The sequence below is a fragment of the Mytilus edulis genome, chromosome 2 (assembly GCF_963676685.1).
Source record: "Mytilus edulis chromosome 2, xbMytEdul2.2, whole genome shotgun sequence".
NCBI classification, from domain to species: domain Eukaryota; kingdom Metazoa; phylum Mollusca; class Bivalvia; order Mytilida; family Mytilidae; genus Mytilus; species Mytilus edulis.
The window spans coordinates 89534817-89606905 of NC_092345.1; the positions used below are offsets into that span (position 1 = coordinate 89534817).

The following is a 72089-nucleotide window of genomic DNA, read 5'->3' on the forward strand; positions in this document are numbered from 1 at the left end:
AAGTAGTGTATTTATATCATAAAATGATATGTGATATTATTGAACAAAATATTGAAAGCAAAGTCTCCTACATTTTTAGTATTCTTTAAGGCAATATTCATTTGATTATTATTAATCTGAACCTTATCTGTAATTTGTAAATATGTCATATTCGAACTTATTTGTTACAGCAATCAAGTAATTTTGAAAAGAAAGGAAATTGCAGGGTGGCCAAACACTTTCTAAGGGTACGTTTGATTGCGCTTATTTCCAGATAGCTGTTGAAGGAAAAATGTATCGAATGTTAATTGAATGCAGAAAAGATATGTGTTTTTAATTCGTAAAACCCTAATCAGTTGAGTATTTAGATATTTGTGTTCCTGATTGTTTTTAAAGGTTTAGTAAGCATATTTATGTGATTTGATTTTTTTAAATATACCTGTTGATACCTAGTGTATCCTTAGGTATATGTATATATGTTGTAAATGCCTAGTTCATTCGATTTTTCAAAGATCATAGTCCATTTCAATTGCTTTAAACGCAATTCGCTTGATATAGAATATAGTCAACGTTTTGATGTCACATATTCAGTTTTATTCATATAGATATGTTGACCAAGGATAGATAAAATATTGTCATAAAAAAGGAATTATGATTTATAAGTTCAAATTAAAAGTAAATCTGTTTATACGTATATGATCATTTAATGGACATAATTGCTCAGTCATTATTTTTTAAGGCTAGGCAAATTCATGTTGAAATATTTTCGATCTTGTTTATTATATATCTTACTGCCTCTATTGAATAAAAACAGTATCTTGATCATCAAAATGCACAAGTTACTTATATTTTGCCAAACAGGGGCCGAAATCGTCATGTTTTTAAACAGACTAAACAGTTTATGCATTTACAACATAGATGCATATACCTAAAGATATACTAGGCATTAACAGGTATATTTTGCATTTATGCTGGTTTTATTGGGCTGTTAAACTAATTGAAAAATGCAAATACCAGTAAATGGCCGTATAATTTTAAAGTTAGTTTAAGTTTTAGTTTCCATGTAATGTGAAACCTGACTGATGTTATATACTTGTACATACCGTCACCATCTATAACACCATTGCCATTGTCGTCTCCCTCTTGTATAGATTGATCGGCCTTATTTTCAGCATCCTTTTGGGATCCACCAGATGACCAGTAGATACATACCAGTTCCTCCCTTGTCATCTTATCATCATCTATTTCAGGTTTTTCAAGAAGATCTTTACATTCATCACTGACTTCCTATATTAAAATGTGTGCATATATTATTAATTATCGATCGGTCAACAACTTCATTAATCCTCATCAAATGACAGTAAACAAAGGCAACAGTAGTATACCGGTGTTCAAAGATGGATTCGTTTTCGTTGACATGTTATTTACATTTATACATGTAAGAGAATTGACTATTTAACTTCCATGAAGTTTCTTCTAGACTTGAAGAATATATGTTATTTACGGCTGAATCGTGCCTTGTTCTGGTTTTTCCTTCGTTTCTGACAATAAACACGTTTGAATTTTTTCACGGTCTTTGCATATAATATGTATCATTCATTTAACTTTTGAAATGAATTTGATCTCAACAAATCCGTTTTGTATTGTATGTTCCTGATAGAAAAGTAAAGAATATGGGTATCAATCCATGACATAAAACCAGTACATGCACAGCAAAACAAACCCACAAAAAGCAAATGAATTTTAATAGTGCTTTAAATCTCACAATCACAGGGAAGCGTGCAACGCGGAACAAAACAAAATGTCACGCTATTATATGTTTTTAAGACGGCAATAGATTCGGTTCGATTTCTCATCTATAGAAATTACCAAATATATTGGTTGCAAAATCCTGGACATTGGCAACCAAAATAAATTAAACAATGCACTTATATGTTGTTGAATAATGATTTTACTTTAAATGTACTTATAAAACTTCCTACATCTTTTTCTGAAGAGCATTATACGTATATAAATGAATTCGCTTGTAATAAAAAAAATCAACATGACAAAAGTGAAACTTACTTCATCTTTTCTTCTTGAAATTCCAAACACCAAAGTCGTGCACACCAACAAAACTGCTAGCCTGGCGTACAATTTCATGATTTCTGTGAGATCAAATTCAGTATATAAGAATGTGTGCGGTAACTATTAATATATAATGCATGCATGGGAGGAGACAAACAATTGCGTGTTACTTGATAAACCATATATTTCAGGCACATCTTGGAACGGCAAATTTTGAAACTGATATTTTATTTAATGATGAATTAAAGGAATATACCGTATCAATTCTTAGCGCGAATATTTAAAATACGCAAAACAGGGACAAGAACAATACATGCTAGATTGATATCATAATCTTTTTATTGCAACCGAACTTTATCTTCTGTGGTTCAGGCTTTCAAAATATCGCAATATAGATTATATCTAACAAATATAAAAGGGAGAATATCGTGCAAATAATTTTTAAAATATATTTTTATAAATGAATTGTCTAAAATTTAAAATGAATTTAAAGAAGACAATTTATATGAAAAAAAATAATTTGAATAAGGTAACTTATACATTAACGTACATTGTAAAATACTTACAGTTTTTTGGTAAAAAAATGTTATAATATATCATGATCGCAGTATGTTATATACTAGACAACTCGTTTAATCTTAAGCGTGAAATTTATTCCTATTATAAAGTTCCATAATTTGTTTCGGCAACATTATTATATTCATTATGAACTATTACGATCAGTTATCATTAAGGGGGTGATCGAACATACTTTGTTATAGTTACATTCATTCTAAAACACAACATTCGGTTACGGACACTTAGATAAAAAGAAACATGTATCATTTGGTATTTTTGAATAGTTGTCTCATTGGCAATTATATCACATCTTCTTTTTATATAGGGTAAATTAGTTCGACCTTAAACATAACTAACGTGCTACAGTCGTTAGTTTCTGTGATGTGTTTTGTGAACTGTTGTTTTTTGTTTTTCTTTTTAAGCCATTGCCTTGTCATTTTATTTTCCACTGATAAATTGTAATGTTCCTTTTGGTATCTTTAGTGTCTCATGAAGTTTAAATGCTGTTTTTAGTAAAGTCGTACTATATTAGGTACCGCAATGGTAACGATATTTGACGCTTTGTTAGCGGGTACAGCATTTTATTTGTTAAGTCGTTTCTCTAAACCGTATATAAAACATAAAGGCAGTACACATTCATTCTCTGCTGGAGGTTTGCTGCATTTCTACTTTTGTTAAATAGATTTTATTAAGCATTGCATATTTGACTTCTCCTTATTTAGATTGTTATCTAACATCAGTTGTATGATGAAGCTTATCGTATACATCATAGTAATAAAGTGTTGATTGGATATTTCTCTGTATAGCCCCCAGCTTACAGAAAATCAGATCAAAATGGAGATTACATGTTTTAATATAGTGCCACACAAAAATATTTTAGTGATAAAAAAACAAATAACAATATTCCGTCATCAGAAATTCACATATTTGTCTTTGATTCTGTTAAACTAATTAAAGATCAAATGAATTTTACTAATGAAAGATTGTGTTCTGATATGAGAAGATCGCAAACATTTTGCAATTTATTTCTAAAATACCATTTTTATGTAAATACCAAAAATGTTCGAAAAAATATCGAAACGGGATACAAAGGGGACAGTTAACCCATTATTAGTCGAAAATAAAACACAAAATGATGACAATGTTAGAAAAATATGTGAAGAGTAAAATGTAATAATATGTCCTCGCTCAAATGAGAAGACATCATAATCTCAACTGATTATTACTACATTTTTACAGTTGTGAAAGATTGACAATGTTGATTGGTTTTAGAGATTTTAGAGGAAAGTATTGAACATCACATATTAGCATTCTTTAATATGTCTGACTATTGGACACTTTTATCAGTAACTCCCGTTAATAAAATACATATGTTAAGGACTCATCTGAGTTTGGTGAGTGTAATTTAAAATACTTACGGACGGAATTTGCCAAATTTTTATAACAGATGTGACTCTAATTGAAAGAAGATGTAGTTTAGATTTTGCAGATTGTTCTCGCATTCATATATAACTTTTTACACAGTTTCTGTGTTTATTAACACATGCATTGTGTACGATCTTTTAAGAATTGAATTCTTCCAACCATTGAGTTATAAATATCAATGATAAATACTGAAATATTCACATATTCCATGTAGTCAATACTTAGCGTCAATTAACAAAATCAGATGTTTTCAGATACCTTCTTTTATTATATATCATAACATATTGTAGCTCTTTGCATTGGCCCATATAAGTTTGAAAAGTATTTTAGCCTGGCGGGAATATTCAATTTATTAATTATAAAATATTTGTTTTAATAATGTTTAATTTATTTTGAAAAAAAAAATGAAACTAAGGCAAAAAAGGAATGATTTATCTGTATAAAAAGTCAATCACACAAAATAAATACGACGATAGTAAACTATAAAAGAAATGATACATTGAAGAACACAGACAATCTTGATAGAGATTTATGTTTTTTATTTGGTGCTCAAAATGTAATCAAATTATTGGATCCTTTTCAACAACGGAATTACGCAAGCAAACAAAGTTTTGTCACAAATTTTATGAAGCCATCAAAAAAGATATCAATACTATGAGAATTTAAGTAAATAGGAGAGAAAACAATTGTTATTTCTTGACAGCAGAATAATCGCTCAATAACACACTGAGCATATACACACAATATACTTTACCTTTGTGTAAACAGAAAATCTTGTTTGATTATCAAATTAATTACATTAAATTAATTTAATGTTTGTGCATTAAAATACTGAAGACGAGTACTTGTCTACGATCTTTTACGGATGTTAGGCTTATAGTAATGTGGAGCAGCACATACAACCTACTTGCTGGTTAGAATGAAGAAAACATATGAGATAACGCAAAATGGCATGAAATCATAAATACACTGTTTCTGTTATAGACAAAGGGTTCAGTCAGTTCGCTAGCGCCTTTAAATAAAATGTACAGTTCGTAAATGTCTTGCAGAAGTTTAAAATTTTAATATGTTGTAATTTTTTTTAAATGTCCACACAATTATTATAGATCTCATGACAACACATTCGCAGTCAAAACACTCCATCTTGGTCTATTTGGAGTCATGGTACGATTCCCCCAGTTTTTGTTTGTTAATTTGATTAGTCTTTTTGATTGATATTTTAGATTTGAACATCGGCAAATTACTGTTGACTATATTTGAACAGAAGCAACCATTTGAACGTTACTATAGGAAGATGTCAACAAATATGTTTCTCCTGTCGTAATTTCAGTCTCCATTCTTCTTTCTTTTTTATTATTTTTGCTATAATGTAGTCTGTCATTCGAAAGATGTATTTGGAGTGCAATCTTCACATATTTTTGTCAAAACGCATTTATTTGTTTAAGTCAATATAATTCACAGTACTGTGCATTTATGTGTTTCTACCCACATGTATATTGCCTTTTAAAATTGTTAAACGATGATGACTGATGTACCCATATTTTGACTATAATATTTATTGTGTCTGTTTATTTAACGCATCAATGTAAAAATATCGGAAATTGATGAGACTGTCATTAAAGTGAGAGGGTTAGCGCTATAGAATCAGGTTTAATCCACCATTTTCTACATTTGAAAATGCCTGTACCAAGTCAGGAATATGACAGTTTTTGTCCATTCGTTTTTGATGAGTTTTGTTATTTGATTTTGCCATGTGATTATGGACTTTCCCAATTGATCTTCCTCTAAGTTCAGTATTTTTGTGATTTTACTTTTTGCAGGACAAGTATAACTGAATGTCAAAGTTTGAATGATCGCTAAAATTTGATGATAGTAATATAGACAGACATGTACTACTTAATGTAACAACATCAACTTTGAATGTTTGATGATTAATGTGTAAAATATCACCGTGTTTCATACTTCATGTATTGATATTCCAATCAAGCATAATGACAAAATCCATTTACATTCAAAGCAATTTTACAACCAAGTTATGCATCATAATTGCCATATTAATAATTTTAATTACTTTTATCGACATATGCTGGTATTATTTCTTACAACGGTCTATTTATTGTTAAATTACCCAATACAATAGTAATATTCTCTTAAAACAAATGGTTCTGCTATGAACGAAAGAAATTTTCAATTTGAATGTTTTATCTTGCCATGTAATTGTGTTTTTCCGTCCACATATACAAATATATAAATAAGGAGATGTGATATAATTGCATATGAGACAACTATCGAACACATGTCTTTATTTTTCAGATATCAAATGTATGCATACAATAGCAGACAGTAAACAAAAAAGTAATAGTTCAGATTTTTTAATCGTACTTTACAATATTTATGACAATATCTCAATAAAAGAAGAAAAAAAACATCGTTCGTTTTACTTTACAAATATACAATTTATATATAATCAATAGAGAGAAATGTTTATCACAGACGAGAATCACTTCGAGCTACGATCTCTCTCAATAATGGAACAGCATTACCAGTTGGTGGTGGAATCGCCGACTGTCTCCGCTGTAAGAACATTTAGACAAAGTTTATTACATATTTTTATTACTGTAGAAGTTGCATATTTTAACATATTCTCCTTGAGAGAAATAAAAACATCTAGTGTTAAATGTGTGTATTTATCTGATGTACCTAAAGGTCATCATTTTACCATTTTATTCATTTATTTAATTTATGATACTTATATTTGTCATAAAACTTCTGCAACACATTTTACAGTTTTCTACTAAACAAATGATGAGAGATTAATGTTACTATGTGAATAATTGTATCTAAGATCTTACTATTAAGAAAAAAAAACAGGAGAAAGATACCAAGCTGACTTTCAAAACTAATAAGTCGAATAAAACCTGACAACATACATGAAAAGACTATAATGTACCTCCATGTCCTTTTAAGATAGTTTTCTCATTTGCAATAATAACCATATATCGACCATTTTATAGTCTAATGTAGATATGGTTTGTTTTAAAATAGTTTAGCTGAATAACCTCCAAGAAGCAATTTATCACGGGAAAGTTAATTTATATCATCATGTTTTGCTAACTGTACTTGACTACATGTACAATCTATCATACACTTTTTGTTAGTGTCTTCCCTACATATGTATGGAAGTGTTTCCTAAATATCTAGGCATCTTGAATAACATAAACGGTACCAATTTTTCTGCACCAGATGCGCATTTCGACAATACATGTCTCTTCAGTGATGCTCGTGGCCAAAATATGTAAAATCCAAAGCTTACATAAAAGATGAAGAGCTATAATCCAAAAGTTCCAAAAAGTATAGCTAAATCTGTGAAAGGAAACAGAGCTTTGCATGAGGGAGATACATTCCTTAATTTATAATAATTTTCAATATTTTGTAACAGCAATTGAAGTTACGAATTGATAATTCTTACATGATTTCCATATCTACGTTACTTGTATGTTTTAAAAACGGATAATATGTAATTAATTAAATTTATTGAGGTAGTATATATTTCATTTAAGATACTTTTGCATTCATTGTACATATATGGTTTTCAGCAAGTCAATATAGCGTCTATCTACTGTTTAGTTTACTACATATCGTAAGCAAAAGATATAAAAAAAAAATTGATAAAAAAACTGCAACGGATTGGGTTTTGATTTAACATATATTTCTCAAGAGATTACTGATGATTTGTGTGAAAATTGGTTGCCGATTCACAAACTGAACATTGAAGTCCTTTAGATCTTTGTTCAGGTTGTGGTTTATTAATCACAGTTAACACATCGATGACCTCTCGACAAAATGCATTCAAACCTACAATAAAGACTGACAGACGATTAAAACTGAATTGTATTTGTTTGTTTCTTTCTTGTATCGTCGAGTTGCTGTCTAAATACCGGCTGCTTGTCGTTGATTTTGTTCATATGTTCAAACATTTACAATAAAGACTCTAACACTGACTTGACAGGCGAATAATTTAGCAGTGTTTATCCATTATCTGTTTTCGTTTGTTCATGAATTGTTAAATCAAAAGTGATGATGTTTCAATTTGAATTGTTAAATTTACATAAATAATAAAAAAAAAACATTTTCATGAAAAACTATGACGTATTGATATACATTACTATGCTAACATATACATTACATGTAAAACTAATATATATATCTACAATGTTCATGCAAAAATATACTCGAACTGAGCTTCCATGCGCATTCTGTTTGCTATTTCACATATATTAATAGCAGTTTTATATAAATAACTACACAGAACAAACACTGGGTACAAGTGCTTTATTTTGATTGAGATTTAAAGTGCAAGGGGAACATGGACATTTTTCTGAAGCATTTTGCTACATATATGTAATTGCTTGATACCAATCAACCATTGTGTTTACAAATTGCATGGATAAAATTGTTTCTGTAAGCAGAACCCAAAAAGTGAAATTTGTCAAAGAGACACTCATTAGATAAGATATACATGTTATATTTACTGAATCATTGCAAAATGGAAAATACAATGGTTGATTATGATTACTTTAGCAATGATAGTTTAACATCTAAACATGTACTGATTACATCTTTCTAATATTGACGTCTAAACAGTCACTATTTGTACCTGGTTAACATTGGGAACTTCTGTTATAGATGTAAATATGGAAAACGATCGGCTACCACGCCTAAAACTTGTTGAATGGACCATTCTATTTTGGAGAAATTGTCCCCAGTGTTTGCGTAGAGTCATTTGTACCTAAAGTTACAACAAAGTTTTTAACTTGTAAAAATTTCAACATACTAAATCATAAGTATTGGTACTTGTTTCCTAATATTCCATTTTATGATCACTTTTATCTAAAAATGTCTATAAAGTGCTACAATAAAAACAGGTCAAAATAAAGGACACCTTTTGCGCATTTTTGATGATTGTAAAATCGTGCTGCATTCAATTAACCAGTTAAAGTTTATTGAAAATAAAATATTTCAAATGAGTCAAATATGGCTTAGGCAACATTATTCTTTTGGGGTAGAAACCTTGGTGTTTTGGATGAATTTAACGTTAAATGAACATTTATTTACAGAAAAATAAAAGAATGAGGTATTCATGAAATTACACGAGGGTTTACAACTTGAACGGTTTTATAAACAATGGTCGAAACACTTCATCGAGGACACTGTTTTCCTTATGAAATAAAGTCGCCGTGCGTTATAAGAGATAAAGCTTCTGCAAGAAATACTGAGGTTTGGCACATAAAATGGAATATTAATCACAAACCATGGCCAATAACAGCTGGATTTCTGAACCTAAATTATCACATTTAGTATAACAAAAATCAATCTATATCTATTTGATTTAGACATAATAAAGAAATATATTTATTTCCAAATAATTTAATGCGGGTTAGAATTAACATCAGATTTTCCACTGAACAATTACTCTTTCTTTTATATGTTTCTTAAGATATAAGAACGCGCGTTTAATAAGCTTCCAATGTCAGCTGACAATTTCTCATGTTCGTTAAACATCACGAATCTAAACACATGTTAACTAATCTAAACAACATTACTATTTGGAAATGAATATGTGTGTATAAACTCCTACGAACTATGTGGGTTATACCTGCGATTGTTTCTTTGGTGGTGGGTACATGTAAATTCTGATTGAAGTATGAGATGCATCCCACCTTGTAGGACGTTTAAAGCATAAATGACGCCTTATTGTATCTTGAACCTAGAATTATAGACTCATATTGTAAGAACGATAACTCTGACTAATAAAGTATACAGTAGATAGCTATTTTTTTGTGATATACTTTCAAGATATATATTCTTGAATATATTGAAAAATAATCGCTCAACATAAATATTGAAGATATTGCAAAGGCATTGTAAGAGTGCTAGTTTTCATTTACAAAGGAAGTCCATAAATGAAAATAAAAGGAATCATTATCGTTATCTATAACATTTTGTTTTTTTCTATTCCTGACTGCAAAAAGTAAAAGCATTTCTTTTGATATGAATTGATCAACATAAATATAATTGAGGCTTAATTGTTCATGTTTTTGGGGGAAAATAGCAAAATGTATTAATATGCAACAATAACATTCATCCATATGAGATATGAGACAGGGAGTTTGTCTTCCTGACTACCACCCATCATTTCAAGATATATTTTACTCTGATGTTGCAACTTATTGATGACAATAGGTTGAAGTCTTTTATCTTTAGAAGATGAAATAGCCGTATGATCTATAAATTTACCGATTATATCTTATTTTAAATTAAGAGAGAAGGGCGTAAGGCGGGAACTGCACGAATAACATATGATGCTAACCCTGTAGACATACCCAGTATCTGTATCGGATATGATTCTTTCTGTTTTTTTTCGTTAAACAATATTGTTGGGTTATTTTTAAAAGAATTTTGAGATTTCAAAATTGGGAAACTACTGTTGCCTTTAATTTATAAAAAAAAAATTATTATTGGTATGATGATTGATCTAAAAGTTGTGTTTTAATTCATACGAAGTTTAATTTAAACACTCTTGAAACAAAGCTTTATATTTTACCTAACAAATTGCCGTTCATGAGACTTGTGACTTGGGGCAGGCACATACTATATCTACGACTACTTATTCGGTTGATGTCGGGTCAAAGCATTGTAGTAGTATGTACGGAAATATCGTTTGACATTTCAAAATTTCAGTTAATAGTTAAGATGCCTAAATACCTTATTAACTATTGCATGTACCTCACAATTTAAAAGTTACAGGGTGTGAAAAGTTGCTTGTCATATTTGTATTTCTTTTGTAAACTTTCTAATTTACAAAGGCAATAATAGTTACTTACCTCTCCATTCAGGAAACAGTAAAGTAATGAAATAAAGAAGCCTTGGAATGACACAAGGAAATATGTAGTAAATGACCAGATACCAAACGCAGTGACTCCAGACGGTGGATCTGTCATTACGACAAAGTTTGTTATGCCTAATAACGGTAGAAGAATGATTGCTGCTTTAACTGCCTTCCTGTTAAAATAACAGTGACTTCATTAAAAAAATATAACATTAAATTGAAGAGTTAAACAAAAAAGTAGAACCTACATTTCAAATGTGATAGCAATAAGTGTTGCTCACAATAGTTCCATTGAGTCCAATAAGTGTAATAATTTTGTTTAAAATTAATGAAAGTCAAAACTTTAAATAACTTTCTTAGGCCTATCTGATTAATGGTTTTGTACCCTTAATTTTTAAATCTTAACCTATAATGTCTGTTTTTTTTGCTACTGTCATACACGTGACAGGTTAAGAAAGCTATAAAACCACGTCAAACCGACATTTACTTTATAATTTAATGGCAGTACCATAACAGGAATAGGACAGTTTTTATCCATTACTTTGATGTGTTTGAGCTTTTGATTTTGCCATTAGATAAGGAACTTACCGTTTTGAATTTTCCGCCGTGTTCGGTATTGTTATGAATTAACTATTTGTTGTTGAAATAATTGTAAAACGTTTGACAAATGAACTACATGTTTAATAGCACGTTTGATAATCCCATGTTTTTTAGAACGAGATTCGTTTTGCTCAGTCTTTAGATTTGTTTGTACTGGTATTGACAGGTTTTCTTCGACTGGTGATTTTAAATTGTCCTTCTAATATCTTCTGCCTTTTTTTATTTGCTAATTCCTTTTTTCTAAGCTTTGAAAACACAACACTAAGTAAAATTTCATCCTGTTGATTTCTAAAAATTTAAATATAAACCAAATCTATTGTTTTCTCTAATCGTTTGTATTCAGCTAGTTTACCGAACACATCTGAAATTTATTGTTTCAATTCTAAATGACATTAATCTACTGGAGTGCAATATAAGACAATGTGTTCACTTACCTTACTTTGGTGACATGTGGTTCACTTACCTTACTTTGGTGACATGTGTTCACTTACCTTACTTTGGTGACATGTGGTTCATTTGTCTGACTCTTTTGCAGTTTTGTTATTAAAACTCTGATAATGTTCAGCAAAAACATTAAATTTACCTACAAGATAAAGTAAAGTATGTAAATTAAGGAAAACTGTCACACCATTCTGTATATTATTCAAATATAAAAAAGAAGATGTGGTAGGATTGCCAATGAGACAACTATCCACAAAAGACCAAAATGACAAACATTAACAACTATAGCTCACCGTACGGCCTTCAACAATGAACAAAGCCCATACCGCATAGTCAGCTATAAAAAGCCCCGATAAGACAATGTAAAACAATTCAAACGAGAAAACTAACGGCCTTATTTATATAAAAAAATTAACGAATAACAAATATGTAACACATAAACAAACGACAACCACTGAATTACAGGCTCTTGACTTGGGACAGGCACATACATAAATAATGTGGCGGGGTTAAACATGTTAAAATGTCTGTCAACTAATTAATTGTACTAACTAAAAGAAAGACACTTTAAATGCGTTTTCGTGCTTTGTTTACTTTTGCACGAATTCAACAATGAAAAGTAAATAGGTCCCATTTTAATGACATATGATATTAGTACTCTTACTTTATTATTTTGATTTAATTTATACTTTATTTAATTTCTAACCATGATCATAAACGTAGTCTCACATCAATAGGTAACTATATGCAACTATATTCTATATATTTCCATACATTGTAGGATTCGATATAAAGCAAATTGAGTTACTGGAACTTATTGACAAAAGAACTGACAGACTTATCAACAGACTAAGAAAAAAACATACCCTCCTTCCCCTGTTTGTTTGTAGAATGTGGGTTTATGGCATACGTATTGCAATCCATATAATACTTTTTTAAATAAAGCTGTTACTTTCAAAAACCAATCTGAATAATAATGTTGTTCTACCGTAGACAAATATTGTAAATTAGTGATTGATTGTCTTTTCAGTATAACTAAATTCTACTAAAATCTAAAATATCAATCACACTTACGGGTTTTAAAATCTTTACCATGCATTTCCATAATTTATTTTTAGATGGCATTGATAAATCTTAACAAGATTTTAGTAATTTTACCAATTTATGTGTTTCATTATATAATATAATGGATATAGGAAGATGTGGTATGAGTGCCAACGAGACAGCTCTTCATCAAAGTCACAATTTATAAAAGTAAACCATTATAGGTCAAGGTACATGTCTTCAACATGGAGACTAGGCTCACACCGAACAGCAAGCTATAAAGGGCCCCAAAAATTACTAGTGTAAACTCATTCAAACGGGAAAACCAACGGTCTAATCTATATAAAAAAAACGAGAAACGAAGAGAGGCGAAAAATACTAAAGGAACAATTTAATCTTATTAGCAGGGAAGAAAACGCCAAAAATACAAACAATAGTATACAAAACACAACAAAGAATATCCAAAGACTTGAAAATAACATATTATTATTAAAAGTTTTTTAAAGTCAAATCATTACTTTAAGCTAAACAGACTTACAGCGATGACTGCCACTCTAGGAGTTTCTATGATCCAATAAAATGGCGTGAACGTGTATGAAAACCAGCATCTACAAAATATAAATTTAGATATCATAACAATGTAAGGTAAACAATTCTAAAACATTCAATTAACATACTAGACACGTATATGTTTCAATTATGAAATTATAGGACTTAAGATAGCAAGTTGTTTCAGCAATCAATACTGTCACTTGTGAAGTAAACAAAAAGGAGAACATACGATGGGACATTCGGGAAAAAAACTATGTTGAAGAAAACGGTTGAGCAACAGATTTCAGACCACAAACGCAATGAAATCACGTACTCCCATCGGTTTCTGTTATAATATATACACTTATAGTGAGTACACTTGTATGTACATGTACCTACATGTTTATAACCAGACTAATATTCAATTATCATTATAGAACATTTTAAATAGTATGTAGAATATATAAAATCGTTTTACTTGTGTAGTTACAAACTACCTAAACAACTTCTCTTGCTGACAATATATGTTGACTGAAATCGACACTTTATAAGGTTTTTTTTCTACACCACGAATTACTTGACCGGTACGATAGGACTCTGTATTGCTTTCCATTTGTTGACATTTTAACGGATTGTGGATTTGCATGGTGCGTGGGAGATGCATGCTAGCATAAAAGAGGGACGAAAGACACCAAAGGGACAGTCAAACTCGCAAATCCAAAACAAACTGACAACGCCATGGCTAAAAATGAAAAAGACAAACAGAAAAACAATAGTACACATGACACAACATAGAAAACTAAAGAATAAACAACACGAACCCCACCAAAAACTAGGGGTGATCTCAGGTGCTCCGGAAGGGTAAGCAGATCCTGCTCCACATGCGGCACCCGTCGTGTTGCTTATGTGATTACAAATCCGGTAAATAGTCTAATTCGGTAGGTCAAATTCATGAAAGGGAAGGGGATTGTAGTTACGACGTAAGGAACATATCCGATATCATTTGTGAAACGGTTATTCCATAACGGTCAACCAACTCGTGATGGCGTCCGTAAAATTTACGAAGGGATGATTTCAACTTCACCATTTGGAACTCTTGGTTTAATAGCTTCCTTGTGAGCAGTAACCCTCTATCAAGAAAATCATGATAGGAAATGCAAGCACGGGAATATCGTATCAATTGGGAGATATATACCCCGTATGCAGGTGCTGTTGGAATGTTGCTACTTAGAAATGGAAAGTTCACAATTGGAAAGCTGAAATCATCTCTTTTGTCGTAAAGTTTTGTCTTCAACCGACCCTCATTGTCAATTTCTAGATGTAAGTCAAGATATGAAGCCGACTTAACTGTATCTGTAGTATCCTTTATCTCCAATTCGATGGGATAGATGCGATCCACATAGTCACCAAATTTTGAATTGTTTAGTGAAAGAACGTCATCTATATAGCGGAAAGTAGAGTTAAAGGATATTGCTAACTTCTTATCTTTCTTCCTAAGAAGTTCCTGCATGAAGTCAGCCTCATAATAATAAAGAAACAAGTCAGCAAGTAGAGGGGCACAGTTTGTTCCCATTGGGATGCCGACAGTCTGTTGAAAAACACGTCCTCCGAACGTAACAAATATGTTGTCAATCAAGAAATCAAGCATCTTGATAATATCGGTTTCAGAGAATTTTTTGTTTGAATCAGAATGATTCTTTACAAAGTATGATGTATCCCTCCCTAAGACAAGATACTTGTATCTACGTTGGCCATTCTTTTTTATGAAGCAAAGTAATACCAACTCTTTTAATTTGTCTTTTAGTTTGGAATGTGGAATACTTGTGTAAAGAGTAGAAAAGTCAAATGTTTTAATACTGTTACAAGATGAAAGAGAGTTAGATTGTATGTACTCTAAAAGATCTTTGGAATTTTTAAGTATCCACATCTGATTCACGCCACCTCTAGAATAGGCAGTTTCACAATAACTTTGAAGCCCGTCTTTGATTGCTGATAAAATGGATGTTAATAATTTAGAAAGGGGTTTCGTGGAGCACTTGGAAGACCCAGCAATATACCGTTGTTTGTAAGGACACTTATGTAGTTTAGGTATCCAATACAGTGATGGAAGATCCAGTTCTTCATCTTTGGTTGAAATACCAAAGGAACAAAGAACAGACCTATGATTATCCAGGATTTCCTCTTTGGTAAGTTAATAAATTATATGCCTTGTCAACGCCGCCATCTTGCTCCTTTCGATGTTTGTGCGACTTTCTCAATATTTGTTTGTTACCTTCACTTGTCTTACTAAATTCTCAATCAGTTCATTATATATAAACAACGGGAATTTACTGTTTAATTAATTTAAACAAGGCTTACCCGAATTCATATGTATAGTAAAAATAAATCAAAGATACTATAAGAAGTACACTTCCGCACATAATGTACATTGTCACTTCAAAAAACTTACTTTACTTGGTGTTTATACACCATTGTAATGACCCATGCAACTGTCACAGGAATAGGGGAACCTGTAATTAAAACTTATATGAAGAACTGGTTTAAGGCTGATGAAAAAAATAGGTTCTAAGAATATAATATACAATATATGATATAATAGTCATGCGTCTCTTCGTATGTGTGTGAGCGAACTTGTAAAGCGGGTGCAAATCCAGTAAGGAAAATAGAAAATGGACAAAAATACCGAACTTGGAGGAAAATTCTAAACGGAAAGCTCCTCAGCAAATAGCAAATCAAAAGATCAAACACATCAAACGAATGGATAACGACTGTCATATTCCTGACTTTGTACAGCCATGTTCTTATGTAGAAATTGTGGATTAGGAAAGGATAAATTTTTTCTCTCAGAAAATTATCAAATTTTGCATTGTTTGTCTTACTTTTAGTCGAAATATTTGTATATAAACTTATAAAAATTATTTTCGAATATTTATTTCAATAGTACAATTCAATTTTGAAAAAACACGGTAATGCCATATATCATGTGTGGTCCCAAATATTTATCTTTCAATATAATAATATTCTAACTTATTCATATTATTTGTTAGTACATGTATCGTTGCACTAATCTTTAGACTTCCATATTTGTATAATGTCTATATAATAGTGTAACGACAATTCACACAAGGTAGTTAAATCATTGTAAATAAAGATGCTGTACATAATGCATAAATTTGATAGACGTCAATATGTGTACAACAACACTAAAATGTAAGAAAGTTATTAAAAATCAATGAATACAAAAATATTTATAAAACCGTAATGATATTTGTATTCAGGTTTGTGCTGATTGCTGTACATATTGTATTCACCATCAAATGAAACATTTTCTACATACGGGAAATGATGGTACAAATTCAGGAATATGACAGTTATTGTCTTAATAATTTTTGAGAGTATTTGCTTACGGATGTTATTTAGTTTAAAAAAAGTATTGAATCGATCACTCTGCTATGACCATTACTAAAATTATTTCTGTATTGCACAGATAACTGTGTATTCATTTGTCGCCAAATAAAATCGGTTCTACATGCATAACTCTGATATGCAGCGTTAAAACAATTACAGAAATATTCAAGTTCGCAAAGATTCAGCAAAAGTATTTCAATATCAGGCAGAAATACTTTATAGGAAGAGAACAGACTGAATCTTTCGATTAGCCTGTCACAAATCTGTTTGTAATCAGTTATGTCGCCACAATCCTAATAAGTTCTGAAAAATGTCAACCTTTGTTATAAATATTAATCAATACGTAATGAATGTTTGTCAGACATTTTCCATTTGGTGTCTACTAGTCTACTACCGCAAACATGTAATACCATAATGAAAAATAGTCATACACACATATTAACAATAGTAGGCAGATGATACCAAATACATTTAGAGGAAAAAAAACAAACAAACCACAACAATAAACTTTTGTGTATGCATTACTGTATATCAAGCTTTTCCGAACTCCAAAAAAAAAGGGTAATCAATTTAACATAAACAAACAAAAACAAGAATTTGGAATGAATATCAAGTTATCAAATTTAAGAGAAAAAAAAAGAAACAGAAGTACTGATAAGTAGAGAACAACTCATGATTTTGCAGTGCTAATATTAGTTTCTTTAAATCTTTAATACTCCTACACAGATCTGTTCTCGGCTTTGCATAAGATTGTATGTATAATAAAAGCAGATGTATTATGATTTCAAGTTATGGAATCTATTCAAAATCTGCCTCTACAGTTTAACACATTGCTGTATAAAATCTTCAGCGGAGGCTATCAATCGATATCGCTATTATGGAGTTTGACTGACAAATGATTTCATATCAATTGTTTCAGTATTTTATTTTCAGTTAATGTACGATTATTAAACTGTATTTGTTAACTAATTTACAGTTATTGTAGAGTTATTGTGTGTGTGTATGTGTCTGTGTTTGCATATAAATTGTATATTACTCCACTGGACCACATTTCAGTCTGAATTAAGAAATGGTAGATACACTCATTTCGTTTGAAGTATAACATACAAACTATTAAGATTCATAGACGTATCAAACCGTTGACATATATAATCAAAAAGACGTCAATGATCATGTTAATAATAAATTGTAGCTTTGAGCCCAATTAAAATGTTTACAACACCATATATCTATGGGTGTTGAAAGCTTTTTAGCTTTATATTTGTGCTTATTTTTGCGTTTCCCTTTTTCTTAAATGTTTTTTCATCACTTGAATATATGATCATGTATTATTATGTAAGTGCTTTATTTGTTTATTAATAATATACCAGTCTTACCCCAGCCAAGAAGATAAAATATAAGGTAGTTAGGTTTTCCAGAAAATACGGATACTGCTATCATATTGTGTAAAAATAATCCTTCTATCAACATCCACATGAATTGCACTGTCTTTGTATATTCTAATAATGCATATAAAGCTTCGCAGAATACAGGCTGAAGTAAAATGTATAAAACATAGTATAAGTTTTATAAGTCGAATGTGGATTCATTATATGTTCATTGTAGGAAAACTTAAGATTTATTTTTACTTGCTTTAGAATGAGGAAGAGAACAGATAGCCTAGCCGAGTTTTTTTCCTGTATCGTAGAGCGTACAAATGATTTATATATTTTCACACAATGTATATCTTTAAAATTGATTGATAGACATCACTGTGACATCACTGACTAACTAATTTATATCAATTAAAAATACTTCGTTTGAATTTTTCTTATTGTGCTGACATTTTTCAAAATCGTGTCTTTCTACTAAAATGGCTTACACGACGGGTGCCACATGTGAAGTAGGATCTGCTTATCCGTCCGTTGAACATGCGATATACCCCCCCCCCACCCCAACCCATTGTGTTAGGGTGCGTGCTGCTTAGTTTTATTGTCTATCTCGTGTTTTGTTTGTCTGCTTGTCTTTTTCTTTGTTAGCCATGACGTTGTCAGTTCATTTCCCCTTTATGAATGTGAATGTCCCTTTGGTATCTTTCGCCCCTTTTTTGTACTGGTTATGTCTTTGTTGTAAAAAAAATCTAAGAAACATAATAACCAATGTTAGAACGCAGAACGACACGATTTCATAACAGCATGATATCTGCTATTGTTAAATTATGTAGTTTATAATTTTCAATAATTTTCCTGTACTGACTAGGATTAATAGGGGAGATCTCAAAACATAATTCGTATATTAATATGGCTGCTCAAATCATAAAAATGAGTCAATTGTTGCAATGTACATTCTTCTTTTTTTTTTTTTGCTCTTTTATGCTCTTTTTGATTTGTTAGATTGTTCACAGACTCGGTAAAAATTGACGAAGACTATATGTCGCTTTTTGTATTTTTGTCGTTGGATTGTTGCCTCGTTGATACACACTCCCCATCGTTTAATTCATATGTATCTATCTACACCTATATTCGGGCTTGTAGAAACACATTTTGTTGTAAGTGCGATTGTCAATTTAAAATCTTAGTCTCAGAATTGTAATTGTTAAGCTATTAGCCAGATTTCCTAACAAAGCAGTTATTTATTCGGTATTGTTATTTGATTGTCTTCAAGCCAAATTAATGGGAATACATGAATAAATCTTTAATTTGAGCACGACATAGATGTTATACCGTATATTTTAGTGAAGTAGAAAGGTTGAGGTGTTACGAAGGATAATGCATGTATAATTGATGAAGTTAATGCAGCTTTAAAGAAGAATGTCAAAGTAAGGCTCTAAACTTCAATATTGCAAATAAGTAAGAAAATGCACTACGTTAACAATCAAGTTACAAATAATTCGGGTCATTTAAATTTATGAAATCCATTGAGTATACACTTTTCTTGATAAAGTTTTAAAGGAGAATTACATATACAAAGGAATCATTGTATTTTGTGTTAACAAAATTAGGTTTAACAATCATAAGTAACTTTATCTGATAACAAACACTTATACTTCTTTCATTTCTAATTGCACATAAACGTCAAATAAATGCTCTTCTATACAGTGAATACAACGCCCAACTTTTAACACAAAAAAAGTTTAGATTTGACCAGTAGGTTTTATCAGATCGTCACCTGAGATCACCCCTAGTTTTTGGTGGGGTTCGTGTTGCTTATTCTTTAGTTTTCTATGTTGTGTCATGTGTTCTATTGTTTGTCTGTTTTCTTCTTTCATTTTTAGCCAGGTGTTGTCAGTTTATTTTCGATTTATGAGTTTGACTGTCCCTCTGGTATCTTTCGTCCCTCTTTCACCAAGGTGTCACCTGTACAAGCTTTCTAAAGTGTTAAATTTTATTATTTTGATACACGAGTAGACAGGTTCCTTCTAAAAAAAAGCGTGTTAATCAATCATTATGGATTTGTTTTTATATTCATTTTAAGATATCGTTACGTCAACCTTTACTTACAACTTAGGTAAACGCGTCTTTTTTTAAAAGCGGTGATTACATGTTATTATTAATACGTTTTTAGTAAGCACACTTTCTTTTGAATAAAGTGAAGTGATGGCCATAGTGATATTAACATCTCTTAAGCAAAATCCATCATTACTTTGAATATATATGGGCTAGTGTTTGCAATGTATGCTAAGTGATTGGTCGTTTGCATGGTTGTCATAATAATTTACCATATTTATTGTTCATGATCTCAATACGTCGGATATAGAAAACATAAATAGTGTAAAGCATTTGTTAACCTAGAAATATCCTGTGCATTAAGGATAAATGAGGGTTTTTTTTTATTTCAGGGACAGTTGAAGAAGAGAGGCAACCCTTTCGTGTGGTTAACTATTCAGTTATGTCAAAGGCATTTGTATTACAACTCAAGGGTAAGAATTAACAGTATCATTTGATAAAATGCATTTAATCCAATACGTACGGTATCAAATATAGTCTGACTGTTAGAACCAGCCGCTCCGCCAACTTCTCCTCCCTTTAACCGGGCAGCATACTGATCCAAGTACAATACAAGTCGAATTATAGTTTGAGCAATTATTGAAACGAATAGGTTTCGATGAATTCGTGTTCGATGACATCTTAAACTCCTGAAATATAAACATTCAGATAAAACAAATATATACAATGTTTTGATGTGAATTTGCAAACAAAAACACACTAGACAGATTTTTGATATCGTGTAATCAGTTTTGAAACCATTTGGGATACAAAAAAATATAAGTGTTGTTTTATTTGGTTAATTAGTGTTCAAACTATATGTTATCGTAACAAAGAGTTCATCAACATAGCACAGTCTTCTCGATTAATAGTAAAAATGATGTCGGCTAATTAACTTGTTTTTCTGAAAAGATGCCCCTCATGCCATATACATTTTATGTAATTTCATAGAGGTCTGAGCTTTTGGACTAAAAGTTTTGCAAATCCTGGTGGTATCAAATTTATAATTTAGTAATCTCACCTAAAATACGTGAATATGAACACTGATATGAGTGACACAACCAAAGATATAGAAAGTCCAACTATTTCCATTGTCCTTGTTCCTGCTGCAATATGTTTCATACTCTAAAAAATATATATAACAATTTTTTAAAGCTTAGTTTATTTGAATGTATCATTTCCGACTAAATGTTGAAACACAAATATATAACCTTTACATTTCGAACGATACTTTTAATATATCTACACCTTCATTTCGAATGATGTCTACTTAATTAGAATTGCTGTTGTACTTAATTATGTTGTAAAAGGGAATGGGTTTATCAACCATTTATCCTCGCTATAAACACCTAAAGCCTCGTAAATAAAGGCAACAGTAGTATACCCCTGTTCGAAATTCATAAATCGATAGAGAAAAAACAAATCCGAGTTACAAACTAAAACTGAGAGAAACGCATCAAATATAAGAGAACTACGACACAACAGAAACACAACATTGAAATGTAACAGACACAGTAACGAACTATAATATAACAATGACCATTTCCTGACTTGGTACAGGGCATTTTAAGATTAAAATTGTGGGTTGAACTTGGTTTTGTGGTACGTAAGTTACCTTATTTTCAAAGCATTTTTTTCATTAATGCTATATTTAGTTCATATATAACTTAAAATGAAATTGCATTAAATATTTGGTTGATATGACGAAACTTAATACACAATAACTTCACTTGTCGAATGGTGTTATCAAAATATACTTCTATGTAATGTCTACGTGTACTGGATTGCATAAAGCCTTGCTATTTTTGAATCAGTTATTTATAAAATGACAAATATACAATACAAATACATACCTGTCTTTCTGCAGCTGTTTTGCCTGCCATAAATTTCAGGTATACTTCATAGGCCTCTGGTGTATAACACACTGTATAATTAGTGTAACCCTTTGGCAAACTGTAATCTCCAGGGTTTTTATTTTCCCATCGACCTCCCGGGCCACATTTCCGGAATGCCTCTTCTATAAAAAATAAATAAAAATAAATATGATCTTTTAATTATGATTCAACTAAAATACAATTGTTTGAGGAGCTGTTATACGCCAACGTGTTTTTTATTTTAGCTTTGTGGGTTATATGAAGGGATTTTGTGTATTGAAAGAAATCGAAATATTGTATGTTTATGCCATTCATTCTTTTTGTCTGCACTGAATATATAAAAATGTTTTGATTTTTCTCAAATCACCCTTTACATAACTATGAGATATACATGAACATTTTTTCAGTATTTAAAATAGGTTATGTTAATCAGAGCAAACCATTAGTTATAAATAAGTATGAACTGTTATAAATTAGCAACATTCCAGCAGCGTCAGCATATGAAGTATCTATTTTCCAGTTGTGTAACGATTTTCTATAGCTTGCGTTTTCTATCACGATTCCCTTGATAGATGGCTGTTGCTAAACTCACGAAGTAATGTTCAAAATGGTCAAGTGGGTATCATTCCTTTATAAATTTTACGTCCGCCAACACAAGTTGTTTGACTGTTATATTTGCCTTACTGTTGAAGGTGGATATACTCAAATGGTTGTATCCACAACACAGTTCGATTTTCATCGAATGGGACATAAGAGATCTCAACCCCCCCTCCTATAAAATCAAGTCTTCCAAATGGTGAAGTTGAATTCATCCCTTCGTAAATTTCACGGACGCCATCACGAGTTGGTTGACCGTTATGGAATAACCGTTTCACAAATGATATCGGATATGTTCCTTACGTCGTAACTACAATCCCCTCTCCTTCATGAATGTGACGTACCGAATTAGACTGGATTTGTTATCACATAAGCAACACGACGAGTGCCACACGTGAAGCAGGATCTGCGTACCCTTCTGGAGGACATGAGATCACCCCTAGTTTTTGTGGGTTTCGTGTTGCTTATTCTTTAGTTTTCTATGTTTACTTATGTCATGTGTATTATTGTTTGTCTGTTTCTCTTTTTTCATTTTTAGCCATGGTGTTGTCAGTTTATTTTCGATTTATGAGTTTCACTGTCCCTCTTATACCTTTCGTCCCTCTTCTATACCTCTAGCCAATGTTTTTAAAAAAAAACACACTATTTACATTGTAGCAACAACAGTCTTAAAGTTAAAAGAAGTCCTAGTCCGATGTCAGAATAGGAAAAACAAGAAACTTAGCAAAGTTGTTTCTGTACATAATTTCACTAAGAAATGAATCCAAACCACATCTTCGTTTATATACAAATTCCAAATTCTCATACATAGCATTTTATTTTTCTCTTTGGAAGGCTTCGCATCACTCATAGTGGTTTGCAATGTTTAATGTTTATGGACGTCATATTTAGATAAATGAGGCATCATTATCAATGTAACTATTAATTAAATGCCCACTTTCAGACAGATAAACTTGATTAATTGTGTAAAAATCTCTTTTAAGCTATATAACAAACTCTAACTATCACTTTCCAGAACGAATTTGAGGTGGGTTAGACAACCATGATCTATAATAAGCTTATTTTAAAATAGTTGGCGTAGGATATACATTGCAACTAACATTGTGAATTGTTGGACCTCATTACCTTGTAAATGACCGGGAAACAAAATTACAATTTGAAGACATCTGTTTATCTAAAAGCATTTTTTTTTATTTAGATTAAAGGAATTTCGTTGCCACATTGAAAATGAAAAATAACATCTAAATGTCGAATATAATATAAGATGATAGAAAAATGTTCAAATAATATGTTAAATTCAAATCAACCTCATTTTCAGATAAATTGAAAATAAACTTAAATAAAGACAACAGGAGTATACCGGTGTTCCAAAGTAACAAATCGATTAAGAGAATAAAAAGCCGGCTGACAAGCCAACACCGAGGGAAATAAAGGATTAAAAGGAACATTGCTGGGCAACAAAAAAAACAAACGCAAACAAAAACAGAAACGAATTTTTTTTATAACAACTGCCATCAACCCTTAAACACTACATGGACAAATATTACAAAATCAACCTACAAAAATGGAACAAGAATGAAAACATGAAATGTTTGAATCAGTTTTAACAGTGCTTAATCCTTCTGACTTTTATACGTCCTGCTTAGGTCCTATGAAATTTAATAGTTGATGGACGTTTAATCTCTAAAATACCTGATGAAAGTTATTTCAGTCATAACTGTGGTGTGCAATTAAATCAGTTTTATTTGCCTCGTGTTTCAGCTGTGAGGTAAGTTTTTTCACACATTTAAAAGTTCTACAATAAGGCATTTTAGTATCTTTAATTCAAGTATCAAATTTTGTTTAAGATATTACTGACAATCAACCTGATTTAAACTAAACAATTCTGTATAAATGGTTTACAACAGATATCGTTGGTAAAGATTTAATTTCAGCAGTAAAATGGTCACGATGTAATTATAATTTTGCGGGATTGGCGTGATAATAACTTCCGGTTTTGTCAATTTGTCCTTAATGTCCTTAATGTAATATTATATCATACACAGGAAACTTTAATCTAGTATTTTGCAAAGAACTTTCACAATAGTAATTATACTGCAGGTTTTGAGATAATTTCAGCTTTGACAGATGTCTAAATCCAAGTCGCTGTCTGCATTGACAGGAAACGGGGATTTTTTCCCTTCTTTTTATAAAACAGATTCTAAAAGTGCTACCAGTTGGAATAGATGATGACTTTGAAAAGTTTTGAATTTACAGAAGTGATCAGAATCAGACGATAACATTGATCTGGTCAATGCATAGGTTATAAAGTACATAAAAAAAAATCACAAAAATACTGAACTTAGAGGAAAATCAATTCGGAAAGTCCATAATCACATGGCAAAATCAAATAACAAAACGCATCAAAAACGAATGAACTGTCATATTCCTGACTTGGTACAGGCATTTTGAAATGTAGAAAATGGTGGATTAAACCTGGTTCTATAGCGCTAACCCTCTCACTTTAATGACAGTCTCATCAATTTCCGATTTATTTACGTTGATGCGTTAAATAAACAGACACAATAAATAAAATAGTCAAAATGTGGGTACATCAGTCATCATCATATAAAGTATATATGTTATAAGAACTTGTTCATTTTTATATACATCGATCAACAAAAATAGTCATGAAAAAATTATTGAGAAAAGAAATCTGTCAATGAGACAACAACCCGACCAAAGAACAGAAAACAGCCGAAGGCATCAATTGGTCTTAGACACAATAAAGAAAATCACACACCAGAGGCGATCTTCAGTTGACCCCAATACAAAAATGTGTTCTAGTTCAGTGATAAAAGGATTTCAAACAAATCTCCAAAACATATAAATGAACTAAAATAAAACAAAAAAACAACAATACAAGATTAGGTACCAAATGCAAAGGTGACCCAAATTTGTTTTGATATAGTATTTCTGTTGCGGGAAATTAATCGGACAATGTACTCTAATAGTCTTGTCACTTCAGAATAAGCTTAACGTTTTCAGATGAAGTTGCTATTTTATAAACCTGAGAAGAAGACTTGGTAATCTACAGATTATTGTTGGCAAACACAACGTGAATAATGAACGTCAATTTCTAAACCTGTATTCTTTTTTATATTGCTTTCAAAGTATATCTTATAATTCATATGGTAAGTTAAATCTGTTTTAACAATTTAATACCTAGAAAATGACACGTTTATAATCATCTTCGTTCAGTATGTCATATCGACCTAGAAAACAGTATGAATTTTAAACCGCACTGTTAGTAGTCCATGACTATTTTATACAAAAAATGGCAATTTACATAATGGAAAACAATCTTTGAGAATCGTATTTACTGAGAGGTACATGTACACCCACTCTTTGTTTGATATCAAACGAATGTATTTGTTAAACTATATTATCTTTATATATGCCAACACATTGGTATTTATCTAAGTCACTACCAGATATAAGAAAAATATATACATGAACAAACAGAATCTCCAGATCGTTAAACAACCAAATTTATCGAACGTCATTATATTTTTAGCACGATATAATCTCATTAAGTCTACCTATTTTTAGTTTTGAAAATAATTATACGTTAAAGGTCTATATCTTAATTTTAGAATTAATAATATGTGATGCTATCATACTGTAATACAGTTGTAAGACTAAATAGGTTAAATTGAAAGTTGCTAGCGTGATATGGCTAATGTTCCTCTCGTATGATTTATGACTGCATGATACTATAATAACGGGAGATATTTTGGATCATTTTCATATGATGAAGACATAATGTTTCTATCAGTTAAACTGAAGCTAGAGCTGGCACTTCATATACTGCTAGTAGTCCTTTATTAATTGATGTTTATCATTTTTATTTTGCTGAGTTTGTTTTCTTTAATACTGCGTTTTACCGTGGGTTAATTTATTTCCCAAAAGGTTAGGGAAAAGGTTGAGATTTAATTCATTCTCCAAAAGTTATAAGAAAAGGCTGAGAATTTCATAAACTATGTTTAACTCTTTCACATTTTTTAGCCTTTCGAGGAATCGCTGGCCGTACTTTTTAAGTCCTGTGTGTGCTACATTGTTTTTAATTTTTGGTTCATTAAATGTGGCGTGCAATTAGATGTGGCGTGCATACATTATTGGCATCTGAAGACCGCCTTCCGGATGACGGTCTCTCTCACTGAGTTGAAGACCCATTATTGACCTTATGCTGTTTTCTGCTTATTTGTCAGGTTGTTGTCTCTTCAACAAAGGTTATCACTTTATGTCAGAAACAGGTTACAAGTAACTGCAACATGTTCCTTGGCAAATATTTTGTTAATAAAATGTATCATTGTTTAGACTGTCTACAATATCTAATTGTCTGAAATTCACTACAACTTGATGAAATCTATTAGACATGTTACACAACTTTATGTCGGAAAGAATTTTCTGTTTAAATTTGTAGCACGATATCCAAAATTAGATCAATGATTTGGATTTATCTTATATTTGTACGTCTAATGAAATTCCATTTTCATTTGTTTTTGTCAAGTTTGGCATTTTCAATATACAATTAGAATAAGTCCTTCTTATTGATAGACGATTTGAAGGAGTTTATTGGTTGTTGACATTTGAAAATAGGCTTATGTTTACTTCTGGAATAATCACATTACCATGCGTTGAAATAGAATTTTGTAAAATTAATGGTGTACTCAGAACCCTAAGAGACCAAGTATATTTAATTTGTAAAAATTCTAAAGCGGAATATCTTGATGCTCTTTTCAAGATCACACCAGAAAGAAGTCCATTTCATACTCATCCTTTGGATTTGGTGAAGTACGTAGATTTAAAAAAGCAATTAACACACCAAGACATGACAGGAAAACCAAATTCCATTTCATTGAAGAATAGTAAAATACATGTTAGGTTTGATTTAAGATTGATATTGCTCAACCAGGTTAAAAGTAGAAACATGCATGTCCCATTGTTTTGTAAAGTTGACTGTCCTAAGTTGAGAAATATATCCATTTACTTGTTACAGTATTCTATACTGATTCGTTTCTTATGTCCTTTCTATTGACATGTACTGTTTATGAGTTATTCGGGTTATTTGAGGTTAATCAGGTTTCTGAATACTAGTTTAAGTAAATTTTTAATTCTGAAACACATCTTAGTCGGTACAATCTTCAACGTGTTCCTACGGTTAAATTTTATGTTGATTGATTTTTCAGTTCAGGATATGCGGTTTTATAATTGTCGAATACGTATAGGTTTCCACATGTTACGACATTGGTTGAGCAAATTATTTTGAAACATTGTATATCTTTCGATCTCTGGACAATTTACACAATGGAATCATAAAACGAGAATTACTAATTTGAAATTGATCGTTCATCAACTCTGTCTAGTATATTGCCGTCAGAGTGATCAACATTTCTCATAAAATATCTGGAGACATGGCTTTTTGTGATCATAATATAACATGGATAATCTATTTGTTTCATGTTCATAACAAGTAATTTCCTTTATCTCGCAATGCAGCATATCAAAATGAAGTTAGTTTGAGAACCTGTGGTAAATGAATGTGGATTTTAATGTCAAATTATGCAATGCTGATGTGTGTAAAAAAAGTTATTAAGTCTAGAATAAGAAGATGTGGTATGATTTTCAACTCTTCACAAGAGATAACATTGCAAATGGTCACATTACAAAAGGTCATATATACCATTTTGTATTACCTGAATCTTAATACAAAGCATTGATATTTGTTTGCAGAATTTGGAAAATACAAAATGCGTGACGAAAGCATGCATATTATACGATTTGGTGATAATTAAAGTGTAGGTTGATTCAATTTCATCAAGATCGAGAGAATTTAAAAACATACATTCAAATATCGGAACAAGATCTGAATATAAAATAGAGACATTTTGCTTTGTTTTATGGGACGAGAGGTAATTGGCCGTACACTAATTTGAGCATTATATAGTAGGAATCGGCAATAAATCAATTGAGGCAATCTTTCAAGACCTTATCTTTTCTATCAATAAAAAGCGATAAGATTTTCCTAAAGTGCTCTTGACAAGCGACAACGACTTTGTTTATGCCTTTAGTAGATTGAAAATGGAAATGCAACGAGATTGCTTTACTTTTATCATGTATATCGAAATAAGAAAATATACTTTGTAAAAGTTCTAGTGTGGTCTATTAAATTTAGCAGATTTTTTAACAATGCAAGCACAACAAAATACTTGCATCATAGGAAATAATTGTATAGTTATACAACCATAACTAACTGCATATATATAACTGCATATATATGTATAAGGCCGTTGTATCGTTTCGAATAACTATACCAGTGCGCAATAAGTAAATTATATATACGCCTAAAAAGTAAACAAAACAACATCAATATTAAAACGGAAACATTAAATATATATATATCTCGATAAAACGATGCGAGTACTTTCATACTTTCAGAGATACAGCCAATCGTTAATTTTGGAGTAGTAAACATGTATAGGATCCACATAAGTATTGGAAAACTATTGAATATTTTAATTATCAATGATAATTCATTTTCATTAAAATCCCTGTTCTACATATACTTTAATAATTACATGCCATTGCCATTACATTTTTCCTTTCATTGATATTGAGATAATAAGGCCTCTTATTCGTTTTTGCAATACAACTGATGTATGTGTATCTGTGATATCCTAAACGACAAAAATAAAATTGTGATGCACCATGCAGTCACAACGTCACGTTGAGTTTGCAGTAAATTCAACTATTTATCATACCTTGAAAAAAAATATTTTCAATAAAACAAAATTAGTATCACACATGTAGTTTGAAAAAAGGACAGGAGTTAAAAAAAATCCTAGTTTAAAATAAAAACTGCTAAATGTTTTGCGTTAGATATACCTATAGCGATATCATATAAAAAGGAAGATGTGGTATAATTGACAATGAGACAATTCTCACCAGAGACCAAATATCCATTTGTGCTTTCTTTTTCCGGGATTTTTAATTTTGATTGTCTGAGAGAGTATCAATTAAATCTTTAATTTTTCGAGGTTCATATGCAGCTCGTGCCCTGGTTTAATGCATTGTTTTTAAGCTGCAAAATCGCATATTTGCGTATAAGTTAACATACTGGTACATAACGGTATATTTACAGTCATGAAAGTAAATAAGCCGTTATGACGTAGATAATCGGACCGTTGTTATACAATATTTGTGAATTATTACCCTGACCATGCTGGCACATTTGATCATGCAGGACAATCATGACGTAACTTGCCTGACTGTTGTTACACAGTTGAGTATAAATGCAGATACAGTTTAACCCACTGGTACATGTGTATCATTGAAAGTATCCAAGCTTTTATTAACAAAGTTGAAATAACATGGACAGGGATGTTAGTAAACTTAACGTGCTGACAGTCACACAGTAGATGTTTTCGTTGTATCACACTTGAACATACGTGTAATCCGACTGTTTTAAAATATTTTATCTTGTTTGGATATTGACGTTAGATATCTGAATGTGCTCATACAATTGAACATACAGCCCGTAACAGAGTAGTAATCGAATTCGCGTTTCTTTACCGTCAGAATAAGGTACGTTATCGACAAACTTATTTCAGAAGTGACATAATTTAATTTTCTTCATCGACAAAATATTTCATGTCCAACGTGTAAGTTTTCATTGTTTAAGTCGAAGTTTTTTAAACACAGTAAAACATTTTTTATAATCAACCTCTGTCATTGGCATTTTAATTTTAACGGTAAAGGATCAAATACGGAATCTCCGAAATTTCTATCATTTGTTACGAGGAAATCATTATTCAATCGAACATATGTCTTTGTTCATGACACATATTATGAAATACAAAGGAGTTGAAATGATCAAATACTTTCGAACTGACGGAAACAAAAATACATAATCTAGAATGTGTGTTCTGTCATAAACAATGGCTTCGTGGTGCGAATCGACGAGATCATGTTACAAGTAACTGAACTTAGCTGTAGAAACAGTTGGTGCGACCTCGACAAAATCTTTATCAATTTAATATAAGCGATAAATATTCATGACTACAATGATAATGAATTTATTGGAGTCACATCCACTGTTTCTAAGTGTAAACATGAACTCGTCGGTTAGTGCAATGAAGACACTTTTAAAGATTGAGATTGTTGGTTTATTCTTTACACCTTCGAGGTATTAAAATTATTCCAGTGTTTATAAAAAGTTACATTTATTTTCAAATCTCTTCTGTTTACAATTGTCGAAACTTCCGTTTAAGATTTATGTGGTAAACTATCTATTCTATAGTTATAGGACCATTTTATAATAAATACCCTTTTGTACATAAATACTTTCTTTATTAAAGTATATATCTGCTGGTTATAGATTTTTTTTATAACTTTCATTATTGTGAAGACGCGTTATGAAATTCAGATTAATTTATAAATGAAGTTGTATATAAATTTTTTGTCATAAACACAAATCTTTTAAACCGTTCGACGAGTGAGTCAATGTTACAGTAGTCTGTTTACTGTAAGTTACTAAGCTTGGCCCGATTCATCTGTTATTTATGGAAACTAATTCACCACTTTCTGAGACATTCATTTCTATTTCACCATCAGACATGGAGCTACATTTGTAACTAAAGGAAAACTCTCAAATCAAAGAAATTTGACATGATATACTGAATCTTTCTTATAATCAATTAAACGACTGCTTTTCTTAGATATGTGATTTTTCATGGTCAAACTGTTAACGGACATTTTGAGATTTTTTATTGTAAAAAAATGTTTTTTTTTAAAGAAATCAACATTCAAAATTTAGAACTTCATGAACATGTACAGGAAGCTGAATTATTGCACATCTATGTACTACTTAAAATTGTACTTCGATCTGTTGCGTCCTTAAAATGTTCTGACCGTCCAAAAATTTAATGTACGTAAATGTTTCTGTAAATTAAATTCAAATCCGAATTGAATGTTTACGACACACAAAAAGAGAAACCAGAATCTCTTGATGACCGAACGTATGTACACGTTGGGGCGATTTAGAGCTTTTCAGAAGGAGTGAGATTCCACCCTTGTTGAAAGCCTTGTGGAGACCTCTAGATTTTTAAATTCCCTCCGTTTTTCTCATGAATGGAGTGTGGTCTCTCTGTAAAGTTTTCATAAATATTGTTAGATACCACTAATCGTTCCAACAATCAAGACAACAGAGACAAACAGGGGAAAAAATATGAAAATGAAAAGATATGACTTAAGTGTTAGCATGTTCAGGGAGACGGCACTCAATTTACAAAAAAATAATTTTGATGTTTTAAGGAACTGTAGAGGTCTCCACAGGTTTTCAACAAGGGTAGAATACAAAACCTTGAATATAAAAGCCTCGAAATCCATGATACTTTTTCTGTACGGTAGTTATATCTACAAAATCCAATCATGTACACGACATATAATACATGTATATTTATATATTAGGAATTTATTTTTGTTTCCAAACAGAATTATAAGGTTAAATATTCACTGCACAATTGTAAATTGTCTTCCTAAAGACCAGCAAAAATAAATGGCACAAGTTCACGTAGTCATAAAAAAAGTCGTATAATTTACGTTATCGAACAAAAAATTAGAAATACGGACTATTATATGTGAATGGTTAGGAAATCAGTTTCCCCTACATGTTTTAAAAGTCAAAGAAAAATGTTTTCCCTGATAAAAACGTTTTAAGAACCAGCTTTGTGTAACCTATAATAGACAAATTCGACTGGATATAAGGAAGTTAATATGTTTACTCTGATTTGAAATTATCTTTTAGAACTTTTTTTAGTAATTGAGAACCTATGTTGTTTATGGGTAATAGGTGAAATGTTGCATGATCCCTCAAAATATCAACAAGCGCAGTTTTCCGGACGATTTTCATTTGTACACTGCTAAAAACTGTCAGGTCCTGGCCATGGTATATTTTGGAGAATTTTCTTTTTACTGATTTTTACTAAAAAAAAAATATTCTCTATGTGCCATTGCAAGAAATAGTTTTGGTCGTTATTTTGTCATATTAAAAAAAATTCTCAACAAAATTTTCCCGTTTAAACTGTACTAGAAAAAAGTTTGGCATGTGAAACAGACGAAGACATATTCTAACAGAAGTACAAATACCAGTCCTCCCTTTTGTGTATACATATGAGAAAACATTTCAAAGTTATTGATTGAATTCAAATCCATCACACATACGGTACGCATTGTAGTCCGAAAAAATAAAGGATTTCATTCCTATCAAACACCTTTTAATTGTTTACCAGTATATTCCTTTTAGTTTAGGGTAAAATTGTAAAGGAAATAATACTATCAAGACGTCCTTCCATAACTCTTTTTTTTCTGTTCTGACTTTGAAGAAATGACTACTTTTCGCCCAATCGAAATGGTGCATGGACATATTTTGTTTCATATTATTATAATTTATTTTCAATATTATCGGTATTAAACTTGATTATCGACACATGAAAGTTTGTCAGCATTGTCAATCGTTTTAACGTTAAAGTACCAATAGTTCGGTCACTACTCAATTAAGTTTGTCGATAACGTAGCTAATTTTGACGGTAAAGAAACATCAATTCGATCACTTCTCTGTTACGGGCTGTACATGAAGAAGTAACCTGGTCGTTGAACATATATATTGAATGGCGTATATACAATGACAGTAATGACACAGTTGAACATACATAGATATAATATATATGAATAAAACCCAATGACCTGTACTTCTCTTAAAGAGAGTAAACAGATTATCATCTTCAAGAAAGAAATAACAACATACGTTCAATGTTTTGTGTGCATGTAAGAACGTATTACAGTGTAGCTTGTCTACATAATATGATGGCTCGCAATGCGCTGATTAAAACAAGGAAAGTCGATTATATATACATCTATTGTTTTAACGTGGTAGCTGTGGATATTGTAAATGCACGACAATAATCATAGCTTATCACGCCAAAGCTCATGAGTCAAAGTATAACCATATTATGTTCACTTAATAGGTCTGAGTCTAGCCATGAATAGTACAGAGAGGAGTACTTACTTGTTGGGTCCAAGCCTGGTAGTGGCGGACATGGTAGGAACACGGTAGTTTCAGCGGCCACTGAAGGCCAACACAACACTTTATCCCAGGTGCCGTTACAATACATTTTACCTGCAACAAAAACAAGTACATGGTTATTATAATGTCCAATTATTGTTACTGTTGTAATCAGTTTATAGGAATAAAGACCAAATAAGGATTATAAAAGATTCACTGTCGTTCGATATTTTCTATTTTTGACTTGAAAATAGGCTATTATTGTGAGTTAATATCCTACATATATAATGCCTTTTTCTTTTTTTTAACGTAATATTACCTGTTGTTAGTATTATAATGATTACTTAATACGTATTTACAGACTCCATTACAAGTTCTCTTTACAAAAGGTGCTTGACATGGATTTATGTTTAGCTCTTCAGTGCGTTATTTAAAAAAAAATACTGAAACGTAGATCTACTCAACATCTTTAATTCGACAATTGGTTTGAAGCAAGTACGATGTGCTGAAAAATTAGGTAGTGAACATTTAATGTTTATGACCAAATGACATGATCTGAGAGGACACAATAATAAGCATAAAATTGAGAATGGAAATGGGGAATGTGTCAAAGAGACAACAACCCGCCCAAATAAAAAACAACAGCAGAGGGTCACCAACAGGTCTTCAATGTAGCGAGAAATTCCCGCACCCGGAGAAACAAATATGTATCGTTCATAGCAGTTATACTAATATTCTTTTAATCTTTGTGTGACCTTTTATTTGACTTTTGCAATATTTGAAAGAAAAAAAATGTTTTAGAAATACGGTAAGTAAGTATTCAGACTTAAATTCTTGTTTCAATATATAATCTAATTTATTGCACTATTGCTGTTATAATTAATACCATTTCTATAGCATTCGACATGTCACCCCTCTAGGATTAGTTTTACTGAACAAACAGGAATATTGTTCAGTAAATAATAATAAATTGATAGATTTACATTCTATATGTCTATACAACAGATTACAACAGAAATGATTTTCCGGAAAAATTGCATTTATGGACCGATTAACCCTCCCTATTGATTAACGATCATACCATGGAGGCAAATTATTTGGCAAAGCTATTTCATTGCAGGTATACATACATGGTTATAAACCGGAGTTTTTGGATGAGTTTTGTTAATTTTGAATATGTGATTCAAGAAAGTATAAGTAGGGTTTAATGTTTTATTATCGATCATGATCATGAGGAATAGATATAGGGTTGAGATCTCATAAACATGTTAAACACCGCCATATTTTTGCGCCTGTCCCAAGTCAGGAGCCTCTGGCCTTTGTTAGTCTTGTATTATTTTAATTTTAGTTTCTTGTGTACAAATTGGAAATTAGTATGGCGTTCATTATCACTGAACTAGTATATATTTGTTTAGGGGCCAGCTGAAGAACGTTTCCGGGTGCAGGAATTTCTCGCTACATTGAAGACCTGTTGGTGACCTTCTGCTGGTGTTTTTTCTATGGTCGGGTTGTTGTCTCTTTGACACATTCCCCATTTCCATTCTTAATTTTATAAAATATATATAGAACCACCTATCCATTAACTTTTAACAATTTAAAAGAACTTTAGAAACAAATTTTAACAGGAAGTTTTATATAGATCACAATACATTAAGTCCTTGGATATATATGTCTCCCTTATCACAATATTTACATACTAAAATATATATTTAAAGCATTTAAAATGACTACTGTACAACCATTCAAACGTAAAAATCAACGGTCTAACCTTTATAAAACAAGAAACGAGAAACACTTATGAACCACATTAACACACAACAATTACTGAACTCAGATTCCTGACTGTCTGTTTGTATTTTTTCACACATAGTTGTCAATATAATTGAATTAGATGCCACTGTTATACAAATAAGAGGTTTAGCTAGCTATGAAACCCGGTTAAATCCACCAATTTCTACATAAGAAAATGCCTATACTAAGTCAGAAATATGACAGTTGTTATCCATTCGTGTGATGTGTTTGAGCTTTTGATTTTGCCATTTGATTATGAACTTTCCGTTTTGAATTTTCCCTGGAATTTTCGCGATTTTCTTTATTGATATTTTGTTCTGTAATGTTTTTGTGTAAACAAAACACATTTACTTTATTGACTGAACCATATGTAACTTTGATAACTATTAAGAAGTACTAATAAAGAAACGAAAGGGAAATACATAAAATTAATATACGTCTTGCTTTCAAAGAAAAGTTAAAAACAAAATCACATGAATGTTTTTTTTAATACAATATGAAAAAGAAAGGCAAACATCCAGATTGCCTGAAGCATAATGGTACTAATAACGTGTGCATTTAGTTCTTGTCTCTTGTGTATTAGCTAACAAATTGCTCGAAGTTTTATTTCCGACAGTAAGCTCAAATGACACATTGGGTAGGAACTGAAACCATTCAAATTCCTTGCTTAATTTTATGGTCGTAGAAAATCATTATCAAAAGAAAATTAAGTATAACGACTGTATATATTTTTCTGTTTTAATAAGTGACAATCAAATTAATCACGGCAAGGCATATACGTATGAAATATCGCTATGACAAATGATATATCGTTCGGAAATGAATCCACAAATTGCAAGGGTGACAGCTAGAACTATGAAGTAAAATTTAACTAATGAGTTGCATAGAGTACAGTTTAGTATTGTATCGCAATTATAAAGACTGAAAAATTATTGTGAATAAAAAATGTATGACATCTTGAAATGAGACTGAAAATTAAAGACTATTCTTAATTAGAAAAATGTCGATGCTTGAAAATCCTTAATCAATGGCCGCTTGTTATGAAAATACGAAACAAAGGAATTGCATGTCATAAATATAGCAATTTCCTAGATATATATAATAGAAAGTTCTTGATTTTGATTTCCCCAAGTATGCACTTAAAACCTGAAGATGAAAAAGCACAATTCCGACTTTAGTTGTCGATTGTAAAAATTAAGAAAACCCCAAGCAAAATTCATTAAAACATGTTTAAAGGGATAAGCAAAAAAAAATATATATACAGTATATTAATATGCTGAAAAGATTGATGTCCATCCTAACTTTTGTATAGTTATGAAAAAACTTAAAACAATGACGTTTAAAAAATCAAATCACACCATTGCAATTGAAATTGATTTCAAATAAAATATTTTTTACGGTGCATAACCAATGCAGGTATTATATTTACGGAGTACACCATGTATTGTCGAAAGTTTGACAAAAAGACTTATATGTGTTACGATATCGTTAAACAACCTGTTTAAAGGGAAATCACAATATTTATATTACTAATAATAATTCATTGAACGTATGCAAAACGTTATTTCTTTTCTTTGATATAAACACAAAAATTCTTTCAAGTATGTTTTATAATCGTCCTCAGTAAACTTGTTCTTGCAGTAACAACTGATTAAACATTAAAATCCATGGAGCGCATTATTGCAAATTCAAATTGATTTAAACATTTCTTGGTTATTTAAATTGCTATCTTGCTGACCTATATCGACATCTCCTTAACTCATCTTACACATTTTTTTAATCTAGACACTGGAATTGCAATAATTTAATCATTCGAAATATATCGTGCTGTCAAGATCTTGGAAATATAGCCATTTAGACAGTTAGCAATACGAGTTAAAATGTCCCTGTGGTATATTTAGCCCACCTGAAGCAACACCCACTTAATCGTGTACTGAGACCGTTGATCTGATTCAAATATTGTGTCTTTCAATGTAAATATAGCGTAACAGTTGGTTCCATTTTAAAGACCTACAATGTAACTTTGCGTTCGATTACGTAGATGCATTTTATCCGATATGACTAAATCACTCCGTTCAGAAATATTTGGGTGCAGAAGTTTGACGATGAAATAATGTTTTAATGTCATTAACAAAATTGATATCAAACGTTTTGATTGGTTTGTTGTGTGTTGCTAGATAACTATTTCGTTTACCTATATCATAAACACATTGACAGATCAACCACCACCAGTTCAAAACTGCTATGATGCACTGCTTTTTAAACATCAAGGTCACAGAATTGGCAAAACTTGATACATATTATTTTACAAATCGCTTTCAGGTAAAAATTACCTTTTCAGTTTTGATTAATTTACTTGTGTGCTTTGTTGATTTATGGATGTATTCATTTGAACAACAATTTCACTTAAGAATTACATGCTTTTTTCATTTTGTTGGGACGTAAAAGCGTTGACCGAAGCAAATATTGCTTGAACCGCGACTTCAAATAAAAGTGTAAGCACGATCAACGATTTTACAAACCTTATAACATTATAAAAAGACGCACTTCATTCTAATAATTACATTTTAAGCTACAACCATGAAATTAAGACTTATACCAATCATTTCGTTTGTTTTGCAATGTACTATTTTTACATTGTTACAGATAGATCGTGCAATCATTCGTGTCGTATTTTACATGGAAATCAAATATGATCTTCAATTGCCTGGCAATTGTTAGCAAATCAAAATGACAGATTTATGATAAAATATACATGTGATCTAATTATTCTACTAGTGTATCAAATAGAATTAACTGTGTTTTTTCTACATTTTTTCATACTATTTCAACTATCCAAAGTCACTAAGCTATACCATTGGTTGACACTGTTACGGTTGTCTGGGTAAATTTAAATGAAGTTTAAACTCAATATACTGTTCCGAGATTGACATTTAACAAAACCGATTAATACAGCTGTTGGAATAATACCGGAACAATGTCTTGGACAATATAAACCCCGTTTTATTTGTTAACGGGAATTTTATGTTTGTATAATGATTTGTTTTGGTTATTATCTTGTAAGTGTCAACTACATAGAACCAAGGATGAACTGTATAAGAGTGGTTAAATAGTGCCATCAACCCAGTTCCATTCACTTCTGTTCAAATTACCACTTCTATGCCTTTATTACCAATTGTTCAAGTCGTAGGTTGATGATTTGCCTGTAATGTCACTGGACTGTTGTTTTCGCTTTGGTATTCATCTAGAGGTTTAGGGTATTGCTGTTTTCTGATTAAAGTTCATATGGACTTTATATTATTGAGGACGTGTTTTATTGCTTTAATGTAAAGAAAAGAGCGACATTAAGGAAAACATTAAGGCAATAAGTGGGAATATAGATTTTTGTACTCTGTGGATTTTATTTCTCTTAACGTGGCTATTTCATCAAATCATGTCAGAACAGTTTCTACATAGACATAACAGTTGCGAGGTGTTTGCCAACAAGACAGCAACATAAAGACAGAAATAACCCAAATTAATAAATAGGTCAAACTTAAGTGGACTACGATGGACAAGTGTGGATGCATTGGTTTATAATGTTTTGTCCACATTACATATATTTGTAATAATCGTGCTCTTTATATGTCGACACAGAATGAAGCTTTACATTACTGGGGTATTTTTACGTCAATGTTTTTCTGAATGAAGTACACGGTATGGTCTGTATATATGTGTGCGTTATTGTAGGAAAACTTTCACCAGCTGATTATTGAGAATAGTCCAACTTTGATCTTTCTTAACCTTTATCAGCTTACAACAATTAAGCAAATGTTTCTGTGTAAAGATACTAATACTAATGATAATGAAATGTAAACCTCATAAGCGGCATGCAGAAAAGAATTATCTATTTTAAAAAACACTTTAAATAACTACTCGATGATTTAAAATCTCGATCTTTCTCTGAAATTAATTCTAGCAACACTTTTGATTTGCAAGTCTGTATACCACAATTTCCCATGTGAAATTAAAAATGTCTGAAAGAAATAATCCACAATGTCAATGCTTTTCAATATAAAAATGGAAGCATACACTATAAATTTATTGTTTTGGAATATCATATGAAGGTAGGACTTTTTCAAAACATTGTCCGTAATTCTCTTAGAGCAAACTGTGTGCCTCTCTTTGCAGACTTCTTTTTATCCTCATATGTTCTTTCAGACATAAAAAAAGCCAGATCTTGTAATTTCACCTCCGTACATAATGGTTCCAATAATATTTCCTCAAGAACTAGAAATTAAGGTAACAACAGACAAGACTTCATCTAGTAGTCATCTCAGTACCAGAACGTATGACAAGCGAGACGATTTGAATTTTGAATTTATCAGTCTGCTTCCCCTAAGTAGCAATGTTCCAAATTCACCTGTAAATGGGGTATACATTTCCAAACACATTTGGTATTTAAGAGCTGCAGATGCTACCCAGACTTATAGAGCCTAACAAGTGTCTGAGCAGACTGTTATGCAAAAACTGATTTGTCCTCCTTTTTCTAAAGAAAGTTCATCTGAAGATCCCACGACCTTGTTGTTAATATTCCATATTAACTTCACAAATAATTGATTGTCTTTAAGTATAGATTCTAGTTGCATTGACGTTATTTATTATCTCAATTGCGTTATAGTTTTATTTCATTTGTCTTTGTAATTTTTACGTTTTAGTGCTTAGTCAGTATTTGGTTATATTATTTTGTCGTGGCAAGATACTTATACTTCCCGCCAATGTGTTATTGTGCTGTGGTCATTTTTTGTATTCTTGTCTTTAATTTTTGCTTATGTACTTTGTCTATATGCAATTTTTTTTTTCTTTGTTAGCTTATTTGTTTGTTTTAATAGTGATAAAGATTTTAACACAATGGTGACTGCTGTATCCTTATTTTGACATTTTGCCTATTATGTCTGTTTGTTTTGTTTACATATGAGGTCACCCAAATAGAATTCTATGCGAATGCCATACAAGTAAGAAGTTAAGCTAGCTATAAAACCATAGTCCCCTATTTCCTACATAAGGAATTGCCTCTATCAAGTCAAGAACATGACAGTTGTTTTCCATTCGTTTAATCTGTTAATGCTTTTAATCTTTAAATTTGATAAAGGACTTTCCGTTTCGAATTTTCAATAGCAATCGGTATTTCTGATATGTTTTTTTCGGCACGTCAACATTAATTTTAAAACAGTTTAATAGCATATTAAATAAATTTAGCAATCATATTTTTTTGTATTTTTATAGTTTTACAAAATGTTATGTGTATGCGTGTGAAACATTAAAAACTCTAGTATACAAAATAATGCTTTGCCTTTCTTTCAGACTAATACCTTGTCCTTCTAGTAAAATAAAAGGGATAATATCCTGAATTCTTCACATTGTGTTAAACAGCTCAATCTATTTTATCTGTGAAATCATATAATAGTACAGTAGGTTTTAAGAACAGTAAAACACATCGATTACTTTAAACCTTATGCGTCTTTTCGTTAAGGTGATCAGTTATAGTCTAAAGCGACACTAATATAAGTGCCCCTTGTAATGATAATGATTGAAACAGATTTGTTTGCTCATTCTGTCGACATATCACATCCCAGAGACGCCATCAGATAAGTCTTAACATGTTCGAACCAATTAATATGTTTTATTTCTCAAGTTCTCAAAAGATATTTAAAACGACAGATTCAAATCACATTTTCATTCGTTTCTAAATTGAAGTCACGTGTTTCTACGAAACAAACAAGAATAAAAAGACTGAGTTATGTAATATTCTGTTAATAATTCCATGTGCGAATGTTATTTTCTTCCAAATGCACTGAATTGGAAAATTGTGTAATTGCTTGAATATAGTTTCCTATATACTGTTCAATCAAATGATGCTCTTCTAGAGAATCGGTATTTATATCTTTAAATTCAATCGATGAGAACTTTCCACTATAGAGAATTATTTCTTCATTAGAAGAAACCTTTGCTCCCGTGGATGGATAAATTTGATTCACTGATTGTATTCGTCAAAAACGTTATAGCATTCTATTTTTATCAAATAGATAAAATAGGCCAAACAATTGGTTCTAGAAAAATAAGAATTTAATATGGGCAAACCAAATGTTTCAAATCTCTTAGCAATGATATAATGTTGCGTGTTCCTTTTTTTTCTTTTATTGTGGTTTGACAATTGTGGGTCAAATTTTCTAACCGCCTTTAACCATACAAAACCAGGCTTTCTTTAACCATTAACAACATGATTTGCTTTTGTATGGCTGTTTACTATATGTTTATATTATGCTATTAACGGTGAAGTTGCATCCATGGAACCACTCTCTATTTATATGGATGTTCATTTGAAATCAAACTCTCTATTTTTCAAACATACAATTAAAGTAGTAATATATCAAACAAGTATACTGGGTATTATATGAACATTGATCTAAATTTTTGGCATTTAAACAAAGATTTTCATAATTTGGTTTGTAGTTTGAATTTACGATTATCATACACTTCAAACTTGATCCCTTTTATCAGAATCTTTATACACAATCCTATGATTCACCATGTACAATGTTCATTAAATATATTTGCTGTTTTCTCGGTAAAAATGTAAAAAAATGATGTTTACATTAACTCCTTAATCTATGTACAATAACTGCTACTATTATCACATTATTTATTCAATTGCTGTGATTTAAGGTACCGCTTTGTGTCTCTATGTTCATATAATTCCAATCCAGTGTGCTTCACCAAAATAGAAATACTTTAGATATGGTATAAAAGGTGCATTAGCTGTCAAATTCTCATATTTATTTCATAACATACTTAAACGTACATTCAAATAACAAAGTGTCGTAAATAACCAATTAAAAATGCCTGGACTCGCTAATATGTATATGAGATTTCGCTTTACACTTAGAAAGATCATATCATAGGAAACATGTGTACTTAGTTTCAATTTGAATAGACTTAGACTTTATTAAAAAAAATTACCTTGATCAAAAACTTTAACCTCAAAATCTTTAACCTGGATCAGTCTGACGAACGAACAGACGAACGAACAAACTCACGCACAGACCGAAAAACATAATGCAGTTATTATAGTCATACAGTGATACAAGTATACGATAGCCCTCAACCTGAATGTTTAAGCTTTCTGTGATGCCTTGTGCAATTTGTTTTCAGAATAATTTAATCCACCATTTTCTACATTTGAAAATGCCTGTACCAAGTAAGGAATATGATAGTTGTCGTCCATTCGTTTTTGATGTGTTTTGTCATTTGATTTTGCCAGGATTAGGGACTTTCCGATTTGATTTTCCTCTGAGTTCAGTATTTTTGTGATTTTATTTTTTACACACTTTATATGTAAACTGGAAAGATAATAAGATGTCACATAATGCAAGGCAGAAAAATAAATAGACTATTTTCTCTACGCTAATTTGATTATTTTAAATTAGTACTTTCAATTCATTATTAAGCACATATTTTCGTACATAATTGCCAGTAGATTCTTGTTAAATGCTTTCTTTATATTGGAATTAGATTTTCTCTATTTATCTTCTGGCATTTTTATAGAAGAAAGCTTTTAGAATTTGTTTAGATTCTTCTCATCATGTTTTATTATACCGTAATCCAATTTAATTTTGTAATAGCAGTTGATATTTATAGAAGAAGACTTTAAATCAAGTAAATGAGGTTGTGCTGATTAACGCTAGAAATGATAATGAATTATTCTCACTTTAAAGGGCAGAAAATGTTTCAATTTCAGTTGTAGCATTGAAATTTAAACTCAAGGCATAAAACCTCAAACAATTTACGTTATAAAAAGTAGTTGAATTACGCTGAATTTTTGTAATAATGGTACTTAATACTTTTAGGAACTTTATTATGGTTTCAACAGACTGTTGTATATAGCTAGCAGCTTACTGTCGAAAACTTTGTTTTTGCAAGCTATGATGATTAAAAGCTCCTTTTCTTGCCAAATTATAAGTGACTGTAGTTTCACTAGACTATATGTTCATAAAACTAACAATTTATATTTATTTATTCATCAATTTTTATTTTTTGTAGTATTTAATGTGTACCTTTATCGATTTTGGCCTTTCAGAAATATTATTATCATCCACATTTCATACGATAAAATACAAGAGTTTATGAAATGGAATAATATATTCTAGTAGACTTATGTATCATTTAACTATATTAAACTTGAACGCTGGTTTACAGTTCAGTCAGAAATACTCAAATGAAGCAATGCTATTAAGGTTAATTCAATATTGATTTGATAAATTGTCGTATCCTTAAATGGATATTACATGTTATTTCATTAACGAATATGTTTATGTTATGTACTTATTAACTTCTTTATTGGTTTATTTCATTAAGGTGACAAAAGAAATATCTTCCCTTCATTAGACTACTCAAATGCATTTAACAATAAAGATGAAACAAAAATAGAAAGTCCAATATCAACGACAAAACTTCCCATATAAGAAAAAGGTCATGATTTTTCTCAAGACTATTTAGATACAATTAATAAGCTTGGCATAATTGTCATTAAGATAACTATCAATACATACCCCCAAAAAATAGATCAGATACCGGTATACGTTACAATTACAGGTCATCGCAAGATCTTCAACAAAAGATGTAAAAGGACCCGTAATGACAAAATGATAAATGTTTCAAAATATAAAAACTTTTGTGAAAAGTGTCACTGATTTATATTTTTACAACAAAGAACGAAAAACAACTCTGCCATTTTTGCACTTCATTCGTTCGATGTGTAACGACTGTATTTTTTTTATTCCGGAAAAATTATTTATTCATTATATGAAATCGAGATTTGTACAAGCTATTGCTAGAAGCCCTTATATATGCTTTCCAATTTATATTTTTAGTTTGAACTGATGCTGTTCTCTTACATATGCCACTGTCGGAGAGTGCTCACAAAAATGGTGAACCCTGCCAAAATACGTATATGCCTGTTCAAAGCCAAACGTTAGATGTTATTGTTATTTAACGTCTGTTATAGGTACTTATCATTTACAGTTATCTAGTATCTTAAATCAATCCGTTAGTTTTATCTGTCGTAATGTTTCACATTTGATAATCTTGTGCATTTTATACATACAATCCAGTATGAATTTCACAAGTTCTGGTAATTCGTATGCTGAACTATACAAATTTTTAGGTCATTTTTTAGTAGCAATAAACAAAAAAAACTGTGTCAATTGGACATGCTTTGATACTATATATGCCCTTGAAATTTTACTAGATAACATTTTTGTTCGCTTTGGGGATTCCGTATATCGTCCGATTATCGGAATTCCAATGGGGACTAACTGTGCACCACTTATTGCGGACCTGTTTTTGTATTGCTTTGAGTTACAATTTATGACAAAAATAAGCAAAGACCCATCGAAACAACATCTGATAAACAAATTTAATAATACTTTTAGATATTTGGATGATATTTTGGCTCTCAATAATGACGACTTCAGTATGTATACTAAAGAAATTTATCCTGTTGAACTTACTTTAAATAAAGCTAATACTAACAATGACCACTGCTCTTCCCTCGATCTTGATATCCATATCACTAACGGAAAGCTGAATACTAAAATTTGTGATAAAAGAGATGATTTTTCATTTCCTATCGTTAATTATCCATTTTTAGATAGTGACGTTCCCTTGTCACCATCTTACGGTGTTTATATATCTCAACTTGTACGATTCGCTCGTGTATGTAACTATGTTTAAGATTTTAACGAGAGAATTTTATGTATTATTTTTCATTGTTTAAGTCGAAGTTTATTTAACACACTCACAGTAAAACATTTTTTATAATCAACCTCTGTCATTGGCATTTTCATTTTAACGGTAAAGGATCAAATACGGGATCTCCGGAATTTCTATCATTTGTTACCCGGAAATCATTATTCAATCGAACATATGTCTTTGTTCATGACACATATTATGAAATACAAAGGAGTTGAAATGATCAAATACTTTCGAACTGACGGAAACAAAAATAAATAATCTAGAATGTGTGTTCTGTTATAAACAATGGCTTCGTCGTGCGAATCGACGAGATCATGTTACATTGTAACTGATCTTAGCTGTAGAAACAGTTGGTGCGACCTCGATGAAATCTTTATCAATTTAATATAAGCGATAAATATTCATGACTACAATGATAAGGAATTTATTGGAGTCACATCCACTGTATACTGCAAACATGAACTCGTCGGTTAGTGCAATGAAGACACTTTTAAAGATTGAGATTGTTGGTTTATTCTTTACACCTTCGAGGTATTAAAATTATTTCAGTGTTTATTTAAAGTTAAATTTATTTTCAAATCTCTTCTGTTTAAAATTGTCGAAACTTCCGTTTAAGATTTCTGTGGTAAACTATGATCTATTCTATAGTTAGGACCATTTTTTTTATCTTCAGTGCTGTACAACTTTGTACTTTTTTTTGCTTTCGATCTTTTATATCTGGGCGTCACTGGTGAGTCTTGTGTGGACGAGGCGCGTTTTTTGACGTATTGAATTTTAAACCTGATGCTTTTTGTTATTCATTAATCATGTGTTTCTTTGTCTAATACGTTCTCCTATTTATTTGTATTGTAGTCCTGTAATATTATGTTGTCATTTCAATGTTATATTTAACATTGCCATTAAAGTGTGAGGTTTGGCATGCCACACAACCCACCATTTTTTCCTTTAAAAATGTCCTGTACCAAGTCAGGAATATGGCCATTGTTATATTATTGTTCGTTTCTGTGTGTGTTACATTTTAACGTTGCGTCGTTTGTTTTCTCTTATTTTTGAGTGTAATTTCACATTGCGATAAGACGTGTCACGGTACTTGTCTATCCCAAATTCATGTATTTGGTTTTGATGTTATATTTGTTATCTCGTGGGATTTTGTCTGATGCTTGGTCCGTTTCTGTGTGTGTTACATTTTAGTGTTGTGTCGTTGTTCTCCTCTTATATTTTTAAATGCGTTTCCCTCGGTTTTAGTTTGTTACCCCGATTTTGTTTTTTGTCCATGGATTTATGAGTTTTGAACAGCGGTATACTACTATTGCCTTTATTTATAATAAATACCCTTTTGTGCAAGAATGTGATGTACGGCATTTCATTTTATCACTGGTAATGATCCATATCTGACAGAGAAGAAATATTCATAATTCTCAGAAAGTTTTCATAAATATTGTTAGATACCACTAATCTTTCCAACAATCAAGACAACAGAGACAAACAGGGAAAAAATATGAAAATAAAAAGATATAAGCATGTTCAGGGAGACGGCACCTAATTTACAAAAAAATAATTGATGTTTTAAGGACCTGTAGAGGTCTCTACAGGTTTTCAACAAGGGTAGAATTCAAAACCTTGAATATTAAAGCCTCGAAATCCATGATATTTTTTCTGTGCGGTAGTTATATCTACAAAATCCAATCATGTACACGACATATAATACATGTATATTCATACATGTATATTTGTATATTGGGAATTTATTTTTGTTTCCAAACAAAATGATAAGGTTATGTATAAGTGCCTCCGTTCACTGCACAATTGTAAATTGTCTTCCTAAAGACCAGCAAAAATAAATAGCACAAGTTCACGTAGTCATAAAAAGAGTCGTATAATTTACGTTATCGAACAAAAAATAAGAAATACGGAATATTATGTGTAAATTAATGGGAAATCCGTTTCTCCTACATGTTTTAAAAGTCAAAGAAAAAAACGTTTTCCCTGATACAAACGTTTTAAGAACCAGCTTTGTGAAACCTATAGACAAATTCGACTGGATATAAGGAAGTTAATATGTTTACTCTGATTTGAAATTATCTTTTAGAACTGTTTTTAGTAATTGAGAACCTATGTTGTTTATGGGTAATAGAAGAAATGTTGCATGATCCCTCAAAATGACAGCAATCGCAGTTTTCCGGACGATTTTCATTTGTACACTGCTAAAAACTGTTAGGTCCTGGCCATGGTATATTTTGGAAAAACAAATTTTTTTCTTCTGATTTTTACTAAAAAAAATTATTCTCTGTGTGTGCCATTGCAAGAAATAGTTCTGCTCGTTATTTTGTCATATTAAAAAGAATTCGCAACAAAACTTTCCCGTTTAAACTGTACTAGAAAAAAGTTTGGCATGTGAAACGGACGAAGACATATTCTAACAGAATTACAAATACCAGTTCTCCCTTTTGTGTATACATATGAGAAACATTTCAAAGTTATTGATTGAATTCAAATCCATCACACATACGGTACACATTGTAGTTCAGTCGAAAAAATAATGGACTTCATTCCTATCAAACACCTTTTTAATTGTTTACCAGTATATTTCTTTTAGTTTTGGGTAAAATTGTAAAGGAAATAATACTATCAAGACGTCCTTCCGTAAATCTTTTTTTTCTGTTCTGACTTTGAAGAAATGACTACTTTTCGCCCAATCGAAATGGTGCATGGACATATTTTGTTTCATATTATTAGAATTATTTTCATTATCGGTATTAAACTTGATTAGCGACACATGACAGTTTGTCAGCATTGTCAATCTTTTTAACGTTAAAGTACCAATAGTTCGGTCACCACTCAATTAAGTTTGTCGATAACGTAGCTAATTTTGACGGTAAAGAAACATCAATTCAATCACTTCTCTGTTACGGGCTGTAACTATGTGTGAATAGAAAAGAGATGTTGAATAGAGAATGGATACAAGGAAATTCGGTAAAAGAGATGTTGAATAGAGAATTGATACAAGGAAATTCGGTAAAAGGCAAAAACAACGTGTGTTGAGTATGCCATAATGAGACAGCGACCAACACTATTAAACCAATTTTAATCTTAAAAAATCTAAAATACGAAAGTGTATTAGGTCCATCTTTTTTTTTTAATTGTCGATTTTAATCTTAGACCTATCAACTTTCATCTTGGAATTATCAACATCAACATTAATCTTGGAATTATCAACATTAATCTTGGAATTATAAACGTTAAGCTTGGAAATCCAAACTAACACTAAAGGAATACGACAAGCATTGGTTATTAATTCTGCTTACGGGAACAGATGAGATACTTCAGTTTCTTTCTTTTGTGCACGAAACGCAAAAATTAAAAATTTGTATTTCTATTATACTCGAGTATGTTAGCTACGACATAAGGAACATATCCGATATCATCTGTTAAACGGTTATTCCATAGCGGTCAACCAACTCGTGATGGCGTCCGTAAAATTTAAGAAGAAATGATTTCAACTTCACCATTTGGAACTCTTGGTTTAATAGCTTCCTTGTGAGTAGCAATCCTCTTTCAAGGAAATCATGATAGGAAATACAGGCCCGGGAATATCGTATCAATTGGGAGATGTATACTCCGTATTCAGGCGCTGCTGGTATGTTGCTACATAGAAATGTATAACATGAGCAACACGACGAGTGCCACATGTGAAACACGATCTGCTTACCCTTCCGGAACACCTGAGATCACCCCAGTTTTTTATGGGGTTCTTGTTGCTTATTCTTTAGTTTTAAATGTTGTGTCATGTATACTATTGTTTGTCTGGTTTTTTTCATATTTAGCCTTGGCGTTTTCTGTTTATTTTCGATTTATGAGTTTGACTGTCCCTTTGGTATCTTTCGTCCCTCTTTTGTATGAAACTCGCTTTGAATTCCATTATATTGACAACAATGTTTGAGCAAAACAAATAATTATAGGTAAAAACGTTAAACATTTGGGTACAGCAATCTGCTTTGTGTTCTGATCTTAATCACTATAATAACAAATAATGTTTTCAACAAAGAATCACAAAGTGATATATAGACTAAGTACAAATGTATATTAGCAAAAATGAAAGCCAATAACTCAAATTTGACCTTGGCACAATAACACAATAGTGGAATGTTTAATTACTAAGCCACGACATAGGTATCTAATATGTGATGTCACAGCCGAAGAATGGACAAAATGATTAGGGAAAGTATGTTTAATTTGTGAAGTTGATACGGAATATTTCTATATCCTTGGATTTTTGCTCATACAATTGAGACGTTTTATAATATATGAGTATCATCGGTTACCTTTTAAATACCAAATAAGTTCGGAAATATATTTCCAATATGCAGTTGCAGCTGCTAAGGTGGGTACCTTTTTCAAATGTTTTTAAAATATTGATAAAATACTGTGTGGTTTAAGCCCTGAACATGTTTACTTAATTTGTGAAAGCCCCTGCTCCCGTACTTTTTATGCCTGTACAAAACCTAAAGCCTGTAATCCAGCCAATTACTTTGTTTAATTGTGTTATGTTTAATCCTGTACATCATGTCCTTTTTTGATTGTTTTAGATAGATATAGGAAGATGTGGTGTGAATACCAATGAGACAACTCTCCATCCAAATAACAATTTATAAAAGTAAACCATTATAGGTCCATGTACGCATTTATGTGTTTTCCCCCGACTTGGACGGCTACTGTACAAAGTGAATTTTGATCTTTGTTGATGATCATGTTGTGACTTGTGAAGCTAGGTTTTCGTCTTTGTACTTTATTTTGTGTGGATCGTTGTCACTGTTTAAACATATACCACATCCTCATATTTCTTATGTATCTCAATTCAAATAAAATAACTAGCATCAGCCGAAATGATATACATGTACTACAATATATTCTAGCCTTTTCATGGATATACGCATCACCTTCCCTTGTTATCATAACAGTAAAACAGGAGAGTTTTTACAAATATGATTTTCAAGTTTGACGGCATTTCTGACAGATTACAATCATTCAGTTTAAGTACGTAAAGTACAGGAGTTGATGGTATATATTAGTAAAACAAATTAGGAAGCTTATTTGAGCTCATCGTAACCTAAATTGACCTGATTGCTGTTGAATCTAGACGTTAATTTGGCGTCTACGACAAAAAACACAATAATCTGGACGTGCTTTGATGAAACAAAGTATTGACCGTCAGCATTTAGACGGAAGCTTAACACCAAACTAACTATTTTATTCAGGATAATTTCAGCAAATTATATAACGAATAGAAAAAAATGAAAAATGAACATAGATTGATTCTACATAAGAGGAAAAGGATGAGACAAATCAAAGTAATTAAATTTACCGACATGTATATGATATAATTACTCACGAAAACACAGATATTTCATGACGAAATTTTTTGATCTCAAAAAACGTTAAGATTTCACAATATGTGTTTCAACACCTTTTATTAGAAGATAATAATTTTAAAATAATGTTGTCAATTTTAGTCACTTAGCAATTATTTAAACACGAAATTAAATGACAGCTTTCAACTTTAAACAGTATGTATTTTATTAGAGGTATACTAATAAATTTAAACATTCAAATTCGAGTGTGCCTTTGATTTTGATTAATTCGTGCGTTTATGAAAGAAAAAAAAACATTACACAGTAAAATGTGGCCGATATTTATAAATACACGCGTCAGGTGCGCTCGATACATAAACGAACCTTAGATAAAAAAAAAAAAAAAAAACATTTTACTATTGCAGAGCATGAGCAGAACAGCCAAATCAACAATTTGATAAAAGACTTAAGATTTAATACTATTTAGTTATTTACAACCTGACACTTTACAATCGGAAGGTATCTTTTAAATTAAAAAAAAGAAGGAAAACTAGTTTGCTGCTTGTAAAATAATACATGCATATTTTGTGAATTTGTATTTAATTCCATATAATGACTTAAGGCGGTATCTGTGTTCTTTGGGTACCTAAATATGTTGCAACTCACAAATGCACACGCTAACAAACGGCGTTGTTAACTGCAGTATTTTTTTTAAAGACGCATATTAGCAAACGAATTTTCCATTGAAGCTAGCTGGAAGGTAGGTTAAAGATACATGTATATGAATTATTTTATTGGTTCATCGACATTGAATGTTGAAACAAACTTGTATCCCTTGTGACGTTAGCGTTAAATAGGATATTTAGAAGAAAATATACGATTCCAGATTAATACTCTCATACCTTGCATGTATCAATGTTTTTCATCGATACCGGGAAAAGCATTACTTATAGGCTTTTTCATCACGTCTAATTTTACTAATATACATTGCATGCACAATGTAACATTCCCTAATAATTCAACAAACAGAAGGCTTTATCGGATTTTGGTGCCATTTACGAGCTATTATTTATGCGAAACATCAGTAACGTAATTGTGTTCATACTAAGACTTGTGATTGATAATTCCCAGTGCGCCACTTTATCACGAGACTAATTCGATTTTCTGCTGTCCACTTTCACCGTATCTTGAAAAATTATCTTCACATTTATAGGATAAAATGACAAAAAAAATGTATGGTGATATTGTGATAATACATAGATTTGTTACTTCATGTCTAGGTTTATTGGTAAAAAGTGTGATGTATAGAATATCGAATTATCCAAATACATAAATAAAAGAGGAGCATAACCCATATATACCATCCGTTAGTTTTATGAGCAAATAATTAATAATGATTATATTAATAGCGTACTAAAATAAAATGAATTAACCCAGTGTACACAAATTAATAAAAATGAATAGTCAATTATATTCTATATCATATTTATACAAAACGTATACATTTATACAACACTAAACTGGTTAATCTGTCTATAGAAATGACAGGGATGATATAAAACAAAACGATACTATAGCTAACAATGTGGAATGATGGGCCTTACGGTGGTCTATTCTACGTCATCAATCTGTCTCATACCATTTAAAAAAAAATTGTCCCGAGCCATGAGCATATAATTTAGTGGTAGTCGTTTGTTGTTGTCCGCCAAATTTGTTTTTGTTAATTTCATTGTCATGCATTTGAGTGTATAGCTTATTAGGCTAATTTTCGAAAAGCGTATGTTGCAATTAACAATCATCGGCATGCTCTTATAGGTGTTGATATTTACATGTTTTCTATCCTCTCTGAAGAATTCTGTTAGTGTCCATTAAAAAAAAAGCAATATATGAGATTGTTAAATTTGATACATGCCTTTTTGTGCTTCTTTGTTTTTATAGTGATTAAGATTTTGACACAATGTTGAATGCTTTACCCGTATGTTTGACATTTTCATTATGTCTGTTTTTAATAGTTATCCCGCAAGGACGCGGTGTATCAGTGTGAGATCACCCCGTTGACACACCAAGTCCGGATGGGATAGGGATAATTATTTTACATCCCAGCTGTTTAAGATTAGACGCCCCACTTATAAAAAGATCTTGCCTCCTTAACGTGTGTTAAATTACTGTTAGTTCGTATCCAGTCGTCCTGGTGTAGTTGTATGTGTCGTGGCTAGATATGCTAAAGGTCTTGAGTTCGAATCCCTGCATACACACTGGATTTTTTCTACGTGAATTTTGATAGATAGTCTTTTCCGTATAATTAGTTATAAGTTTTAAAGTAGATTTGACATTCCCGCCAAAATGTTACAGAATAAAGGAAAGCATGCATAACAAAGAAACTCAAACTGGGGTGATCTGGTAGGGGTGATCCAGCTCAAATCACCCCTGTTAGAACAAAGGAGCTGAGATGTAAGTTTTGTTTACGCATCGTTGTCAATATAATTTAAACCATTGTGGTGACGTCAACCTATTCATTTACCGTAGAATCTTTTTCTAGAATCAACGCGTCCTAAATCCGTCGCTGAAATGGACTCACCAAATTATATTCAATTGTTTTCTTTGTGTGTCTAATTTCATTAAGTTTGAATTGGCCAATTTACTGATTTCTGTTCACTAATGGAATTATTTTAAAAACTTACACTTATTTTTTGTAAATTCTATATGCCTTCACTGGGAATCGAACCCGTCCATGAATTCTGTTACGTGTGACTAACATCAACATATCGTCGAAACCTCTCGGCTACCAATAGGTTGCGATTTAAATGTCTGATTTATATATATAAATGAATATATGATAAACATCGGTATAACGGACACACAGGGGTTGTACGTTCATGTATACAATAATATGCAATCGTATAGTATGAGTTGGTAGCCGCGAGGTTTCATAGTTAAGCTGAATGAGTTAGAACTTTTCGGTTTCGGTTCGAATCCTTGTGTTCTTTTTGTTGTCCCTATTCTCTAGTTTTCCTGTTTCTGTTTCTTGTTTTACAAGTTATTGTGGATATATTGTTTAATAAAAGCGAGTTTTGTCATTTATTATCGGATCATTGTTGGCTATTCCACATGTTTAAAACAAAAATGTTTACATTCTAGGTGTCCAGTTTTGTTTTAAAAATTAATATAGTATGATTTTATCTGTTTATCTGTAAATTCCTATGCTAGAAAATCGTGATGTGCCTAGAATAAGGCTTCTTGTTAGAAAATTCGGACACATGCTTTATATATATGTATCACCATCATTGATGGCAATCCGATGGATACATCTGTTGTAGAGTTGTCACTGACTCAGACGTACTTATATATATACATATATATATATATATACTATAATATTTGTTCTTTTGTCAAGTTGTTGTCCCCGGCTTTGACACATTCCCCATTTTCATTCTCAATCTTATTAGAAATAAGATCGATTATGTCTCATTTTGTCAAAACAGATAATATTCAGATGCCTGATAAATGAAGATCTTTTAGGGCAGACGTGTTGTGTAATATTTGTATTGTTTTGACCATTTATTTGGGATATATAATTTATTGATATACATAGTTATTTAAACTCACTTACAATACCTTCTAATTAAGAATAGGCTTTAATTTTGAAAAGATATTAACACAATAGTTTAAGTTATAGATACAATGGATAAGCGTTGATTCATTGTAACTATATCACAGAATTTGATGCGACTGTCATGCAATACCATTAACAGTACCAATTTTTCTGCACCAGATGCGCATTTCGACAATACATGTCTCTTCAGTGATGCTCGTGGCCAAAATATTTGAAATCCTAAGCTTATATAAAACATGAAGAGCTATAACCCAAAAGGTAAAATAAGTATAGCCAAATACGTAAAAGGAATCAGAGCTTTGCACCATGGAGATACATTCCTTAATTTATAACTATTTCTAACATTTTGTAACAGCAAATTTTAAAAACACAAAAAAAGTGAGATGTTTAGCTAGCAGGTTAAATTCACCATTTTCAACATAAGAAAATGATCGTACCAATCCAGGAATATAATAGTTGTAATCCACTCTTTTGAAGTGTTTTAGTGTTTGATTTCGCCATTTGATAAGGGACTTTCCGTTCTGAATTTTCCTCGGAGTTCAGTATTTTTGTTATTTTACTTTTTAATCAATCAACTATCAGACTAGACCGTACTAATACAATGTAATAACAGTCATCTATCTAGAAATAAACATTTTAATTTAGAATTATTGCATTATTATTACAGAGATTGATTTTCAGACGAATAAAAATGATTCATACAGATTTCAAAGATTTTGAACAACACCTATACAGAAAAAATTTCAGTGTTCCTCTACAATTAACATCGAAGTTCTGAAATACATTAAAATGTTTTGGTATATCTGTGAAATATACAGTCACCAAATTTATCAAATATAGACAAGAACTTATTAATCCCATGATCAAACCTTGGTAAAGTTTTCTTTTTCCTTGTATTAGATGCCTCTAACCACATGCATTGTAATCACTAGATCATTTATAATAAATTTGAATTTCATCGAAAAAAAACCATTTAAATCGTTCGCTAATTTGATTATATCAATGTTATCATCTTAAACTCATCCATATACAGATAAATCATAACTACTGAGTTCTTACACAATTAACTAAGAAATAAAATCTTATGTCAAATCAACTTTTGATAAAAGGGAACCCTTCATTTTTAATAAACTTAATACGAAAAAGCTGTTACGTTTCAGAATATACAAGAAAGGCCTCATTCTTTAACTTTAACTGTCCTTTGATAGAGATAATAAGTTCAAACTAGTGTTTTTTCAGATTATAAATATATTTTTGTTTTGATATTTGAAACATCATTTTGCACATCATTAAAGCAGTTTGAAAGTATTATAGAAATTTGGTATTGGAAAATTACATTTATCCAATGAAAATGATATAAATGTGTACTTCAGTCCTCACGTTAACTCAAATTCATTTTAATATAGTTAATATAGATATTGAAACTAAACTCATTTTTTATCATATTCAATCTATCATGCAAATCAAATGACAAATGTTCATGATAGAAATTGATATATAACGTCTATTCAAAATAAAACTTTTAATGGGACGTTGCGTTGGCAATTCATATCATTTGAAGTTACTTTGGATTCAAGCTTAATTTTTTATACTTTGTACTAGATCATACTGATGTTCAACATATTAATATAAACAAATAAAAAAAATGAAATAAAAATATAGTATACATTTATACATGTATACCACATGTTTATGAATGTATTGCTGAATATTCCTTGTTATGAATTGCTGGTATTGATCACTTTTCAGACTTATCGATATATATCTTAAATAGGGATATTAACCATGAGTTTCTTCCGTAAAAAATGAAATGTCAAATGACCAAAAAAATCAAACTCCAAAAAAATTCAAAACGGAAAATGACATAATCAACAGCTCAGGCACATCAAAACTAATTTAAAAACAAATTTCATTTCCTTGACTTTGTACAGACATTTCTTAATGTAGAAACTGGCAGGATTCATGTTTACATTTTTTTATACATCGAAATATGTCCTTTTTTCCTTCTCAATGTATATGTGTGTTTGCGTGCATTTTTTTTTTTTTATTGTACGTTATTCAAGGAATTGCATGATATTATATTAATGTTTTTGTCAATTTTCGTCGTTTTGTTTAGAATTGACGACATTCACCATGTCAATCAATACAGTTGGGGTCAGTTTTAGTCTCTTTAAAATCTGCCTAGCACATTGACAACGAATAATGTGGTCATTTTATAAATTTCCTGTTTATAAAACTTTGAATTTTTCGAAAAACTAAGGATTTTCTTAACCCAGGCATAGCAGTATTTGGCACAATTTTTTGGAATTTTGGATCCTCAATGCTCTTCAATTTTGTACTTGTTTTGGCTTTATAAATATTTTGATCTGAGCGTCACTGATGAGTCTTATGAAGATGAAACGCGCATCTGGCGTACTAAATTATAATTCTGGTACCTTTGATAACTACCACAGAACAGTTGTCGACGGTTCTTACTTCAGACATTTTACCTTAACAAAGTTGAAGAAAGTTCTCCCTTAGAACAGGTTTACATAGTTATATTCTTAAAACAGGTTTTGGCAGATCCTTATATATATTAAGTTTAGTAGTTTAACATTTTATTCTATTAATCGTCTTAATGTATTTTACTCAATTATTTCTTTCTTTCATTTTTTTCATTCTAATTTATTTATTAAATAGATATAGGAAGATGTGGTGTGAGTGCCAATGAGACAACTCTCCATACAAATAACAATTTAAAAAGTAAACCATTATAGGTTAAAGTACGGCCTTCAACACGGAGCCTTAGCTCACACCGAACAACAAGCTATAAAGGGCCCCAAAATTACTAGTGTAAAAAGCTGTATTTAAAAAAAAGTCTGTTAAAGCGTTGCTACTTTTAAAGTTGTTTTTTCTATATAAACTGTTTTTAAATTAAATGCCTTACATTACTTATATATCAACACTAAATAACTACAATGTAGGTCCTCATATACAATTTTATTTCATAACCGCCTTTTCATCATTATTTACAAAGGAAAGACTTTCGATTAAGATTAATTATAAAAAAAATTAGATAAAAGAAATAAAAACATGCATCTTGGAATGTATTTATTTCTTACTATTTTTTTTTTTATATAAAATACGACTGACTGGGAAAAAAAACCCCAGATAAGCTGTTTTATATCACGACGGGAACTGCTATTATTTACGTCGTTTATAGGTGTCTTAACATAGAACAGATTCAGACAGTCCTGTCCTAGAACTGAACTTGACAGTCCAAATAAGAACAGTTTTGGTTTAATATTCCTCCGAACTGATTCTAACAGCTCTATTATCAAACTAGTTTTGTCAGTTCTACCATATAACTTATTCTATCAGTTTTAAATAAGGACCGTTCTAGGGTGAAATGCAAAACAACTAAAAACACCAAACGTCAAGAAGAATTCAAAGTCCATAATCAAATGGCAAAATCAAATCTCAAACACATCAAACGAATGGGTAACAACTGTCATATTCCAGAAGTTATCGAAGGTAGACACAATTTTTCCAAGGGTAGAAAGAAGTTTTTCTGAGCTAGACAGAACTGTTTTGAACTGTTTCATAGCAGATTAGCCTGACTAAAAAGAAAAGGTAAAACCTGATACCCACTGGTGACCGCAGGTAATTAATTATAAAATGAGAACGTTAAATGATCAGACGGTATAAATTTAAATACCCAAAGCAGACCTGCAGTTAAAATGAAATGACGATTATGACTCTTTACGAGATCGTGGAATGAATTAGTTGAGTTTATTATTTAATTAATGTAGCAAAAGCGTATCATCGAATTGATAAAAAAATATTTATTTGTTGTTGATTTGAATCAAATAAGTAATGAATTTATATGAAAGCTTGATTTATTATCAAAATATTAATTTTCTGGTTTTTGTTATTAAGTACGATGACTGAAAAAAAAACTTACCATCATCTTTGCCATATAAGTTATCTGCAAGTCCTGTCAGACATTCAGATTCACTCCTGTAATTCCAAGGTTCTTTCATAATACTATCAGTTGCGGTTCCATTTCCATCCTGAATAATAAGTGCATATAATAAGTTAATCCAGTCAACAAAAATCTCTGTATATTACCTAACAACTTCAGACACAGTTGATATTTGTTTAGTAACTGTTTCAAAGACGATTTAACTAACTGTTGACTTCTGTATCGATTACTGACTAAAAACTCTTCTTGCTTGTCAGATTCGAACACTATCACCTGTACATGTTACAATTTGGAGATCAATACAACATGGAGTTATTGGCCATGATACTAATGTCATCATTCATGCCTATGTAAAATCACATTCACTTTATATATAATTTGCTAGCTTAATTCTGGTGTCATTTTAAGTAATGTTTTACGTAAATAACGTCTTGTAGTTCATACTAGTTTAGCTCATTTTAGTTGTTTCTTGTTTTATTCGACAACTAAGTTTAATTAATTCGGACTTAACTATTGTAATTTATTAGTTCCCTTTACAATTGTATTATCACTATTTTATAACCTTAGTTTGATGTAAGAATTTGTAACAGTATTCTCAGAATTATTCTAAAAGTTTCGCTGTTTCAAATCTCTTCGAGAATGATTTTACGAAAACTTATTGTTATGAAAGTGTTCTTGTCAACTACATGCCATTCATTAATACAGAAAACATACAAGTGATGATATACATTCTTGAACGTTCCTTGTTGCAAAAATCGATCACGACACAGAAATTAGATAGATAAAAAATACTATTGAACTCACGAACAGCGCTATAACACAGTACTAATAATCCGATTATTTGTACACATAAACATAAATTATCTTAGTACTAATGACATACTTTGTAGCGCGAAAAAAAACCACATCATATATATTAGGATTGATATTTTGTACGCCAGACGCACTCATCGTATATACTAGGATTGGTATTTTGTACACCAGACGAACTCATCGTATATACTAGGATTGGTATTTTGTACGCCAGACGCATGAATGTTTAGGATGAGTTTTTTCTTCATTTATTTTACATAGATACAAATATTCATATATATATAAACAAAAAAATAGATTCAATAACCTAATATAAATTTTGCCGAAATCAGATCACAGTGAAAATGAAATGTGTCAACAAAATTATAACTATCTGCATATTTTGACCCAGACACTATCTATTCTGATGAAACCATACGAGAGTAAATAAGAAATGGATTATGTCCTTAAAATAGGACATTCAGATAATTATAACTTAACTGCTTTTACTAATTTTGATCATTATATTACATCTTCAAACAGCGGCATTTAAAAAAAACCGTCATGCAGCTGAAAAAAGATGGACTAAAGATACCAGAGGGACAGCCAAACTCATAGATCGAAAATAAACTGACAACGCAATGGATAAAACAAAAAAAGACAAATAGGCAAATAATAGTACACAAGACACAACATAGAAAACTAAAGACCTAGCAACACGAACCCCACCAGTGGACTGTATTCTTAGCCTGACATTTATACAAAATATATATGTCCATTTTCAAACCATAAATCCAAGAATGCTAACTTGCCTCTCTCCCCATCCCTCCATCACCATCCCCCTCCCCCTCGAAAAAAAGAGGAAATATAGGTATAACGCCTTATTGCTGTTGCTGTTAATGACGAGCATTCACTAAAGCAATCATGGTTTATATGCATGCGTCAGATGCTTAAATCTAACAAATCAAGTAAAGGCGTCTCCTGCTTTGCGTGAATCATCCACCATGGGAATCCATACGTAGTCAAATGTCATTATAGGTTAAACAGATTGAATAACTATTTTGGTATCATAAGATCTAGTGATTTGCAAAACATATTTCTTATTAGTCTTTACAGTAATGTGTTGGAACAGTGTTTGTTTTAGGAGAATGACCCTGCTAATGAAGTCCGTAAAGCATGAACATGGACTAACGAGACGTATCATTTGATGTATAAATAAAGCCCATTAGATGAAGCAGCTGCTTCGTTTGGAACAGATTGAGCACTTAAATGTAAATGGATCATACGTAGCAAAACAGCAAAAGAGTGCACTCAGAGCATTTGAAAACTAGAACAGACGTGAAAAGCGACCAAGTCCATGTTGTTTTACTGTAATTCTTTAGGGACCTCTGATGGCCCCATGGTATTTGAGAGGAATAGTGCAGAATACACTATTTGATTAACTCCCAGCACCTGCACTTGTGGCAGGAAAATCTAATTTAATAAACAACATCCATCCGTCAGTACGAATTTACAAACTTTATCTTTGCATAGGAATGCCTTTTAAGACGTTAATATGTAATATGTCATTGTAGCGATATATTTAAGATGTCATTAAGCGCGGAGGTTCGGCTGGCCACAAATCCAGGTTCAACTCACCATTTTGTTTTAAAATGTACTTTACCAATTCAGGAATATGGCATTTTTATTTAATAATTCGTTTATTTGTATGTTGCATTGTTAATGGTTTTTTTGTTACACTTCATTATTCTGTTGTTTCGTTGTTTTCCTCATATAGTTGATGTGTTTCCATCGGTTTTAGTTTGTAACCCTTTTTTTATTCTCTCTTTATTAATCGATTTATGACTTTTGAACAGCCGTGTACTACTGGTGACTTTATTTAATAACTACAGACGACTTTTTGTTAATTTTCTTCCTGGTCAAAACTATTTACTTATGTCTTTCGATTTTTTTTGGTAAGCAGTGATATTTATCTAAACTGTGTATAACTCGTTATTTCCCTTTCAACCGATCCTGTGAATCCTTAATCCGCGATGATCATTTAGAAAGGGGAAAAATTTAAGGAAACAACGTTTTAAGAAGAAATAGTAAAAATGTATGCATTAATGTTTATTACACCTATTTTATAACCAACAATAAATACAAGAATTTATTAATAACAACAATGTCTATGTGAAATAGAATAAAGGAGGCATGAACTATACATCAATAGCACGGCAGCCGTACAACACGTTACTAAGGATGCAGAGTAAATCTAACTTTACAGCAAGCAAGCAGTCATGACATTATTCAACATATTATACCAAAATGTAGTCGTTGATTTTACCGATAATATTAAAGCCTTTAGTCAATTTTATAAGTAACATGGGTAATGAACATACAGTGAGAGATTTGGCTAGCAATAAAACCAGGTTTAATCATACATTTTCTACATAAGAAAATGCCTGTCTGAATTCAGGAATGTGATATTTGCATTAATATCAATTCATGCGATGTGTTTTTGCTGATCATTTAGTCATTTTATTAGGGACTTTCCGTTTTGAATTTTCCTCGAGGTTCTGTATTTTTGATATTTAACTTTTTATGTCGGCATTTTTCAAAATTTCGAAAATTTACGAAAAATATATAACCTAGCATTCTAGTTATATGTTCATATGGCTTATTGACATGATTTTGATATCTGAAAGAGCTTGAGTCAGTAAAATCAATTTCTAGGAAATATTTCCGACAACTGCCAAACAAAACGTGTTACAGTAGCTTGTCATTTATATGGATAACCTGTTGCTCTAATATTAAAATGACAAAGATAAAACTCATTGCTCATTCGTCTTCATAGCGGCGTACAGTAAATTTCGAAATCTGTCTAAAATGGCTACAATACTTTGTCCAATTTTTATGGAAGTGGGAAAAGTAATTGGAATGTACAAAAGTCAATGTTAGGTCGGGGAGAAGCAAGTCAACGACCACTGAAAAGTCTATCCCAATCAACAATTTATAATATACGCAAATATAAGCCTCGTTAATGGAATATCACAGCCATCATCAGAGCAAAGTGAACTTTTTTGTACTTAACAGTTAATAATGTGTCGTATCCGTTGCATAATTGCATGTCAAAGTTGGTACTTGGGTTGACATTAAAATGTCTTTTTTGATAAATATATTGCTTATGATTAACGATTGCTAGGATATAGTAGATATAGAAGGCGGGTGTTTATTAAACCAGCTTAAAACGATCTCATAAAATAGAATATCGCGATAAGTAGCGGGAAAAAATACAAGAACAACATCATACTGATAAAAATATGTCATAAGTAGCAGAAATTACACAGACTAAAACAAAATTCATAATTTAGAAATTACAAATTTTCCTTTAAAAAAAAAAAAGTTTTATCTCAACTTCATATTTAACGACATATATCGGAATCACGACCACATGATTATCTTTTATAAGAAATTATTTAAGCAGTAAGGTAATATGCGCAATTGACCTAATATGAAAAAGAAATATAAAACAAACATATTTTGTAATGATTTACGGATGTAGAAAACAGATATTCACAGAATAAAAAATCTCAGACAAGATTAATGGTCACAGGACTGAAAGTCACAATTTAGTTTACGAATATTTTAAGTAAAATTAGGATTTTTAATGAGAACATATCAATGATTGTGAAGACAAACAAACATATAAAGGTTTTTAAAAAGTTGCCTACAGACCCCTGACACATCTTTAAAAAATAAGAAAAATTCCAATTGCTTGTGGTTGTACAGTAATCAAAAAAGATTTCGTTCTCTCGTACTTAATCATAAAAGCTGTCCACATTATTGTCCCTGCTATTGAAACTTCTTGAGCCAATATCAATTTAGTTTCTATGAGCAACAAGAAGTGTGTTACATAGGGGAAATATTTAATTTGATATTCCTAAAATGATCAAACTTGCTCTCTATAAGCCCCGTAGATACCTGCCAAATTGACTGTTTTGTGGGTGTATCTGTCTGATTCAATTATGTAAATATTGTAAACTACATAAAAAACATTATATTCTTCTATTTTAGGAACAATTCGAGGTTGTCATAGGAAAACGACTTGAAAGACAAATTGTCATCTGTAAGTATTAATTTACGTTACATCAGGGTTTTTTATGACGAAGGAAAATCCAGAAAAAGCACATTGGATGCAAGAAATTTATAATTTGTTTTAATATGTGTTTCATATATTTACAAAAGAAAAGAACAAAAGGTTTATATAATGTTAAAACGCATCGAAACATTACGCTTATAGTTAGAAAAATCATTAGCACTTTTCGTCTTCACAGTGGTGCACGAATCTAATATATCGGTACGATTGGATAGAGGACGTACAAAGGTAGATGGTGAGAATTTGATACGAAAGACGTGAGTTTCGTCTACATAAGACCCAGCAGTGACGCTCAGATCAAAAAAGTTTGAAAGCTAAACAAGTAAAAAGTCGAAGAGCATTGGGGACCCAACATTCCAAACAATGTTGCCAAATACGGATATTCTTGGAATACGAAAAAATCATACTTTTGAATACACTAGATTGAAATCACCTCAAAATGTTTGAATTATAAAATCTACAAGAATGATTTAACATTTGAAGATAAGTAAACAAATACTTCCAAATAAAGATTGTATAACTGTTTGTAAATTTATTACACTTTATCATAATTTACTAATTGAAAAAGGTCGATGCACAAATGTAGAATGAGCACAGAGAAAATGCACACTCTGTGACAGATCATAGATAGAAGACGAATGTCATTATATTTAAGAATGTCCTGCACTAAAATATAATAGGAAACTGTATTCATTTATATATTTTCATGTTACTCAAATAAAGCAAACTTGAGAAACTTTTTAACACAAAGAAATTTTCTTTTCTTAAATGTCTGTATTAGCTAACTAAAATATTCATCGAGAAAAATCGGATTTCCTGGCTAAACCACACTACAATGTTGTTATTAGTTCTTGGTCGAATTATTCGCTTACATTGGAATTGTTCTAAGCGATGTTTTTTATCTGTTTTAACAAAACTGAACCAAACTGGCTGTTTAAAGCGAATTATAATTTCACTATTTCACTTTCATAAATGATTGAACCAAAAATATTCCTTTTTTATATATCTCTTAGCTAACGCCCCTTTAAGATATTTGGTAAGATAAACTCGTTTAATATTGTAAAGGTGACCCAATACAATATATAAGTGGTCAGTACATTCATTTGGGGTTCGAACTTCGGTCGCGATCGCACCATTTGATAGTTATTGACCCCGTTTAGGTCACTAGAACACAGTGTAACTAATAATACATGCATTAACAACGGGAAAACGGTCTTTCTGTTTAATTCTTTAGATGCAAATTGATTTTTTTTTAGTGTAAGGTACTTCTGTTATTCTATTTAAGTTCGTCATTAAAGATGTTATTTTGAGATTATAAGAAGGCCATCCTTTCGTTTTACTCCTTCGTAATTTTATAATATTACAAGTAACAATTTGAAAGATTTAGTGACAGCTTGCATTTATGCTGTTCTAATGGACGTAGCGGTCAATAATGATACCAAAAATACTTGTTGAATGACAGATAAGTGGCTACAAATGTTTTCGCTAAAGAAGATTATGTTGTTTCCTACCGATAAACATCCGTTTAAATTAAAATTACAGTTCATTCAGCTTTTCGCTATTAACTTTCTATATAATGAGAAAATAAAACACCATATGTCAGGCAAAGGTAGGTCGGTAATATTTGCCTTTTTTCCATCTTTTTTTTTTAAATATTCTGACGAAAGAATAATTTCTTATCTCTTGATTTTATTCTTCTTATACAGTTTTTATTTAGATTTCATGTATGATTTACCTAAAACCTTCTACCATTAATCATATCTATTTTGGTATCGTCTATTTTCTCTTGTGCAGAGGCACTTATAGTTAAAGACATACAAATCATATTTGTGAAAAGTGATAATCCTGCTTAGCAATACTGTTTGTTTTTTCTTGGTTGATATGTTTCAGCAATTAGCACATGAAGGTAATACGGCGTTTACCTCATTTATGGTAGGGTAAAGTTTGCGTCTTATAATATCTAAGATTCGTTTAATGTTTATAGACACGTTAACTGTTAAATAAAGAAATACTAAAATAAAGATAAAAACGGCAATTGAACTTTTCATGGTTTTGAAAACATGAATCGGCATTGTTTAAATTTCAAATCAACCCATTTTAAGCTTGTTCACCAAGATATATTCAGTTTCTCAATATACTTAGCAGGAGGTTAATTTATGTTCTCATGCCAAAGCAAACCAGCAAACATGAAATAGATAATATTAAAGGAACAAGAGTAAAACAATCTGTCTTGTGTGTTGTTTCCCTAGGCATTTATTTGCGTCAAGTTAAGGGATTTATTTAGTGGTTTTTTTTATTCAGGTATAGGTCTATGAGGAGTTATACTTCTAGTGTAAAAGTAATGTTGGTGTGAAAGTTAGTTTAACGCATCACCCCAACCCAAATGACTGTTTTGTTAATTGATAAGTTATGCATTTTATATAGATTTATAGGAAGATTTTAGGGTCATTTTTGCTTAGTCTTTCGTGTTCTGCTTGTACAAGAAGGTGGAGCCGGACAGTGATTTAAACATTTGAAAGTACAATACAAATTAATTTTCAAAACCGTCCAAATAAGACATCTTTCAAAAAATGGTAGAAGTATACTCACTCAAATAAATAATGAAAAATTACCATTCATGTTATAAATATTTATTTCAGATCAGATATTACTAAAAGAGCCCAGGAAAGATTTGCTTGATTTTTGCAACTGTGCTACATATTTACTTGCTTACTAACTTGCTTACCAGGGTGTTATAATATGTAACAATTGATGTATATTTCGAAGCCTTAACAAAAATTATATTTCAGACAAAATGACATGTATACAATGCGTCATGTAGCAAACAATCAATGAATTATTAGACAAACGTAATCGTAGGCAGATATTTGCAGTGAATGTTTTCCCTACTGTTGTCATATATATAGCAAAATATCAAGTGTATACCAGTATGTCCAGCTTAGAAATCGACATAAAACGTACAACTTACCAGGAGACGTAAGAATATGACTAATGTGTTATAACATAGGTTTTTTTCTTCTTACAATTTTTTTCATTCTCTTTATAATGTGCATGAAATTTTTGTTACTGGATATTCAGAGAACAACGATCAATTGCAATATTGTTAAAAGATGTTATTTCAGTCAATAGGTTAAACATTACGAACATTTGTCGTGGTCCAACTAGCAGTTTCAAATGAAACATTTTATATTTGCAAATTTGATTCCCTTTTTCCTCAACTAAAAGAAAAAGGTATTATAGGTGCCCGAATAGTAGCATTTGAAGTTGCATATCAGTATAAACGGGTCAACTCATAAAATAAGAGCATATACCGTTAAAACAGAACAAATACAAATTGGATCTTTAAACCCCTGTATATAAGCCTGGGCCCAGTTTCACGAAGCTGTCTTAGGACTAAGATATGTCTTAGGATGGTCTTACGACATATCCTAGTCCTAAGTGGATTTCACGAAGTGGTCCTTAATAAGGACATCTCTTAAAGTTGGTCGTAAACTTAGGACTACACGAGATGTGTCTTATGATGGTCTTAGGATAGTCATACGTTTATTTATATAAATAACACTATTTTTTATATCAATTTTGCACAATATCTTATTATTATCTAATTATCTATTCGCATTTTCCTGGTTATAACTAAATCTTCATAAGGTGACGGAGGATCATGATTTGTAAACAATGAACATTCGATGTATTGATATCCTTATTATAACCGATACAGTGGCTAATTGAATTCAACTCAAAATTCATATTTATATTGGTGTATTATTTATAGATAATGTTTATACAAATTACATTTATTTTTCATATTAAAGTTTGCAAATTATCTTGTTATATTAATCAATACGTTTAGTAATTTATGGTCAAGACATACTACATTTACATGATTTTTTTTCCGTAAATTTTAATATTTGAAAATTTAAAGAACTTACGACATGTTTAGGATATCTTTACTGAGATTATCCGAAGACAGCTTCGAGACGAGGTCTGCAATTTGTCTTAGGATAGTCATTAGAGTATCATAAGACATGTCCTAAGATATATCTTATGACATATCTTAGGATAGCTTCGTGAAATCGGCCCCTGGTTTCATCGATTTAAAAAATAAAAATGTAACCATTCATGATAGATGTACTTCTTACAACAACCTTTCTGTATTTTAGCTAACTTATTAGTGCATTGTGTTTATCAAGAAAGGAACCTTAATCTTCCAATACAACATAACGAGCTCGAGGAAGTGGAACGACCTCAGTTAAGGAGAAGTATATAAAGCAAAGGTATGAACCGTTTTGGATAAACAGGAAATACTTAGTTATATATTGTCAATTATTACAGGTAATTAATGAATGACGCAACATCATTTGTTTTATCAGCTGATTTATCATTCTTAGTGTGGATAATGTTCTTGTCATAACAACTGTAATGACAATATAGCGTGTCGCAAAACACGTTCCTAGAATTTTGATTACCTTATTTCTCACATTGAATGTTCTTATTATTGTAACATTCACGACGAACTAGTTTCATTCTGATAGGATTATCAACCTCATAGATAATGTTATGTTTGTTTCATACATTTACTACCATATAGGGATTGATATTGAATGACGGTTTGTTGTTGTTAACTTTTCATTTATTTGTTCTATTAGCCCACGTGTTGGGTCCCTACATGCGAAACATATACATATATCTCCGAGATATTATAATATTCAAAGGTTTATGTTTGCTTCATGGTTTCCATGATAGTTAATTCGCCTCTAAAACCAAAGTTTAAATAGTTAAGCTGAAATATAACAAGGTGAATGACACTGGAAGAATCTCAAGATTATGTTATACCTGTCTAAGCTTCATTCTCTCCCTGCATTTCGCTTTGATGACATGACTGAATGCTATATTTCAATGAAATTTTCACTAAATGCGCACGACGATGGGTACTTTTTGTTGAACAGGAATTAATTTTACTCTTTAGGAGCACATAAAGTACCCCGGTGTTTTATCGATTTCCATTGTCTCATTATTTATGTTGAAATGGATTGTTTTGTTAGCTGTTTTCCTAAAAGAAAATTTCGCAACAAAATTATCTACTTTTATCCATGTATGGTTTAATACATGTGCAATCAGATATAACACATAAAAAGATCAGATAAAGAACTGCTACCTCTTTTGAATACTGTGGGCTCATCCTGGTTTGTTTTTTACTGGAATCGTTTTGCATTTTTGTTGGTAATTTTTCTTTATTGTAGTCTTTCTTTGTCATTTCTTATTCGCCATTTCTGATTTTGTTAATTTCATTTTGATTGACCCTTTTGTATCTACATCCCCTTTTTATTAGTTGAGCGCAGATTATTGTTATTTCGAATCATTTAATAAAAGATTTTTTTTCATTTTGTGTTTCTGTTATATAAAACATCTATATATATTAGTGTTGTAGTGTAAGAAATATAATCGTTTTTTACAAGCAAATAATGAAAAATGTATTCCTAATATGGTTTTCTTTTTCAAATCCTTCAGCATATACATATATGCATATTCCATAGAAAACACATTGTCTGTCAAAACATAAAGGTCAGGTATCATTTTATATGGTGATAAGATGAAAAGTTATGCAATTTACTGCCACTATTCTACTTAATATACCAGAACTGTCAGCTTTCTACGATTGAAATTTGTGATCAGGATCGTTATAATGTCATTTTGAAAAAAACTTCTGATGCAAAAGTCAATATCTTTCAAAACCTCAAATCAGTGACCGACGCATTTGCAAACAGCATGCTTTAGATCTTATATATATCCGAGTAAATTTCTTTTGTCTGACAAACAGGACGATTAATTCTAACAGTAAGGTTTATTTTGGGAAAACAGTCGCAGAATCTTAAGTAAACCAAGTATAGTTTAAATTGACTGAAATTGTCTCCCTTCAAATGTGTTGTCATGTTGTTTTACTGTGCGTTGTTCATTATCAACTGGACTAGTCTGTATGCGGGTGGTAATGCATACAATCAGTCGGTTTTTTTATAGAACTTCTATGTTAAGCACCACATAACAGTTATTATCATTATTATCACCTGGACGTGGTTTGTGTAAACATAAGAATTTATAAATTACATAATATGTTAATCACATTGATTACACCATAATGGATTTAGGCCAAATATGATGATTTACGGTCGTTCTTTAAAGATGGTCGCCATAGATTAAACTGAACTATACTTTACGGTCGTAAATACATTTACGATTTTTTTGTAGATTATCTATGATCATCTATCATTGACAGGCGTAAATGCAATAACGGTTGTCAATATATTATTCATCCCGTTCATTTATGTACAGTAACCTGTAAAGCTGCCGCCTTAATTTAATTATATACAGAACACTGCAAAGCTGAATATGTTAAGAAATAATTCTTTAATAGGTTGTCTGAAATTATTTGTTTTAAATGTCAATATAAATTTGATGACTAATAAATTATAAAACAAATAGTTTATGTACATTTTAAAACATGGAAATATACATTTTTAAAACACAGTAAGCTGTTAAAAAGTGTATATTTGGCCTATTTACCTTTTGGGGATTCGAGCTTCACTGATGAGTCTTTTGAAAACGAAACGCGCGTCTGGCGTTAAAAAAAATGTAAATCTAACCATCTATGATGAGTCTATTTATTGGACACCGAACCAGTATCTTTGACCCACAAAAAGCGCACCAACAAAACTGGTTCATTCAAAGTATCATCAACAAACGAAAGTACATTGTTTTACTATCATGGAAATCATTTTACAAACGAAAGTACATTATTTTTCTATCATGGAAATCAGTTTACAAACGAATGCAATTTTCTCCTAGAATTGTCCATCTAACTCGTATAAATACGGTATCATTGATCTATGGGACTTAAAATTGTAAGCTTCAGTTTTATTTCCAGACTTTTTAGTGATTTTATTCCCTACTGGGAAATGAACAGTTTACCATACCGTTTTCTTTACAGCGTATTAACTAAAATGAAAGTTATTTAAAGATCTATCAATTTAGAACTGCTTTTTCATTAAAATAAGACAGATTAGCAAAAGAGGAAAGAAGCTAGAGACTTTTATAACTCGTACGGTTCGTGATTAAATTAGTTGTTTACTAAGCTTAGCGAAATAATTGACCTAGTAGCCTACAATTATCGGGAAATCAAGCTATATTAAGTTAGGTCAATCATTAGAAATGAAAAGAATCGTAGGACTCTTATCCTGGATTACATCATAGCCCTATTAATTGGTTAACAGTTCACATCTGTAATTAAATTTGTAATATTGTATCCTAAGATTTTGTGAATTTGATACTTCTAGTTTAATTCCATGTTCAAATCTGCAGTTCAGTTAACTTTATCGATAATATCAAATTTCAAACCATTTATAAAAAAAAATGAAATCAAATTGTCAGAAAAATTCGTACCACGGAAAAGTCTTTTCAAGGATTTAACTGTTATCTAATTTGAAAATAGTGTACACGTCAGTTTATAAAGAACAATGACCCACTCTTCTGTCTATATGATCTTACATGAAACATCTTTATGGGGTAAATCAAAATTGATTGTCTCATTAATTTCCTTAATGCAGACTTTCTATACCAATAAAACATAGGGGAAAAAAACACTTAGAACGGTTAATCAATTAGATTTGATCAACATAGACTATGTTATTTTTTTGTAAATAACATGAAAGAAAACACTATAATAATTCAAAAACACCTTACTAGTATGTATCATATACTAAGCATTGATATGATAGCTTTTGCATATGTGTAATGAGCGGAAGTACACAAGCCATAGTTTCCTACCCGGGCTGATAACCGATATCAGGGGCATCTCGTGCACAAAACCCATGAAAGGGCCTCTCGTGCAAGTTACTTCCGGTATTTCCGGTATCGGCTGTTTTCTTTTCCATTGCGACGTCAGATATATATTTTATGACGACGTCAAAATTTACGTGATTTTTTGTGGGGATAGTTGAGTACTTGCTAACAAATGCCATTGACAATTATGAATCATTTTATAGTACAACATACATGGAGTAATAATGATCATATAACTCTTCCAAATTTTCAATGTTTTAAAATGCCTCTATTATCCTTTATATGAAATAGTAACATAAATAATTATGGAGGTAGTGATGTAATGGTTGGGCAATTATAGTGTATTTGTTGGATTCATAATTTAACTTTTTTATAACGTTTTCGACTGTTCTAGTTATTTTATTTGTTAATTTGCAATAAAGATAAAAGAAATTGTCGGAAGTATATAATAAAGAGATTAAAACATGGCATTTTCCATATCGGCCTCGATATCATCCCTCGACCCATATCAGCGCCTCGACTACGTCTCGACTGATATGGGGGTCTCAGGATGATACCCGGGCCGTTATGGAAAAGGCCATGTATTAATCTCTATATATATAGTAGGTGTGTGTCTAGAAGTGAATCACTGAGATATTCATATCAAAGATTCAATAACTAAAGTGACAGTCAAAATGTTAGATAGTTAATGTAAATGACAATATAAAAAGTAAAACAGTTTTACCAAGAAGAAAAACCCCCAAAAAGTGTATTGTATATATAATATCACCCTAAATACAAGTGTAATCGATATGTATATGAACAAAACAAAACAAAGCAAATCGAGATAACCATGTT

The 72089-nt window shown here is 31.0% G+C and overlaps 1 protein-coding gene across 2 annotated transcripts; it reads right to left on the minus strand.

Moving 5' to 3' along the window:
- Positions 1–6385: 6385 nt before the first annotated feature.
- On the minus strand, positions 6386–58766 carry LOC139513350 (PDF receptor-like). Of its 2 annotated transcripts, none has more exons than XM_071301754.1 (12): positions 58469–58766; positions 33985–34095; positions 22260–22423; positions 21428–21531; positions 20891–21056; positions 18319–18475; positions 15984–16044; positions 13542–13611; positions 12010–12101; positions 10914–11091; positions 9686–9796; positions 6386–6603 (listed from the first exon to the last, which is right to left on the minus strand). In XM_071301754.1, the coding sequence occupies exons 1-12, from the start codon at positions 58545–58547 to the stop codon at positions 6517–6519; spliced, it is 1380 nt and encodes a 459-aa protein (XP_071157855.1). In that variant the 5' UTR covers positions 58548–58766; the 3' UTR covers positions 6386–6516. The 2 variants fall into 2 exon arrangements, with proteins under 2 accessions (XP_071157855.1, XP_071157854.1); XM_071301753.1 differs by lacking the exon at positions 9686–9796 and adding an exon at positions 8687–8818 and having other exon boundaries at positions 58469–58654.
- Positions 58767–72089: the final 13323 nt, after the last annotated feature.

What these genes read in the sequence shown, in the direction of transcription:
- LOC139513350 (XM_071301753.1), bottom strand. Translation starts at nt 58,547, where the DNA reads ATGAAAGAACCTTGGAATTACAGGAGTGAATCTGAATGTCTGACAGGA. An exon ending in CCACATGTCACCAAAGTAAG is followed by an intron (nt 11,092 to 12,009) that starts GTAAGTGAACAC and finishes TTATTTTAACAG; the next exon opens with GAAGGCAGTTAAAGCAGCAA. An exon ending in ACTGTTTCCTGAATGGAGAG is followed by an intron (nt 8,819 to 10,913) that starts GTAAGTAACTAT and finishes TTGTAACTTTAG; the next exon opens with GTACAAATGACTCTACGCAA.